A 72,089-nucleotide genomic window follows, 5' to 3' on the forward strand; every position below is an offset into this window, starting at 1 on the left:
ACTCCACTGGTAGACCCCTTCGGTTTCCCTTAGGAAGGTGACTTTGCCTGAAACAATGCATTCTTTGACAATAATTTCTTTTTTTCCACGTCATTCTTTCATTTTCTGTAGCTCTTTGGAGCTCCTTTCTACTTGCTAGATGAGATGTTGTCCAATTCATGACTCATTTAATAAAGACAATTAAATCTTTTAAATATGATCAGTTGAATTTTTGTTTAACAGGTCTTTTCAGATATACTCAACACGAGTTCATAACAGATTAGAGTAGGTCTGGTCCAACGATGGACGTCCTTTTAGAAAGAGGGAACTTTGGACACAGACCTGCACAGAAGATAGATATGTCCTCACCACATGAGGTAAAAAGGAGCAAATTGGCATGATCTGTCCACAAGCCAAGGAATGCAAAGGGTTTTTGGCAACCACCAGAAGCTAGAAGAGAGGCCTGGAACATTCTTCCTCACAGCATCCAGAAGGAGCCAGTGCTGCCAACAGCTTGATTTCGGAATGTCAGACACCATTGCTTTGTTAGGGGACCTGAGTAGACTAATATAGTTCCTAAGGCAGCAGTAGGCCTTAGGTAATTTTAGGATAGCCAGAGGCCGGTGCACCTGGAGCAGAGTGAAATGATGAAACAACAGCAGAGGTCAGAGGACAGTGTGAGGGTGGTAGGCACATCCTGTATTGATGCACTGGCCTGCCATCGTGCACTGACATTGGCTGTGAGTGACATGGAGCCTAAAATTGACCAGATGAGGCAGCTTCACCAGATCCTTCTGTTTCCTTGAGAACAGGCACTAGGATGATGCTGTCAATCAAGGTAGTAGATCAGACTGGGTTGGTAGCAGTGGCAGTGTTGTATGGGGTTAGAGCCCAGACATAATTTGAAACTCAGGCTATTAGAATTTCTTGATGGCTGAAAGTTTGGGTGAGAGGAAGAATCAATGGTTCCTCCATTATTTTGCACAGAAAAAACAAAACCCAGCATGATTGAGTTGCTATAACTGAGATGCAGGTTGTCAGCCATGGAGAATAGTGCTGGAGTGTGATGAGTCCAACTCTAAGTGTGTCGGGATGGAGATGAGATCAAGACAAGCTGAAACAGAACATAAACCAATAAGACTTATTAGGTTTACTACAATTTAAATTTTTTTCAAAAATGTTACTAGAAACATTGGTCCAAAGAGTGAAAGTAACTGCTAGCAGTTGAATCAATACGTGAAAATGGTATTGTCCTACAAGGGTATGGATGACTAACCATTTTCAAAAGAAAGATATTTGATATAAAATTGTATATACCATTTATGTTTTCAAAGAACCAGCTGTGAATTTCATATATCTGTTCTATTTTTTTTTAGTGTCTATTTATTTCTTCTCCAATCTTTGATTTCTTTTGTTCTGCTAACTTTGGGTTTTGTTTGTTCTCCTTTTTCTAGTTCCTTTAGGTGTAAGTTTAGATTGTTTACTTGAGATTTGTTTTGTTTCCTGAGGTAGGCTTGTATCACTGTGAACTTCCCTGTTAGAACTGCTTTTGTTACATCCCATAGATTTTGGAATGTTGTGTTTCCATTTTCATTTGTCTCCAGTTATTTTTTTATTTGCTCTTTGCTTTCTTCAGTCACTCATTTGTTATTTAGTAGCATATTATTTAGCCATCACGTATTTTTGGGTTTTGCCATTTTTTTTTCTTGTAGTTGATTTCTAGTCTCCTACTGTTGAGTTCAGGAATGATACTTAATATGATTTCAATCTTCTTAAATGTATTGAGACTTATTTTGTTACGTAGCATGTGGTCTATCCTGGAGAATGTTCCATGTGCACTTGAAAAGAATGTGTATTCTGCATTTGGGGGTGGAATGTTTATATATATATATATATATATATATATAATGTGATCTAATGTGTCACTTAAGGGCAGTGTTTCCTTATTGATTTTCTATCTGGATGATCTGCCCATTGATGCAAGTGGGGTGTTAAAGTTCCCTACTATTATTGAGTTACTGTAATTTCCTGTCTTTTTGTTTGCTAATACTTATTTTATGTATTTAGGTGCTCCTATATTGGATGCTCCAATATTTATAACTAGTATTGCTTCTTTTTTGTTTGATCCCTTGATCATTATGTTATGTCCTACTTTGTCTCCTGTTAGAGTCTTTGTTAAAGTCATTTTGTTTGATATAAGTATTCCTACCCCAGCTTTCTTTTAATTTCCATTTGCATGGAATACCTTTTTCTTTTTTTTTTTTTTTTTCGGTACGTGGGCCTCTCACTATTGTGGCCTCTCCCATTGCGGAGCACAAGCTCCGGACGTGCAGGCTCAGCGGCCATGGCTCACAGGCCCAGCCGCTCCACAGCATGTGGGATCTTCCCGGACCGGGGCACAAACCCGTGTCCCCTGCATTAGCAGGTGGACTCTCAACCACTGCGCCACCAGGGAAGCCTGGAATACCTTTTTGTATCCCCTCACTTTCAGTCTGTGTGTGTTTTTAGATCTGAATTGAGTCACCTGTAGGCAGCATATATATGGGTCTTGGTATTTTTGATCCATTCAGGCCCTCTTTTGATTGGGACATTTAGTCCATTTACATTGAAAGTAAGTATTGATTGGTGTGTATTTATTGTCACTTTGTTTATTGTTTTCTGGTTGTTTTGTAGTTCTTTTTTTGTTCCTTTCTTCTTCTTTCTTCCCTTGTGATTTGATGACTATCTTCAGTGTTATGTTTGGATTCCTTTCTCATTTCTATGTGTATATCTGTTATAGATTATGGTTTATGCTACCATGAGATTTTGTGGAACACCCTATATATATGTGATTATTTTAAGTTCATATCTTAAGTTCAGATGCTTTCTAGGAACCCTGGATCTTTACCACCACTACCCTCCCCTCAACATTTAATGTTTTTTCTTTCTTTCTCTTTCTCTCTCTTTTTTTTTTTTTTTTTGCTGTGCCACACGGCATGTGGGATCTTAGTTCCCCAACCAGGGATCAAACCCATGCTCCCTGCAGTGGAAGCGCCATGTCCTAACCACTGAACCACCAGGGAAGTCCCACATGTAATGTTTTGACATCATATTTTGCATCTTTTATTTTGTGTGTATTCTTAAACTACTTATTGTGGATGTAGATGATGTTACTACTTTTGTCTTTTAAACTTCCTACTAGCTTTATAAGTGGTTGATCTACTACCTTTACTGTATGTTGCCTTTACCAAAGAAATATTTCCTTTCCTAATTTTCACATTTCTAGTTGTGATAGTTTCTTTTCCACTTAGAGAAGTCCCTTTAATATTTCTGGTAAAGCTGGTTTAGAGGTGCTGAACTCTTTTAGCTTTTGCATGTCTCAAAAACACTATCTCTCCTTCAAATCTGAATAATAGTTTGCTGGGTGGAGTATTCTTGGCTATGAGCTTTTCCCTTTCATAAGTTTTTATTTATTTAATTTTTGGCTGTGAGTCTGTTTCATAGACAGGTTCATTTGTGTCATATTTTAGATTCTACATATAAGTAATATCATACGGCAGTTGTCTTCGTCTGACTTACTTCACTTAGTATGATAATCTGTACTTGCATCCATGTTGCTGCAAATGCCATTATTTCATTCTTTTTTATGGCTGAGTAGTATTCCATTGTATACGTGTACCACATCTTCTTTATCCATTCATCTGTCAATGGACATTTAGGTTATTGTGAATTGGTTATTGTGAATAGTGCTGCTATGAACATAAGAGGTGCATGTATTGTTTTGAATTACAGTTTTGTCCAGGTACATGCCCAGGAGTGGGATTGCTGGATCATATGGTAATTCAGTTTTTAGTTTTCTGAGGAACCTCCGTACTGTTCTCCATAGTGGCTGCACCAATTTACATTCCCACCAACAGTGTAGGAGGGTTCCCTTTTCTCCACACCCTCTCCAGCATTTGTTATTTCCTACTAGTGTATTTTTTATATAAATTTATTTAATTTTATTTTTTTTGGCTGCCTTGGGTCTTCGTTGCTGCATGCGGGCTTTCTCTAGTTGAGGCAAGTTGGGGCTACTCTTTGTTGCAGTGCGCGGGCTTCTCATTGCGTGGCTTCTCTTGTTGCAGAGCATGGGTTCTAGAGTGCAGGCTCGGTAGTTGTGGCGCAGGGGCTCAGTAGTTGTGGCTCACGGGCTCTAGAGCGCAGGCTCAGTATTTGTGGCTCACGGGCTTAGTTGCTCCATGGCATGTGGGGTCCTCCCAGACCAGGGCTCGAACCCGTGTCTCCTGCATTGGCAGGCGGATTCTTAACCAGTGCGCCACCACGGAAGCTCCCTACTGGTGTATTTTAAATTTCATTTATTGTATTCTTCAGCTCTGATTGGTTCTTCTTTATATTTTCTAACTCTTCATAAAAATCCTTGCTGTGTTCATTGTTCTTCTTCCAAGTTTGTTCAGCATCTTATGATCATTACCTTGAATTCTTTATTCATTTGATTGCTTATCTCCACTTCACTTAGTTCTTCTTCTGGGGTTTTGTCTTGTTCCTTCATTTGGAACATATTCCTTCTTCTCATTTTGTCTAATTCTCTGTGTCTATTTCTATGTATTAGGTAGGTCAGTTTCATTTCCCAATCTTGTAGATGTGACCTTAATGTAAGAGACAACCTATGGTGCCCAGACGCAAACTCCCTTCTGGACACCTGTGCTATATGCTCTGGGGGTGCTCCCTAGGTGGGCTTATGGGTCCTTCTGTTGTGGTGAATCTGACCACTGTGGGTGCACTCATAGGTGGGACTGTTCCCTGGCCTGTTTGGCTCTCAGGCTTTGCTGACCCACTGGTGGTCAGGGGCCAGGTCCTGGAGTGACTGGTTGCTCATCCCATGGGGGACCCAGGACAGGTGCCGGCCTGCTGGTGGGCTAGCAAGTCCCCAGAGCTTATAGCCTAGATAGAGGACCCCAAAATGGTGCTTTTCAACAATGATGTCCTTGTGGTAAAACAAACTCCCCAAAATGGCTGTTGCCAGCCAAGATCGGTGTCCCTAAAGGGGATCCCAGATGCCTCCTACCTCTCTGAGATGTTCTACAAGATCAGCAAGTGGGACTGAACCAGTCCTGCAGGGAGGCTAGGGCCTCATGGTCCGGCTTCCCATGGTGGAGCCTTGGGTTGCTAACCTCAAGCCTCAGATGTGAGGGCGGGGATGAAGGACGAGGTCACCCCATGTCAAAGGTCACACGTCTGACAGAGTCTGACCCTGCCTTGAACGCGGTGACTCACTGTCTTTGTTCTTAAACAAAGGGCATAGACACAAGGCGATCTTAAATTGGGCAGACCACTGGCCCAGGACGTCACCAGATCCCCATCCCATCCTGTCCAGTCCTGGCTCCCTGGGGAAATTGAATCAAGACACACACATTGTTAAAAAAAAAAAAAAAAAAGACACACATTTGGCTCCAGGAGGGTATGCCCACTCGGGACCAGGTTCAGCTCAGAGCCCAGGTCGGGGATGGGCTGGTCAGCCACAGGTGTCCTGTTGACCTGTCACTGAAGAGGTGGGAGCAGGTCTTGGGAAATTGTCCAATCAGAGCCCTCCATGAGAGGGTGAGCCCAGAGCACCCTCCAATCAGAGCTGGGGGCAGGCCCGCCGGCACCCTGCGTGGACCTCGCTCTCGCCCAGCTGCTGTGCTCACCTGCCACATGAGGTCCCAGGTGTACCGTCCCCATCGCTCTCACCTGCCTGGGCCGCGGAGCCGCAAGGAGAATGCCCCTGAGAGTCAGGAGGGCTGGAAGCAGCCATGGACCCGGTCCTACCCGATCGCTCACAGTCCAAGTCTCCACCCTGCGCTGCGGGGTCAGGCACCGGCGTCCCGTCCGGACCTTACGCAGGGGTTCCGCCCCAGTCCTTTGCTGGGCAGTGGTCGGAGGGAGGATGGGACGGCCACTGGTTGCAGGGTGGATGTGGGGTGCAGTTCGTGTGGCTGCAGGGGACCCACCCTGGACCTGACGGTTCTGCGTTCACTCTGACCACAGGTTTCAGCAAAGGTAAAATAACGGATCTTTTCCCAATTTCCTGCACTTAGTGAAAACAAGTGTTTCGTTTCTGTTCTTTGCCTCCTGGTGGGGACGCTGTTGTTTTGACTTGTGCTGTTCTGGGGCTTAGTCTGGGAATGCGGCTGGGGAAGGAGTCACATCCGGCACAGGCAGAAAGTCCTGCCAGCACCCAGGAGAAAGGGGCCAGGTAGCAGGAGGACAGCGGGGTGGAAGCCGTGCTCAGCCTGGGCAAGGCCCCCCGAGCTGGGAGCTGCCCCTCCCCACCCCCAGTGTGAGTCAGGCCCTTGAGTACCTCATACACACGGAGATCACATCGGGCCGTGCCTGGCACCTAACAGCCCCTTCCTAGGACAGGCAACTAACCTGCAACGTGCTGACAGGGCCCTGGCCTCCTTCAGGCACCCGGGGACAGGAGGGAAGAGGCTCGGGACCAGAGATGCACTCCTGAGATGTGGGGGGGCCCCCTGATACCCTGGGGAATTCCACTTCAGGCCCCACCCCCTCTGCCCCCAGCACTCCAGGACTCCCACCTCCCTGGGGTGGGGGGAAAGCCCAAGTCCTCCCCCGTGGCCGGCTAGGCCCTGCATGACCTGTGCTGTCCCCTCCCTGCCCTCACCCCCTCCCTCTCTCCCCCTTGTTCACACTGCTGCAGACACACGGGCCTCCTCACTATTCCTCCAACACACCAGGCCCGGTCCTGCCCCAGGACTTTTGCACATGCTGTGCCCTCTTCCTGAAACAGCCTTCCCTGTTCTCTCTAGGGTGGCAGGAACTCCTTATCTTCCATGTCTCACTGTGAACGTCACTTCCTCCGAGAAGCCCTTCCTGATTACTTTAGCTCAAAATCTTGACTCACTTTCACCCGTTCACCTTCTATTTTCTTTTAGGCGCTTACATTTTGTGAATCTTGTTTCTCTATTTATTTATCTGTCTCTCTTCTTCCCTTAGAGCTGCCGGGTCCTGTGAGGTAACCACTAGTCAAATGTGGCTCTTTAACCTTCAATCAGTTAAAATTCAGCTCCTTACAGGAGCTCAGTAGCCACATGTGGCTGGTGGGTGCCATATTGGACCCTGTTGATAGAAAACATCCCTATCATTGAGTCAGATCCTGTCCCTCCCCTGCTCAAACACCTCCCAGGGCTCTCAGTCTCCCAGAGTCAAAGCCGAAGTCCTCAGGTGGGTTTTGAAGGCCCCATGGGGTCTTTAGCACCCCTCTGACTTCAGTCCCTTTATTCCAGCCACACAGGCCTCCCTGCTAGTCCTTGAACACTACCTCAGGGCCTTTGCTCGGGCTGATTCTTGCCTGAAACAATCTTTGCTGGGACACTTGCAAAATGATGGTTTGAGCCCTGGAGAACTCCCCCAGCCTTGCCCTTGGGGCCTTGGCTTTCGTCTCCTTAATTCTTTTAATGGCCCCATTGTCCCAGATTTGGCCAGTAGAGGCCCCTTCCAACTGGCTCCTGGGCTGTAGTGACAAGCCCCCATCATCTTCTGAGCACTGCCTGGCTTTCAGGAGTAACTAGATGCTCCAGGGTTACTGTCCCAGTCCCGGGATCATCTTTGTTGACGTGCAGATTTCTGAGCTCAAGCCTGGTGCTTCTAGTTAGGGGATTCCTAGGAGCATGAGTAACTTTTTAAATTAAAAAAAAAAACTTCCTGGTGGGTTAGGGTGGCAGGAAAACTAGGAGGGAGGTGGGTGTGATTATAAGGGCAACACAGGAGACCCTTGTGGTGATGAACATACTCTGTATCTTGACTGTGGATAAATGAACCCACCCAGGTGTTATAATTGTATAGAACTTAATACACACACACACACACACACACACACACAAACACACCCCTGAATAAAATAGATTGTATCCATGTTAAGATCCTGGTTGTGACATTGTACTATAGTTTTGAAAAATGTTACTACTGGGGAAAACTTGGAAAAATGTAGAAGAGATCTCTCTGAATTATTTCTTATAACTGCATGTGAATCTACAGTTCTCTCAATAAAAATTTTCAATTAAAAAAGAGACATACTGGGAATTCCCTGGCGGTCCGGTGGCTAGGACTCTGCCCAGTCACTGCTGAGGGCGCAGGTTCAATCTCTGGTCAGGGAACTAAGATTTCCAGAAGCCATGCAGCGTGGTAAAAAAAAGAGAGAGAGAGAGACATACTAACAGAAACGTAAGAAAATGGTTTACATGATGGGAATACCAATAACATGAGAGGCCATGAAAAAAAAATAAAAGAGTACATGGGCTGCAGCTTCCAAGCAATGATCGTGTAGAGCTACATGAATGAATTTCCCCTGTCACTGTCCAATCTGCTTTTCAGAAATAAACATGAGATTAAAATTCAGGATGAAAAACAAAAAGAAAAAGGGTGACACAGAGAAGCAGCTTCATTTGGGACCCATTGTTTTCAACCACAAATAAGCTATTATAAAATTCCTTAAAGGGATGATCTTACCTGTTATATTCGTGGAAAACACAGCAGTAAAACCAGGGATACAGTAAAACAAATGAAACCAAATGGTCACAGACAATTAAAATTGATCACTGATGTTCTTTGATCACTGGTTGGCTATCTATATGCTTTCTAGTACAAATTAGGAAACTATTTGTGGGGGGAACTTTTTATTTTGATATAATTTCAAGCTTACAGAAAAGTTGCAAGATCAGTACAAAGAACTCCTGAATATTCCCTTCACCCAGTTTTCCCAACATTAATAGCTGGTCCCTTTTGCTTTTTCATTTTCTTTGTGTGTATATATACATAGGTATATATAAATGATGCATATTTTCCCCCTTAACTGTGGGAGGAAATTGCATTCTGTGCCCCTGTAACCAAGCAGGATCCTTTGCAGGACAAACCCACCCACCATGTCCTCCACCTGCCTCTTGTCTGTAAAAAAACCTTTAGCCTCCTAGGCCTTCCTCGAGTTCCAAAGAATAAATTCAATCAGAGAAGGGAGAACATGCAGAAAGAAAGTAAAACAGCCAAGCAAGACGAAATAGCAATGATATAGCCATTAAAGTCAAGGACCTGCCGTACCTCCTCAAGGGCTATAGATCATATTCTGAGCCGTGTTCTTTGAGCTGTTTTGGAGATACTGAAAAAACCACTAGGTGGATGAAGTAAACTGCATGATGCCCACAAGCACGTAGACCCCAGACCAATTGGAACCAGGTTTATGATGTTGACGCCTGATTACCTCACCACCAACCAATCAGAAGAACGTCCACCAGCTGATCACGCACACACACCACCCCTCCCTCACCCCGTCTTTAAAACCCTTTCCCTGAAAACTATTGGGGAGTGAGTCTGGGGCTTTTGAGCACTAGCTGCCTGGACTCCTGGCTTGGCGCCTGCGATAAACACTGCCCTTTCCTTCACCACAACCCGGGTCAGTAAACTGGCTTTACTGCCCGCAGGTGGGCAGACCAAGTTTGGTTCGGCCTTTATCCTGAAATACTTCAGTGGCTGTTCTGAAACAGCCAACTAGAAGGTTTTGCTAGTGAAAGGGCGTCCTCTTGTGGTCACTACTTTTCTCCACTGAACGCTTTCTTTGTATATTGTGGATACAATTACTTTGTCAGTGTCTGTTTCACAAATATCTTCTTGCTGTGGCTTGCCTGCTTGCTTTCTTCATAGTGCCTTTCAATGAGCAAATGTTTAAAAATTTAATGACCTACTTTATCTTTCCTTTGTGTGTATTTGCCACATTTTGTATTCTAGCTAAGAAATCTTTGCCTAACCCAAGGTCACAAAGATTTTTTTTTTAATATTTATTTAGTTAGTTGCACTGGGTCTTAGCTGCGGCAGGTGGGCTCCTTAGTTGTGGCATGTGAACTCTTAGTTGTGGCATGCATGTGGGATCTAGTACTCTGACCAGGGATGGAACCCGGACCCCCTGCATTGGGAGCATGGAGTCCCAACCACTGCACCACCAGGGAAGTCCCAAGATTTTTCTCCTGTGTTTCTTCCAGATGTTTTAGAGTTTTATTTCTTACGTTCAGTTCCATGATTCACTCTGAACTGACTTGTGTACACTATATTATGATGAAGTTATCATTTCTGAATCGACAGACATACCCTTAAAAAGAAGACCTATAAGAATTTTCAATTCTCCCAAAATTGAACCTGTTAATTTAATGCAAATAAACCAGCTGCAGCCCATCCTGGACACCATCCACTGCACATCTGAACTTCTCCAAGTGCCTGAGATGACAGTTCACAGCCAGGAACTGCTCGCAGAGCCCCCAGGCCTGTCCCAGCCTCACCTCAGTCACCCTGGCAGCCCTCCCTGTACCAGAAACATCCTGCCTAGAACCTGGAAAAAGGCTGGGGATGGGTCCCTAAAGGGGGAGAGGGGGAGGTTAGGGCAGGGTGGAGGCTTCTCTGTGTGTGAGTGGAATCAAACAGCTGTGCAGGGCCCTGGGGAGGCAGCAGAAACAGCAGGTGCTCAGAGCCACTCCCCTGTCCACATTGGGATACATTATATTTAATACATATGCTCTTTATATAGTTAATTTTTGTCCCTCCCCACTGGAATCTAAGAAGGATGAGGGCAAGGATTTTTGTGTTCGTTTACTGCTGTCTTCCCCCGTGCAGACAATAGAGTCTGGAATACAGAGATGCTTAAAGAGCATTTTTTTTGAGGAATCCCCATGCATTTTTCCTGGGTACACCCAATACAAATACATAGATAGGTATAAAAGTGAAAACATGAGCTACGTCGCCATCCAGTGGCGACCATAGGATATCACAAGGCATATATTAGTAACAAAAGCAACACGTAGAGAAATGAATAGAATATGACCCTATTTCCCCAAGAAATAAAAGACTTTCAGGGCAGAAACATTCCAATAATGGGAATGTCTTTTTATACGGGTGTGTTAGCATGAGGAACATGTTCGGAGAAATAAGCATTTATTGCTTATGCGAGCGGCCATTGCTTATCAGAGTGACCTGGGCGCTCAGGGATTAGTGGGAGGCCACGCCCCCAGCAGCATCCCTGGGCCTCGTTAGGCGATAACCGTACCCACGAAGCCGGATCCCTCCTCAACCGCGCCCACAACTTAATTTCGGTTTCAGGAATGACCTAGAGGGGAGAGGCCGGACATTGGGCCCAATCGCTTCCCGCGGGGGGGCGGGGGGAAAAAAAAATCCGCCCTTCTCTGCTCGGCGATTGGAGGATGCTGTTGGCCCGCCCATCCTCGGGGCTCCACCAGTCCCAAGCCGAAGGCTTGGCCCCTTTTCCGCTCCCAGCAGCCCTGGAGCCGGAAGCGGAAGCGGTGGTCCTGGGGCGGGCGCCGGGGGCTGCGGTTGCCTTTGCGTGGCATCCTGCTTCTCCAGAGGGCGGTTTTTCCTGTGTCCACCGCAGGTCCTGGCCCCGCGTCTGCTCGTCGGCCGAGGCTGGAGGAGTGGCGGGCGACGGTGGGAATGAGTCAGAGGGCGGGGCACAGTTCCAAGAGTAGGGGGCGGGGTCATTAAAAGCGCGAATTCCCGGGTCCCGCCCGGGTGGAGGTCGGTGGGACTGGACTGAGCCCCGGAGGTTTTGGTTATCGCGGGACCTTCTGACCCCCTGGGCCTTAGGACCCGGGTCGGACTCACTGTAGGATTTTGGGGAAGGGTGGGTTGTAGGTGAGATGTAAATGCAGCCTGGTTTCCATTGGCTCAGAGCAAAACTGAGCTCCGTGCAGAGGGGTCAGCGTTGGGTCTGAACGGCGACGTGGACCCAGGCCCTGTTTCCTTGGGAACCAAGAAGATAAGATGCCTGTGGGTTGTATGTTCGGAAACCCCTTATCTGAGCCCTGCACCTGGGTGGAGATGGAGACGGATTCTTGGTATCTAAGAGAATCAGGCCTGACAGGCAGGAGAGGGACGTTGTCTTCCTTCTGATTGGACTTCGGTCAGAAGCTGTGCTTTTAATGGACAGAGTATTCAGCGAGGTAGACGGGAATGGCTCAAAAGGGAGTTGTTTTGTCACTTTACAGCTGTAGCGTGTTCTTGGAGGATACGTTTCCCGATAATTTTGCATCTGGCTTTATCCGTTCTCCCAGCATGATGAATGACAGGGCAGGTACTTTCTCAGTTGATTTTTACTATTTCACTCGTGTCCCGTCAGACCTTATGCTCAGCTGGGCGCCAGTCGTGGCCCCAAGCCTTAATCAACTCTCCGGTGGTAGTAAGCAAGTTGCTAAGCCTCAGAGCCTATTTCCAGCCTGTAAATCGGACATACATAACGGTACGTGCATTTAGCAAGTGATGTGTGGGATGTAAAGTGTGGACTATTATTTGAATTCCCTGGCGGTCCAGTGGTTAGGACTCTGAGCTTTCACCGACGAGGACCCGGGTTCAGTACCTGGTCGGGGAACTAAGATCCCGCATGCTAAGCGGTTTGGCCAAAAAAAAAAAAAAAAAGTGTTGATTATTTTTAGTGTCAGCTCATCATTGTGGTCATCCTCCTCATATTAAAGTCTTAGACCCCTGAAATGCAGGCGGCAGAATGACAGCACTTACGACCTTGGACTTGGGAGAAAAGACTCTAGTATCAAATGAACGGTCTAGAGCAGTGATTTTTCAACCCTGGGACAGTTTTACCCCCAGGGACACTTGACAATATCTGGAGAAATTTTTGTACCACCTGGCGGGTGGAGGTGGGGTGCTACTGGCATCTAGTGGGTGGAAGCCAGGGATGCTTCTCAACACCCTGCCCTGAATGGGGCCACACTTACAACTAAAATTATTTAATAGTGCAGATATGAAGAAACCCTGTTTAGAGTGAGTGATGCATGATGTGGAGTAGACATTCATTAGATACCATGATATCGTTATTATTCTATTATTGGTAAATTTTCACAGAGAAATGATATTCTTCCAGATCCAAAGTAATTCCTTAATCTTAACTAAACACCATTTCCATATTTGCTTTTTAATGAAATAATTCAAAGAAGTGTACACAGATTTTATATACATAAGCAATATACAGATTTTAACACTTAGCCATATTTGCTGCACACATTTGTAAAACAGTATGGATATTTCTCCCCCTCCCTCCCCAGAGGTCGCCATTTCTAATTTGACATGTAGTCTTGTAGTTTATGTGTATATAGGCTTTTTTAAAACGTGTGTGCCCTTAAGCAGCACATGGTAATTTTTTGTGTGTTTTTAAAAACTGCCATAACAGCATCCTACTGTTAGGATTCATCGCCAGCTTTTTTTCTTTTCCTTCAACGTTATTTTTGAGATTTAGTTTTTATACACCAGGGTTTCTGAAATTCAGAACCGCTGACGTTCAGGACCAGATCATTCCTTTTTGAGGGTCCTTTCTGTGCACTGTAGGGTGTGGACCAGCATCCCTGGTCTCCTTGCACCAGATCCCAGTAGCAACCCCTCCGCAGTCAGTCGTGAGGTTCAAACCTGTCTCCAAACACTGCCGGGGGTCCCCCCAGGGAGCAAAATTGCCCTTAGTGGAGAACCAGTTTATACAAAAAGATGTAATTAGTTCCTTACACCTGCCTTGTATATACCATGACTTATTTAACCATTTTCTTGTTGACGGTGTTTTGGTTTATTTTCTCAATGTTTCACTTTTGTTACCCACTCAGGTCCTCGGAGTCTGTAATCAATAGAAATTGATAAGAGGCCAAAGGAGAAATTCAGGAAAGGTCTCTTTGGGACTCGCTGTGAGGGAGTGAAAACAAGCAACAGGTGCCCTTGCTCGCCCTCCGAGGGAGTTGGATGGTTCCGTAAATGGGGTGGGGGGGGCAGACCTGGGTCGGGCCGGAGGCGTGGCTTAGATGGTCTGCCCCCGCTGCCGGTGGTGCCGTGTGCCGGGATCATGCACAGGACCCTGCTTTTCCTCGGCACCTCAGAAATGGCAGTTGTGTTTTGGCCTTTTCCTATCTTATGTTCTTAATTGTCCCCGCTGGGCATGTTTGCAGTTACTTTTAGTCCCTTAGAGTTTCTTTGTATCCTGTTGCCGGAGAAGACGTTTGTCCAAGGGCAAGTGCAAGCACTGCAGTACAGGGTCCCAGCCTATCTCACTTTCACACACACCACCCATCCTTGCCCTTGAATCCTGTATGCAGCTGTGACAGTGGTCCAGAGAGGCGGTGCACAATCACAGGATCATTAACAGTGTGGTGACACAATTTTTATGGAGCCCCGTGTTTAAATATCACGATTTACGTGGAACACTTATGTGATTTGTGTCGCTAATTGAACAAATTCTCTGTGTGAAAAATTGGGCAAAGTATGGTACCAAACGGTATACTGTGAAAAGAGGTCCCATGCCAGTCCCCATGTCACTTCGTTGGGCCCATTGAAAGCCATCAGAATTTCCAGGTGCTTGTGGGGTTTTCAGATCTCTGCGTGTATCGACGTGTGATCTGTAAGCCCGAATGACCACTGACATGTACGTTTTAAATTGTAATAGAAACTGCCAGATTGTCGTTGGAATGGCTCCCGGGGTCTGAGAAGGGCTGTTCTCCCCCATTCTGGGCAATAGCTCTGAAGTTCATGGTCACATGGAAGGGTTGAGTCAGCCCTCAGTTGTGTTAGCTGGGTTCACCTTACTCACCGAAGCTAGCTTTGCATCTTTTCGAAGTTTCCTTCTATGGCAAGATTCCCTGGCCAGGTTTTGCAGAACTAGAAGATTTGATTCTTCTATTAATTTTAGTCCACACTTCTTTTTTTCCTACCATGTCTGACTTCTCAGAGTGAATTCTGGAAATTTTCAGTGTCCTACACGCTGTGGTTTTTCTGTTGTTTTTCTTTAACGGAGGCATGTGCTCTCCAATATGATAGCCAGTAGCCACATATCTTGTTTTTATTTAAAGAGTTTAGTGTGTATTTTTTAAAAAACAGCTTCATTGAACTATAACTCACATACCATACAATTCATCATTTAAAGTGTACGCTTTAGTGGCTTTTTGTATTCACAGACTTGTACAACCGTCATCACAGACATCTTTAGAATATCTTCACTACCTCAGAAAGAAACCCTATACCTTTTACCTGTCACCCCCTATCTCCCCAACCCCTACCCCAGCCCTAAGCAACCACTAATCTGCCTTCTTTCTCTATAGATTTCCTTCTTTGGGGTATTTCATATGAATAGAATCATATAGAATGTGGTCTTTTACGATTGACTTTCATAATGTTTTTTTCATAATGTTTTCATGGTTCATCCATGTTGTAGCCTGTGTCAGAATTTCCTTCCTTTTTAAGGCTGAATAATATTCCCGTGTAAGGATGGACCCCATGTTTATCCATTCATCTGCTGATGGACACTTGGGTGGCTAACATCTTTTGGCTATTGTGAACATTTGTGTACAAGTATATGTTTGAAGCTGTTCTCAACTCTTTTGCTAGGTCCCTAGGAGTGGAATTGCTGGGTCATGTGGTAACTGTATGTTTACTCATTTGAGGAACTGCCAGACCTTTTTCCACAGCAGCTACACCATTTTACATTCCCACTAGCAGTGAATGAGGATTCTGATTTCTCCACGTGTCACCAAGACTCGTTATTTGACTTTTTGATTCCATCTGCCCTAGTGGGTGTGAGTGTTACCTCGTCGTGGTTTGGGTTTGCACTTCCCTGGTGGCTCATGGTGTTGAGCATCTTTTCATGTGTTTATTGGCTCCCTTTGTACCTTTCTTGGAGAAATGTCTCTTTAGCTCCTTTGCCCACTTTTATTGGATAAGTTATCTTTTTATTCTTGAGTTGTAGGAGTGTTTAAAAATCTATGCTAGACACAATTCCCTTATCAGATTTATGATTTCCAATTATTTCCTCCTATTCTGTGGATTGGCTTTTCACTTTCTAGATCACGTAAACACATCCCCAGCCTTGTCCCAACCCCTGTTCAGTTACCTTGGGTGACCCCTCCAGCACCAGAAGCATTCCTTCTAGAACCTGGAAAAGGTTGGGGCTGGCTCTCTGGGGAGGTGGGGTGTGGGTGAGGTGGGGGTCAGGGCAGAGCAGAAGCTTCCCTGTGTGTGATGGGAAGTTTCAAGTTCTGTCCACATACCATGTGTCAATGCTTCATTCCTTTTCAAGACAGAATAATAATCGGCTGTGTTGATGGCTCACATCGGGTTTATCCACCCATCTGTTGATGGACACTTGAGTTGTTTCCACCTTTCAGTTGTGAGTAATACTGCAATGAACATTGATACACAAGTATCTATTTGAGTACTTGTTTTCAATTCCTTTGGATATATTTTGTTGACCTAAAACTATAAAACAGCAAAATGGGTTTATTTGGGAACAGCAAAATTGCAGTCCCGGACTTGTAATTTATGGTGAGCCACAGGCAAGTCTGGAGGACAAAAGAGAGCAGGATTCTTCTATAGAGGAGAAGGGGGAGTTGGGAGGGGCTGTTATAAACAGAGTCCATTGGAGGAAACTGGGGGTTCAGACTGTAGTGGTTTTTCATTGGCTGAGTGCTGGTGCTCTCTCATTGGCTGGGCTGTTGCCAGACAAGGAGAAATTCTTCCTCCTCCTGCTGAGTAGTAAAGTAGTAACCTTCCTGCTAGAGATGCAGAGATATGTCTCTTCCTATTGAGTTAGAAAGGCTTAAGAGCTCCCCCTTCTGGCCTCCCGAAATTTTAAGTGAGGATTTTGTTTATTTTCAGAATACCTAGGAGTGGAATTAATAGATCATATGCTAATTCTCTGTTTAACTTTTTGAGGAACCACCAAATATTTCTATAGCACCTGCCCCATCTTACACTCCCACCAGAAGTGTACAGGGGTTCCAGTTTCTCCACCTCCTCACCAATGCGTTACTCAAGGTTTTTTTTTTTATTTTCTGTGTCCTGATGCTCTGACAGCCGGGGCCTCAATGACCCTAGAGGGATCTGCCCCTCCCAGGGGTGGCCAATCCCTAGACAGTAAACAACTCACCCATGAGTTCACCTTTCACACACAAACCAGCCAGTGCAGAGCTGCATCCCAGCCCCTCCTGTACGGGGCTCCCACACTCAGGGCCACTGTCCCCCTGTCCTAGTCACCCCAGCAGCCCCTCCTCCCCAGAGCCCTGGAATCATGCAAACTAGCCGATCCTGAGCCTGCTCATCCTGCCTGCCGGCTCCTTCCCCAGGGAACCGCAATAAAGCTTCCTGCCCACATTCTGCCTTCATCCCCCTGCCTCCTGAGCATGCCTGGTGCTTCCCCGTGTGGCCCTGTGTGCCCCCTCCCCTGGGGGGGGGGGTGTCTGTGAGAACACATTATCTTTTCAGTGGCACTCACCTTCTAAACTGCTGGCCTCGCCATAGCTGAATAATAATAATCCCTGCATCTCAAAACAGCCAAGACTTGCTCCATTTTTTAACTTATAGCTTAATGAAATCTATTTTATCTTTTTTTTCTTCTTTTGTAGCTCATGCTTCCTGGGTTCTATCTAATAATTCTTTGTTCCTAGAACTCAAGGATAGACCCTAACGTTTCCTTCTCAAAGGTTTGCATTTTACAGATGGGCCAACAGGCACATGAAAAGATGCTCAACATCACTAATTAGTAGAGAAATGCAAATCAAAACTGCAATGAGATATCACCCCACACCAGTCAGAATGGCCATCATCTAAAAATCTACAAACGATAAATGCTGGAGAGGTTGTGGAGAAAAGGGAACCCTCCTACACTGTTGGTGGGAATGTAAATTAGTACAGCCACTATGAAGGACAGTATGGAGGGTTCTTTATTATTTTTTAAAATATTTATTTGTTTTTATTTCACTGCACCGGGTCTTAGTTTCGGCACAAGGGATCTTAGTTGCGGCATGTGGGATCTTTAGTTGTGGCATGCAGACTCTTAGTGGCGGCATGCATTCGGGATCTAGTTCCCTGACAGGGGATGGAACCTGGGCCCCCTGCATTGGGAGCATGGAGTCTTAACCGCTGGACCACCAGGGAAGTCCCTGGAGGTTCCTTTAACAACGAAAAATAGAGTTACTATATGATCCAGTAATCCCACTCCTGGGCATATAACCGAAAAAGACAAAAAAACTCTAATCTGAAAAGATACATGCACCCCATTGTTCACAGGAGCATTATTTACGATAGATAAGACATGGAAGCAACCACAGTGTCCACTGACAGATGAATGGATAAAGAAGATGTGAGATATATATATATATATATATATATATATATATATATACACCTACACAGTGGAATACTCCTCAGCCATAAAAAAGGAATGAGATAATGCCATTTGCAGCAACATGGATGGACTTAGAGATTATCATACTAAGTGAAGTAAGCCAGACAGAGAAAGACAAATACCATATGATATCACTTATATGTTGAATCTTAAAAAATGATATAAATGGGGCTTCCCTGGTGGCACAGTGGTTGAGAGTCTGCCTGCCAGTGCAGGGGACGTGGGTTCGTGCCCCTGTCCGGGAGGATCCCACATGCCGCGGAGCGGCTGGGCCCGTGAGCCATGGCCTCGGAGCCTGCGTGTCCGGAGCCTGTGCTTCGCAACGGGAGAGGCCACAACAGTGAGAGGTCCGCGTATCGCAAAAAAAAAAAAAAAAAAGATATAAATGAACTTATTTACAAAACAGAAATAGCCTCACAGACATAGAAAACAAACTTATGGTTACCAAAGAGGAAAGGTGGTATAAATTAGGAGTCTGGGATTAACAGATACTACTATATATGAAATAGATAAACAACAAGGTCCTGCTCTATAGCACAGGGAATTTTATACTCAATTTGTAATAACCTATAAGGGAAAAGAATCTGAAAAAGAATATAGGTAGATAGATATGTATAACTGAATCACTTTGTTGTACACCAGAAACAAACTATTTACAACTCTAGTTGTAAATCAACGGTACTTCAATAAATAAAAAGCTTTGTACTTTAGCTTGTACATTTACATCTATAATCATCTTAAAATAATTTTTGTTTATAGTGTGAAATTGGGATTAGAGTTTATTTTTATATGGATTTCCAGGTGTTCCAGAACCATTTCTACCTTGAATTGCCTTTTGGCAAAATTAATGGAGCATATATGTAGGGTCTACCACTGGATATTTAAATTCCATTCATTGATTGAGTCAACTGTCCTTATGGCAATACAACACTGTCTTGATTACTACATGTATTGATTTGCTGGGGCTGCCATAGCAAAATACCACAGACTGGGTGGCTTAAACAGCAGAAGTTGTTCCAATTCTAGAGGCTTAGAAGTTCAGACTTCTAAGATCCAGGTGTCAGCAGTGTTAGTTCTTTCTGAGGCCTCACCTTGGCTTGTAGTTGGCTGTATTCTCCCCTTCTCCCTGTGTCCTCACGTGGTTGTGTGTGTGTGTGTGGGTGTGTCCCCTAATCTTATGAGGACACCAGTCAGATTGGATTAGTGTTGGAGTAAAATGAGGATTAGGGGAATTCCCTGGCAGTCCAGTGGTCAGGACTCAGCCGTTTCACTGCCTGGGTGCCGAGTTCAATACCCAGTCTGGGAACTAAGACCCTGAATGCCTCGGGGCGTGGCCAGAAAAGGAAAAAAAAAAGGTTGGGAAAAAAATAAAATGAGGATTAGGATCTCATTTTAACCTCATCACCTTTTTAAAGATCCCCATCTCCAAATATAGTCACATTCTGAGATGTTGGGGGTCAGGGCTTTAACAAATGAATTGGGGGGTGCACAATTCAGCTCTGCTGACACTAAACACTATCCTTATACTAAAATTCATAGAACGGCACACTGAAAGAATTAAATCAATTTTACTGTTTAATACTCTAAAAATAAAAAAAAGAAGATGCAACAAATGGTTTGTGTTGGATCTTGGTTAGGACAACCAGCTATAGAGAACACTTGGGGATAATTAAAGGAAATGAAGATACAGGCTATTGTCAACTAAAGAAAATGCACAACTTAAAAGTTGAGAATTATGTTTTATTCGGTGGACATTCATAGGACTTCAGGCCCGGGAGACAGCATCTCACATAACTCTGAGAGACTGCTCTGAAGAGGAAGGGGGGAAGCCAGGATATATAGGAGTTTTTGCAACAAAAGCAGCTAGAACAGAAAATGAAACAGAAAATGAAATTTTCTGGTTATAAGTAAAATGGTCAACTGTATAGAAGTTTATAGTTTTTTATTCCATCTCAAGTTGGAGGGTATTGTTTTTTAAATTTCTGTGAATTTTATTGACCCTCGCATGATGCAGACCCTGTGCTTAAGAACACACCTTGCAGCACTCCCCAGTTATTGCTGTATTTTATAGCAGAAATACACAAGCCACGTTTAAGGAAGAAAATATAAAAATGCTTATAAATAGACCTATGTTTTGCCAAAAGAAAGGTACAAAATGCCACATTCAAACTAAATGCTTCAAATGACCAATTGAAGGGGCTTCCCTGGGTGGTGCAGTGGTTAAGAATCCGCCTGCCAATGCAGAGGACATGGATTCAATCCCTGGTCTGGGAAGATCCCACATGCCGCGTAGCAACTAAGTCCATGCACCACAACTACTGAGCCTGTGCTCTAGAGCCCGTGAGCCACAGCTACTGAACCCACATGCCGCAACTAATAAGCCCATGTGCCTAGAGCCCGTGCTCCACAACAAGAGAAGCCACTGCAATGAGAAGCCCTCACACCACAGCGAAGGGTAGTCCCTGCTGACTGCAACTAGAGAAAGCCTCCGCGCAGCAACGAAGACCCAACGCAGCCAAAGATAATAAATAAATAAATATATATATATTTTTTTATTTATTTAAAAAAAAGACCAATTGGGGCTTCCCTGGTGGCGCAGTGGTTGGGAGTCCGCCTGCCGATGTAGGGGACACAGGTTCGTGCCCCGGTCCGGGAAGACCCCACATGCCACGGAGCAGCTAGGCCCGTGAGCCATGGCCGCTGAGCCTGCGTGTCCAGAGCCTGTGCTCCGCAACGGGAGAGGCCACAACAGTGAGAGGCCTGTGTACCGCAAAAAAAAAAAAAAAAAACACCAATTGGAGAACAAAACCATCAGATTGGGAATGTGTGTGGCATTTGGTTACAGTGAGACAATCACAAGACTGTGACAGTGCCGAGGCCCCCAGACTAAATGGGTGCAGCCAGTGCAGAAAAGACAACTACAAAAAGGTGTCAACAACCAGCCAGACACAGCCAGCCCACTGCCCCCACCTCCAAAAGGCCGTCTGTGCTTCTGGGTGAAGTCACCCAGCCATCAGCAGTGTGAGCAGATAAGCCACTAACTGCTGGGGTTCAGTGTCCAGAGGCTTCCGAGTGGCAGTCAATCTACCTTGAGTGCTGAGCTCACGGGTCTGGCTAAATACCACCAGGGGTTCATAGGCCCGAGGCAGCTCTTGTTGTAGCTCTGGTACCTGGTGTGTCTTTTAATAAAGGACTTGAAGTGGACAAACGCTAGCTTCAACCAGATGCCCTTAAAAACATATCAGCTGGGATATTCCTGGTGGCGCAGTGGTTAAGAATCCGCCTGCCAATGCAAGGGACACGAGTTCGACCCTTGGTCCAGGAAGATCCCACATGCCGCGGAGCAACTAAGCCCGTGTGCCACAACTATTGACCCTGCGCTCTAGAGCCCGCCAGCCACAACTACTGAGCCCATGTGCTGCAACTACTCAAGCCCGCGGGGCTAGAGCCCGTGCTCCGCAACTAGAGAAGCCACCGCAATGAGAAGCCCGCGCACCACAACGAAGAGTAACCCCCGCTCGCCGCAACTAGAGAAAGCCCGTGGGCAGCAACGAAGACCCAACGCAGCCAAAAATAAATAAATAAATAATTTTTAAAAATCAACTGATTTTCTTTGTCTACAGAAAGTAACAAACCAGGAGAGTATAGGGGAAGGTGACCCACTTTCAAAACCCTGTCAAAGCACATCTTCCCCTAGAAGCTTCATCAACAGAAGACTTTTCCAATAAACTCAAGAGTAATTTGCCGCTTTACCTGGCAGATGGCGCGGTGTTGTTACCGTCCAGTGACTGCACGGCATCTACTAACTATTCACATCACCTCAGCTGGGATCCCGTCTACCGATCAGTGTAACCATCACTCATATTAGACTCTGACGTCAGCGTCAAGTCTTGAAACCACTGTCCGTTTGCAAATCTGAAGAACTCTAGATCAGAAAGCTGCTGTCTGCGCTGGCACTCTCAAGATCAGACAAGCAGCACGCTTTGGGGAACACGGCTCCATTTCTTTGATTCTTTCTCCAGCAATGGACAAAACTGATCTTTGGCTCATGCCTCACATAGGGAAACAAACAGCTCCCTCATACAGAATACTCTCCGAAACACAAAATGAAATATGCTCAATTTTTATTGTTAAACTTGCACACTAGCAATTCGGTTCTATTTCCCCTAACCAAAATGTACCTCTTATAGAAATTAATAACAATCCAAATCTACTTTTCATTCAAAAAATCACGACAATTTTAAGAGTTTAAAAATTAGCTCCATTCCATTAACAAACCAAAACAATAACCACCCCTCAGACGTCTCTAGCTCAGGCCTCTGTCCTCTCCCTGTAACTCCCAGGCCAGTAGGCCAGCAGATAACTGCCCTTCCATCCTCAAGTTTACCCAGTAACTTCCCTGCTTCCAAAAAGCCTTTGTATTCCACCTCAAGAACTGCTACTCCAACAAGAGATGACAACGATTCGTATCAACAAATAAAACAAATGTCACACGTACTCAAATCAGTCAAGAATCGCTGCAAGAACTATTTCCCATTCCAGAGACCCAGAGGTTATTAACCCCCTTGGCAAGCAAGACCCTGCCACAAGCCAAGAAGAACACAGACAACTGGCTGACAAACTGGCGGACACCAGCTCCTTTAAGAAAACCAAACAACCTTCCCTCGAGGTCCCAGGGAAGACAACAGTTTTACAAATCAGCAGTATTCATGAAGGGTATTTTCTGAAATGAGCAGTCATATGAAATGCTATTAAGTGTTTTCGCCTAATTTAATCAGAATATTAAGAGTTTTCAGGTCCAATGGAAACTTATTGAAGCTTTTCTTGCTTTTTCTTATGTCAGTTAAAATAGTTCAGTTGCTTTAGGGATATTCCAGCCTTTTTGTATTTCACAGTTTTCTAGCGACACAATAAAAAACGGAACTAAAAAACATTTCCTTGCAGTTTAAAATGCACACCTGAGAACTGTGGCATCTCACAACTGTGGATATGCTGACACGAGTTCTGCACGCCCGCTGGGGCCTCGGGGTCCGACTTCCCACGGGGGAAAGGTCCCTGGCCCTTGGGTTGCTGATCTCAAGCCCCAGAGGCGGGGGAGGGGACGAAGGGAGGGGCTTTCCCGTGTCAAAGGTGAACCTGCTTTGCACGTGGTGATGTTAACTGCGAGTCTTTGTTTTTAAAGGGAACATTTCCACAGTGACCTCGGCCCTTGCAATGTCCCGCCTTTTCTCATCCTTACTCCGTCTACGTAGCGAACAGCGGGGAAACTGAGTGTGGACTACCAGGTGCAGGAGGAGGACACAAAGGAGCCGCCCAGCTGTGGGCAGTTGCCACAGGGTCGGCCAAGCAGGGAGCCCAAGTTCCAGGCGATCGGATAAGCTACGCGTGTCCCTGTGGCCTATCACTCAGGAGTAGGGGCGGGGTCTGGTTAAAATGTCCAATCAGCCGCGACTGGGCGGGGTCCGGACAACTTGCAATCAGAGTAGGATGGGGTGAGGAGAATTGAGCGTGGGGGCGGGGCAAGGATTACTGTCCAATCAAGGTCGGGGGCGGACGCAATTTCTGTCCCAGGGAGAGGCTGTCCGCCCTCTGCTGCGCTCGTGCGCACTCCGAGCTCGTGCGCGCCTGCCCCCCGCGCAGCCTCAGGTTTACGTTCCCCATCGCTCTCACCTGCCCAAGTCTCGGGGCCGTTGACATGACGCCGGAGAGAGCTCTGAGCGAGGTGGAGATGGTGAGTGCCCGAGCTGGGGTCGGAAACCAGGAGGGGCTGGTTCGAACCGGCAAGGAACCCGCTGGAAGCTGACGGGGTCCCGCGTCTCCCTCCCCGCTCCCCCTGCTAGTCTCCACCCCAATAAGCCCGCCGCCCTGGGGTGGGGTCTTGGCGTCCTGTCCCGTACCCACGCGGGGGTCCCTCCCCGAGTCCTTTGCTGGGTGGGGTCGGAGGGAGGACAGGACTTGGGGAGGGCGGTTGGGGTGGCTGCAGGGGACCCACCCTGGACCTGACGGTTCTGCTTTCACTCTGGCTTCAGTTTTCAGTTAAGGGAAAATAACGGATCCTTTCCTCCTCTCCTTCCACTTAGAGTAGTAAGTTCCTCAGGTCTGTTCTTGCTCTCCTGGCGCGGAGCGTGTTGTTTCGACTCGTGTTGTTCTGGGAAGGGTCTCAGGAATGTCCTGTCTTCCACTGCAGTTGTGGGGAAAATGCAGAAAGTTCTGTGGAATTAATTGAAGAAAGCTCAGCTAAAGTTGGAGTGGAAATGGGTCTATAGGGAGAGCTCTCTGCGTCCCCCTCCCTCTCCCCAAGCTTCATCAATTACTCCAAACAGGTAGAGATCACCCTCTACATCTCCAACGGGAAGGCGCATCTTACTACCCAGCAGAAAGAAGAAAATCTCTCTAGGCCAGGACAGCCCAGGCACTGAGAAGCCTCCATATTTTGGACGCCCAGCTCCTCCAATGGACTCCTCGGTTATTACAGCCCCTCCAAACTACTCCTTTTCCCTATAATAGTAAGCGCCCCTTCATCATTCTCTGGGTTTGCCGGTGGTCCGTCATAGATTGCAATTACTCCCTCTATTGCTGAACTCACTTTTGCTGGTAAGATAAGTGGCTATTACATTGATTACCTTGACAGTACACTGAAATAAGCTCAACAAAGAGGTGGATTCATGTCTTTATAAAAATAATAGCGACTCTTCCATACAAGTTACAGAGTTTCTGACGCTGTGGTCCTGTTCCATTTCCTGTTAACACGTGGCATTCAGATTAATGAAAATTCTGTAAAATGTGACCTGTAAAAGCAACTAGAGTTCAATTCTGATTAATTTACAAACACTGTGTTACCATGAGGGTATTAGCTGATAACTGTTACCTGGGTTCTTGGAGCCCTTAATCAGTAGAAATTGATCAGGCCAGGTGAAGAGTTCAGGCAAGGCTTTATTGAGGTTCCTGCTACAGCACGAGGGAGCGAGAACAAGTAACAGGTGCCTTTGCTGGATGCAGGAGGAGGGGCGGGCTGGTCCCTTAAAGGGGGTGAGGGTGTGGGTAGGTGGGTGCGTCGGGCCGGAGGGGCGGCTTAGATGGTCTAGGCCACCCCCTTGGTGGTGCAGTGTGCGGGGATCATGCACAGGACTCTGCTTTTGCTCCCGTACCTCGGCAGTGGCAATTGGGTTTTGGCCTTTTTGTATCTTGTTCTTAATTTGCCCCCACTGCGCATGCGTGCAGTTATTTTTAGTCCCTCAGCGTTTCTTTGCATCTGTTGCTGGAGGAGATGGCTGTCCAGGTGCAAGCACTGCAGCAAAGGGTCCCAGGTCCCAGCCTGCCTCAATACCTGTCTTCTGAAAGGAATAAGCAGGATCCAGTTATTAAAACTGTAAAAGTGCCCTAGAATTTTCCTCTACGTTATCCGTGAACACAGGTGGAAGCAGGGATCCTGCAGGCTCCCATTCACACTCTGGGAGGAGGGGCTTTGTCTCCTGTAAATGGCCCACGGAGCTTGAAGCAGGGGCATCACCTGGGGTGGGGGACAAGCTGAGCGCAAAGCTGAGCCTGCAAGGGAGGTGAAGGGAGGTGCCCTGGGGTCTTGCTGCCCCCCTCACCCCATGCAGGTGGCCTCCACACCATGGAACTACCACAGGAGGAGCTGTTGATGCCATGATCATGAGGGGAGGGGACCCACTTCCAGTAGTGCTGGGGGTAGTGTGTCCTCTCTGAGGTGTGCTGTGCTTGCTGTGGGGCTGCTCTTAAATCGTGTGACTTTTGCATTAAGTTAATGATGCCAAAATGATCTTGGCTCTGTGCACCGATGCGGAACAGAAATATGGAGAGAGAGTTTTGAGGAAAAGAAAGAATAGCTGGATTCTTTGCCAGCCAAAGGGGGGAACACAGTAGGCTAGCGCCTCAAGAGCTGTGCCCCTTAGAGAGGGTAGAGAGAAGTTTTTTATACTCAGGACTCTTGGTCTGGGGTGGGTGATAAGGATCAAAGTTGTGAAGGTCTTGCATTTTTTTCTTGCATTATTTCAAAGTGGTCACAGCTGGCGTTAGGCAGCCTGGCAACCGGGTCTGGTATCCCTGAAGTTATAGGCCTGTGAAATAAAGAGCGCTACAAGGGAGTGTAGGGGGAGAAGAGTGCCAGGTGCAGAGTGTTGATTCATGTGGATTCCTAGAGTAATCAGCTTTGGGAAGGACAAGTCTAGCTACAGGTGTTTGTTAGTAGTAACAGCTACAGGATAACCAAGGTTGCTTATCTCTTTCAGGCCCGTTTGGCTGGTCTGTGCCTAAGCCCGTTTGCTTGTTTCTGTTTTGCTGCAACATTAATAATAACAATATAAACACCTGTGGACTCAGCCCCCAGGTGTACAGGTAGGCCCTGGTACCTGTCGGCATCTCCGCATCTCCTGTGCTTCTCCCACATCTTCTCTCCCTCCTGTTGCCAAGGTGACCTCTGTCCTGATTCTTTGTTATTATTCATACCTTTACCATCTCTTATCACCAAGCAGTGTGTCGTCTGATTTTGCCCCTTCAGTTTCCAGTAAGTGAATGTTAGTTCATAAATCACCAGTAATGTCACACAGAAGTTTCTCTGGGGTTTCTCAGCCCCAGTCTGTTTCACACGTGCTGGTGTCTGAGGCTCAGCTCTCCTCTTGACTCATGTGTTCCGGTGCCTTTGCTGCCTGGGTTCTTCCAAGAGTTTCTTTTCTTTTTTTGGCTGCACCATGGCTTGTGGGATCTTAGTTCCCGGGCCCCCTGCAGTAGAAGTGCAGAGCCCTAACCTCTGGGTTTCCAGGGAATTCCCCAAGTGCATTTTTTGATTAGCTAGCAATGCTGCGATAGTCATTCTTCTTTTTATCTCCAAGTGCGAGATGCGACTTGAGTTTCTGCACTTCAGAGAAAAAAGCGTGGCTTCGTAGCTTATGGATAAGTTTAAATTTACTCAGAAAATGCTGGTCGTGTCTGGAGTGTATTCTTGCCCCGCTGTTTATTTCTTCCTTGTGGTCCCCATCGCTGAGTGACCTCGATAAATGTTTGTCCACCTCGAGTGGGAGCCAGGGTCTCTTCGTGGTTACGTAGGGTTCTTACCGGATGAGGGTGTGGTGGTTCATCTTCTGTGTGATGTGTGTATTTGTATGTTGATTGATTTCTTCAGTTTTCTTTAATTCTCTGGGCATGAATTCTTTTTCGTTTGCAGGCACTGCCAATATTTTCTCCCCATGTGTGGTTTATCTTTTCATCCCCTTTATTCTGTGCTGGTGAATGGACTCAGGGTTAACAGAAATAAATTGGTCAGTCTCCTCCTTTGTAGCTTTTTTTATTTTCCTTATATAAGAAAAATCTGTATACAGAAGTCGTGGGACACTTGCCTTTAACTTCTGAAAGTACTTCCCTGGCGGTCCAGTGGTAAAGACTCTGTGCTTCCACTGCAGAGGGTGTGGGTTCGATCCCTGGTCAGGAAACTAGGATCCCTCATGCCTCGGGGCTCGGCCAAAACCCCCCCCAATAATCTGCATTAAATGGATTATTATACATGACATTGACAGTGTTACCCACCCCCCTACCCCACCTCCCGTAGACAGCCGTTTGTCATCGCCCTGTGAGCCAGTGCCTGCGCTGGAGGAGATTCCTGCCCCATGTCCATTGTTTCCCCAGGTCTGTGAGTCCCTCCTCCTGCTAATGCTGTGTGGCCCCAACTACTGTCCGGACTTAAATGCTTTGATGTGTTTTAGGGAAAGTTCTTCCACCTTGTTCTGTAGGAAACTTGGCTATCTTAGACATTTGACTCTCATTTGTTTTTAGAAGTAGTTTTTCATAAAGAAACGAAAAAACCCGACCTGGTTTTGGATGTAATGGAATTTTCTTAACACTCTGCATCTGTTTGGAAGAGTTGCTATCACGATGGCATTGCGTCTCTTTTCCGAGAATACGTGCTCTCTTTCTTTCTACTTTGATGTCGTTCGGTAACACTTTATAATTTTCCCTTTATGATCGTTTCAGGGACTTCCCTGGCGGTCCAGCGGTTAAGACTCCGAGCTTCCATTGCAGGGGGCCCGGGTTTGATCTCTCGTCGGGGAACTAAGATCCCGCAAGCCAAGTGGTGCGGCCGAAAAGATAAAAACCATCATTTTATGTCCTTCATTAGAGAGTGCCGTGGAAGGAACCACAGCTGTCCGCGCTGTGTTTGTCTGTTTTACTTTCACACAGGACATTTCACTTCTGATACTTCCGGTCACCAGAGCTATAGGCGTTTCCCAGACGCAGCAATTCTGTGACACCAACCAGGTGTCCTACAACCCAACTCAGTTCTGACACCGTCCACCTGGAGACAGTGTCAGACCCCCCACAGGTTAAGGGCTCAGTCCCTAAGGACCGTCCCCCCACCTTAGATGCTAATCGAAGGTAGTTGGTCCCTACGTTGCCCACAACTTCTGTCTGACTTGGCTACAGATCAGAGTTTCCCATAACCCCCTTCTCAGGTTCAGTTAATTTGCTAGAGTGGCTCTCAGAACTCAGGGAAACATTTGCTTATGTTTACCAGTTGAGTGAAGCATATGATAAAAGATACACACGGACGTCCAGATGAAGAGATACACGGGGCGAGGTCTGGGAGCGTCCCGAGTGCAGGAGCTTCTGTGCCCCTGGACCTGGGGTGTGTCACCCTCCTGGTGTGGATGTGTTCACCTTGAAGCTCTCAGAACCCCCTGCTACTGGGATTTTAAGGAGGCTTCTTCACACAGGCGTGATCACTTATTCACTCCGTTTCCAGCCCCTCTCCCCTTTGGAGGTTGGCGGGAGGGGTTAAAAAGCCCAAGCTTCCAATCATGGCGCAGCCTTTCTGCTGACCAGCCCCATCCTGGAGCCCACCCAGTTGCCTCCACAGAATGAAAGATGCTGCTGGTGCACTTATCGCTTAGGAATTTACAAGGGTTTTAAGAGCTCTGTGCCAGGAACTGGGGTAGAGATCACTATATAAATTTGGTATTATTTCCCAGACATACTTTAGGACTTAAAATTTCTAACAAATTGAAAAGGTGCCATTAAAGTTAGTTTTAATGGTCTAGGTTATCCTCTAAAAATGTCTTTTAGCTGCTGTTACTAGTGATTCACAATGCACCGAGATCTGTTTTTGTATTGCATTTCTGGAAACTTACCAAAACCCCTATACTCTGATTTTAAGCTTATTCTCTGGTTCAGCTTCTTTGTGGATCTTCCATATGTAATACTTAGAGATATTTCATGTTGGACTGTATTTGGTTTACAATGTGATAGTTTCAGATGTACAGCAAAGTGATTCAGTTACACATATACATATATCTATTCTTTTTCAGTTTCTTTTCCCATTTAAGTTATTATGGAATATATATTTTTAAATTTTATTTATTTATGTTTGGCTGCGTTGGGTCTTCGTTGCTCCGCGGCATGTGGGATCTTCCCGGAGCAGGGCTCGAACCCGTGTCCCCTGCAGTGGCAAGCGGTTTCTTAACCACTGCGCCACCAGGGAAGCCCTATTATGGAATATTGAGTAGAGTTCCCGGTGGTCTTTTTGGTTCTTGTTGGTTATCTATTTTATATATAGTAGTGTGTGTATTTTTAAAAATTAATTTTTATTGGACTATAGTTGCTTTACATTGTTGTGTTAGAGTACTGTGTGTATGTTAATCCCAAGCTCCTAATTTATCCCACCCCCCAGGTTTACCCTTTGGTAACCATAAGTTCGTTTTCGAAATCTGTGAGTCTGTTTCTGTTTTGTAAATAAGTTCATTTGTATCATTTTTTTCAAATAAGATCCAACATATGAGTGTTATTATATATTTGTCTTTCTCTGTCTGACTTCACTTACTATGACAATTCCTAGGTTCATCCATGTTGCTGCAAATGACATTATTTCATTATTTTTAATGGCTGAAAAATTCCATTGTATATAGGTACCACATCTTCTTTATCCATTCATCTGTTGACGGACATTTAGGTTGTTTGCATGTCTTGGCTATTGTAAATAGCACTGCAGTGAACACTGGGGTGATGTATTCTTTCAAAGCATGGTTTTCTCCAGATATAAGCCTAAGAGTAAGATTGCTGGATCATATGCTAGCTCTATTTTAAGTTTTTTAAGGAACCTCCATGCTGTTCTCCATAGTAGCTGTACAAATTTACATTAATACCAACAGGGTAGGAGGGTTCCCTTTTTTCCACACCCTCTCCAGCATTAGGATTTGTAGACTGTTTGATGATGGCTATTCTGACTGGTGTGAGGTGATACCTCCTTGTTGTTTTGATTTGCATTTCTCTAATAATTAGCAATGTTGAGCATCTTTTTATGTGCCTCTTGGCCATCTGTATGTCTTCTTTGGAGAAATGTCTATTTAGGTCTTCTGCCTATTTTTTTCGTTTTTAAGATTATTTTTTTTGATGTGAACCATTTTTAAAGTCTTTATTGAATTTGTTACAATATTGCTTCTGTTTCATGCCTTGGTTTTTTTGGCCATGAGACATGTGGGATCTTAGCTCCCCGACCAGGGATCGAACCCACCACCCTGCATTGGAAGGCGAGGTCTTAACCAGTGGACTGCCAGGGAAGTCCCTTTCTGCCTATGTTTTGATTGGGTGTTTGTTTTTTTGATATTGAGCTGCATGAGCTGTTTTTAAATATTGGCGATTAATCCCTTGTTGGTTGCATCGTTTCTAAATATTTTCTCCCATTCTGTGGGTTGTCTTTTTGTTTTGTTTATGGTTTCCTTTGCTGTGGAAAAGCTTTTGAGTTTAATGAGGTCCCATATGTTTATTTTTGTCTTTATTTTCATTACTGTAGGAGATGGATCAAAAATACTGCTGCGATTTATGTCAAAGAGTGTTCTGCCTATGCTTTCCTCTAAGAATTTTATAGTGTCTGGTCTTACATTTAGGTCTTTAATCCATTTTATTTTTGTGTATGTTGTTAGAGAATATTCTAATTTCATTCTTTACATGCAGGTGTCCAGTTTTCCCAGCACCACTTACTGAAGAGACTGTTTTCTCCATTGTATATTCTTGCCTCCTTTATTGTACGTTAATTGACCATAGGTGCGTAGGTTTATCTCTGGGCTTTCTGTCCCGTTCCATTGATCTATATTTCTGTTTTTGCGTTAGTGACACATGGTCTTGATCACAGTAGCTCCGTAGTATAGTCTGAAGTTAGGGAGCCGGATTCCTCCAGCTCCGTTCTTTGTTGACCCAAAGATTGCTTTGGCTATTTGGGGGTCTTCTGTGTTTCCATACAAATTAAAAAATTTTTTGTTCTAGTTCTGTGAAAATTGCCATTGGTAATTTGATAGGGATTGCACTGAATCTGCAGATTGCCTTGGGTAGTATAGTCATTTTGACAATATTGATTCTGTCAATCCAAGAAAATGGTATATCATTCCATCTGTTTTTGTCATGTTCAGTTTCTGTCATCAGCATCTTACAGTTTTAAGAGTACAGGTCTTTGCCTCCTTAGGTAGGTTTATTCCTAGGCATTTTATTTTATTTTATTTTTTATTTTTTTGCGGTACGAGGGCCTCTTACCGCTGTGGCCTCTCCCATTGCGGAGCACAGGCTCCGGATGCGCAGGCTCAGCGGCCATGGCTCACGGGCCCAGCCGCTCCGCGGCATGTGGGATCTTCCCAGACTGGGGCATGAACCCGTGTCCCCTGCATTGGCAGGCGGACTCTCAACCACTGCGCCACCATGGAAGCCCCGGTATTTTATTCTTTTTGATGTGATGGTAAATGGAATTGTTTCCTTAATTTCTCTTTCTGATCTTTTGTTGTTAGTGTATAGGAATGCAACAGGTTTCTGTGTATTAATTTTGTATCCTGCAACTTTACGGAATTCCTTGATGAGCTCTAGTAGTTTTCTGTAGCATCTTTATGGTTTTCTATGTATAGAATCATGTCATCTGCAAAGAGTGACAGTTTTACTTCTTCTTTTCCTTTTATTTCTTTTTCTTCTCTGATTGCCATGGCCAGAACTTGCAAAACTATGCTGAGTAAAAGTGGCGAGAGTGGACATCCTTGTCTTGTTCCTGATCTTAGAGGAAATGCTTTCAGCTTTTCACCATTGAGTGTGATGTTAGTTGTGGATTTGTCATATATGGACTTCATTATGTTGAGGTATGTTCCCTCTATGCCCACTCCCTGGAGAGTTTTTATCATAAATCGGTTTTGAATTTTGTCAAAAACCTTTTTTCTATCTATTGAGATGATCAGATGGTTAAAGTGGTGTATCACAGTGATCGATCTGCAGATATTGAAGCATCCTTACATCCCTGGGGTAAATCCCACTTGATCATGGTGTATGATCCTTTTCATGTATTGTTGGATTTGGTCTGCTAGTTATTTATTTATTTATTTATTTATTTATTGCAATGCTGCATGGCTTATGGGGTTTTAGTTCTTTGACCAGAGATCGAACCCAGATCTTCAGCAGTGAGAGCATGGAGTCCTAACCCCTGGACCGCCAGGGAATTCCCACGGTTTGCTAGTATTTTGTTCAGGATTTTTGCGTGTGTGTTCACCACTGATATTGGACTACAATTTTCTTTTTGTTGTGGTATCTTTGTCTGGTTTTGGTATCAGAGTGATGGTGGCCTCATAAAATGAGTTTGGGAGTGTTCCTTCCTTTGCAGTGTTTTGGAATAGTTTCAGAAGCATAGGCATTAACGCTTCTCTAAATGTTTGATAGAATTCACCTGTGAAACAGTCTTGTCCTGGACTTTTGTTTGTTGGGAGTTTTTAAATCACAGTTTCAATTTTAATACTTGTGATTTTTCTCTTCATATTTTCTATTTCTTCCTAGTTCAGTCTTGGGAGATTGTACTTTTCTAAGAATTTGTCCATTTCTTCTAGGTTGTCCATTTTTTGGCATATAGTTGCTTGTAGTAGTCTCTTATGATCCTTTGTATTTCTGTGGTGTCTGTTGTAACTTCTCCATTTTCATTTCTAATTTTTTTGATTTGAGCCCTTTCCATTTTTTCCTAGATGAGTCTGGCTAAAGGTTTATCAGTTTTGTTGTTTATCTTTTGAAAGAAGCAGCTTTTACTTTCATTGATCTTTTCTATTCCTTTGTCTTTAATTTTATTCATTTCTGCTCTGATCTTGATGACTTCTTTCCTTCTACTAACTTTGGGTTTTATTTATTCTTCTTTCTCTAGTTGCTTTAGGTGTAAAGTTAGGTTATTTATTTGATATTTTTCTTGTTTCCTGAGGTACAACTGTATTGCTATAAACTGCCTTCTTAGAACTGTTTTCGCTGCGTCTTGTAGGTTTTGAATCGTGTTTTCGTTTTCATTTGTCTCTAGGTATTTTTGATTTCTGCTTTGATGTCTTCAGTGATCCATTGGTTGTTTAGTAGCATATTGTTTAGCCTATATGTGTTTGTGTTTTTTACAGTTTTTTCTTGTTGAATTATACTCTCATAGCGTTGTGATCAGAAAAGATGCTTGATATGATTTCAGTTTTATAAATTTACCGAGGCTTGCTTTGTGGCTCAGTATGTGTTCTATTTTGGAGAATGTTCCATGTGCCCTTGAGAAGGATGTGTATTCTGCTGCTTCTGGTTGGAATGCTCTATAAATATCAATTAAGTCCATCTGATCTAGGGACTTCCATGGTGGCACAGTGGTTAAGAATCCGCCTGCCAATGCAGGGGACACAGGCTAGAGCCCTGGTCTGGGAAGATCCCACATGCTGCGGAGCAGCTAAGCCCATGCGCCACAATTACTGAGCCTATGCTCTAGAGCCTGTGAGCCAAAACTACTGAGCCCGCGTGCCACAACTACTGAAGGCCCCGCGCCTAGAGCCTGTGCTCCACAACAAGAGAAGCCACTGAAATGAGAATCCTGTGCACCACAATCAACAGTAACCCCTGCTCACCGCAACTAAAGAAGGCCCATGCGCAGCAATGAAGACCCCTCGCAGCCAAAAATAAATAAGTAAGTATTAAAAAGAGTCAATGTGGGGCTTCCCTGGTGGCGCAGTGTTTGGGAGTCCACCTGCCAGTGCAGGGGACGCGGGTTCGATCCCTGGCGCTGGAGGATCCCACATGCCACGGAGCAGCTGAGCCCGTGCACCACGGCTGCTGGGCCTGTGCTCTGGAGCCCATGAGCCACAAGTACTGAAGCCAGTACACCACGGCTGCTGAATCCCGCGTGCCTGGAGCCTGTGCTGTGCAGCGGGAGGGGCCACGACAATGAGAAGCCCGCACACCACAGGGAGGAGTGGCCCTGGCGCACCACAGCTGGAGAGGGCCTGCTTCCGGGCTCTGTCCAGCTATTTCTGCCATGCTTTTGTGCAGGCTTGCCAGGGCTGTCTACCCCCACGCAATGAAAGGCCCCTTCAGGGAAACTGCCCCTGACCTGGCTGGGCAACGAATAGTCCTCAGCCAGACGGCCAGCAGCTCCATGGAAAGCATCTAAACACAAGGCGTCTGCTGCACGTGGCTCGAGTATTTGGGTATTTCCTGAGTGCCACCTGGGCTGTGGGCCCACAAGACCATCGTCACGTGGGAGGTGCCGGGGCACTGGTTCACCTCTGTCCTGCCAGCACCAGTGCAGGAAGGAAGGAGGCCTCTGCAGGGGTGAGCCTGTGTGGTGCTGCATGTGCAACCCAAGGCATCAGGGCAGCTGGGGGCCAGCAGCCCGGTCTCAGGGCCTGGAGGGCCTCGGCTCCCGCAGGGCCCAGCGCGTGGTCATCGTGGTGCGCCACTGCTCTGTATTGCTAGGAGGGCTACCAGATGCCTGAGCAGCTAACAGCACATAAATTGCCTGCCGTAAATTGGGCCTGTCGGCCTACAGACCCCTGAACGTTTGAGATGGTGTGTTTGTTCCAGTGGATGAACCTACACTGACATGTCGTCATCACCCACAGTCCACAGCTGACTTTGCATGTATGTTCTGTGGGTTTAGACGAAGATGCGTCCACCTTTATAGTGTCCTGCGTAGCATGTTCGCTGCCCTAAAAAATGCCCTGTGCGCCTCCTAGTCACCCCTCCCCCAACCCCAATCCCCAGCAACCACTGATCCTTTTACTACCATCTCCATAGTCTTGCCTTTTCAAATAGATTTAGAAAAATCTTTTGATATGCTGTGATTTTTGTTTAGACTGTTGAAGTGATTTTTTAAAATTATTTTATTTATTTTTATTATTTTTGGCTGTGTTGGGCCATAGTTGCCGTAAGTGGGATCTTTGTTGTGGCATGTGGGATCTTTCGTTGCAGCGCATGGGCTTCTCTCTAGTTGTGGCCCGCGGGCTTTCTAGTTGTGGTGCACGGGCTCCAGAGCACATGGGCTCTGTAGTTTGCAGCATGCTGGCTCCCTAGTTGAGGCGCGCAGGCTCAGTATTTGTGGTGCGTGGGCTTAGTTGCCCTGTGGCATGTGGGATCTTAGTTCCCTCACCAGGGATCAAACCCACGTCCCCTGCATTGGAAGGTGAATTCTTAACTACTGGACCACCAAGGAAGTCCCCTGAAGTGAATTTTGAATGTTGAGCCAGCCTTGCATACCTGGGATAAATACCACTTGGTTATGGTGTATAATTCTTCTATATTATTTGATTCAGTTTGTTAATATTTTTAAAAAATATTTATTTTGACTGCACTGGGTCTTAGTTGTGGCTTGCGGGATCTTCCTTGAGGCATGCGGTCTTCTTAGTTGCGGCATGCAAACTCTTAGTTGCGGCATGTGGGATCTAGTTCCCCGACCAGGGATCAAACCTGGGCCCCCCATGGAGTCTTACCCAATGGACTACCAGGGAAATCCCCAGTTTGTTAATATTTTGTTTGGGATTTTTACATCACTGTTTATGAGAGAGACTGATCTATAGTTTCCTTGTCATGTCCCTGTCTGGTTTTGTTATTATGGAAATGCTTACCTCATAGAATGAGTTAGTGCACATTCCCTCTGAAACTAATTGTAGAGAATTAATTTCTTCCTTAAATGTTAGGTAGAATTCACCAGTGAACCCATCTGGATCTGGTGTTTTCTGTTTTGGAAGGTTAGTAATTATATTATTTTTTACTTTACTTTTTTACTGAAGTATAGTTGATTTACGATAGTGTGTTAGTTTCAGGTGTACAGCACAGCGATTCAGTTTTATACACACACACGCACACATACATATCTTTTTCAGATTCTTTACTCTTACAGGTTGTTACAAAATATTGAGTATAGTTCCCTGTGCTATAGCGTAGGTCCTTGTTGGTTATCTATTTTATATATAGTAGTGTGTATATGTTAATCCCAACTTCCTAATATATCCCTCTGTCCATGCCCCTTTCTCCTTTGGTAACCATAAGTTTGTTTCCTATGTCTGAGTCTCTTTCTATTTTGGAAATAAGTTCATTTGTATGTTTTATTTTCTTTTACTTATTTATTGTTTTAGGTTCTACATATAAGCGATATATGATATTTGTCTTTCTCTGTTTTACTTCACTTAGTATGACTATCTCTAGGTCCATCCATGTTGCTGCAAATGGCATTATTTCATTCTTTTTTATGGCTAAGTAATATTCCATTGTATGTGTACCACATCTTCTTTATCCACTCATCTGTTGATAGAAATTTAGGTTGCTTCCATGTCTTGGCTATTGTAAATAGTGCTGCTGTGAACATTGGGATGTATGTATCTTTTTGAGTTACAGTTTTGTCCAGATATATGCCCAGTAGTGGGATTGCTGGATCATATGGTAATTCTGTTTTCAGTTTTTTAAGGACCCTCCATACTGTTTTCCATAGTGGCTGCACCAATTTACATTGCCACCAACAGTGTAGCAAGGTTCCTGGAAGGTTACTGATTGTTCATTCAGTTTCTTTCATAGATATAGGACTATTCAGATTATCTATTTCTTCTTCTGTGAATTCTTGCAGGCTGTGTCTTTCAAGGAATAGGGCCATTCCATCGAGGTTATTAAATTTTGGGGTATAGTTATTCATAGTATTCCATTATTACCCTTTCAACGTCCGTAAGACGTGTAATGATATCCCCTAGTTCTTTGCTGATAATAATAATTTCTGTCTTCTCTGTTTTTTTCCTAGTTAGCATATGATTTTATTGATCTTTTCAGAGAGCCAGCTTTTGGTTTAGTTGATGTTCTCTACCAATTTCCTGTTTTAAATTTTATTGATTTCTGCTCCAAATTTTAGTATTTTTTTCTTCTGATTTAGTATTGTTTTCTACTTTAGATTTAATTTGCCCTTTTTCTAGTTTCTTAAGGTAGAGGTTTAGATTATTGATTTTTGATCTTGCTTCTTTTTTAATATATCCTTTCAGTGCTTTCTCTAAGCATTGCTTTCACTGCATCCCTCGCATTTAAAAAAAATTTATTTTATTTTTGGCTGCATTGGGTATTCATTGCTTCGTGCGGGCTTTTCTCTAGTTGTGGCGAGCACGGGCTTCTCATTGCAGTGGCTTCTCTTGCTGCAGAGCATGGGCTCTAGGCACGCATGCTTCAGTAGTTGTGGCTCATTAGTTGTGGCACATGGGCTTAGTTGCTTCATGGCATCTTCCTGTACCAGGGCTTGAACCCGTGTCCCCTGCATTGCCAGGTTGTTCTTAACCACTGTACCACCAGGGAAGCCCGCCAGGCAGATTCTTCTTTTTTTTTTTTTTTTTTCTGCCAGGCAGATTCTTAACCACTGGGCAGGTGGTTCTTAACCACTGAGCCACCAGGGAAGCCCTGCATCCCTCAAATTTTGATAAGTGTTATTTTCGTTTTCATTAAGTTCAAAATATTTTTTATTTCTCCGGAGATTTCTTCTTTGATCCATTTGTTATTTGGAAGTTTGTTGTTTACGAGTACTTGGGGGACTTTCCAGCTACCTTTATGTTATTTCCAATTTAGTTCCACTGTGGCCTAAGAGCATCCACTGTGATTTCTATTCTTTTAAATTCATTAAGGTTTGTTTTATGGCCCAAGATCTGGTGTTTGTTGGCGATGGTCCCATGTGCACTTGAGAGGATCTGTGTGCTGCTGTCTTTGGATGACGTCGTCCGTAGTTGTGAATTATATCCAGTTGTGGATGGTACTGTTGAGTTCATTTATCTTACTCACTTTTTGCCTCCAGGATCTGTCATTTCTGATAGAGATATACTGAAGTCTCTAACTTAAATAGTGGATTCATCCATTTTTCGATGCAGTCGTATCAGTTTTTGTCTCTAGCATGTGGACTCTGTTGTTAGGCGCACATGCACTAAGGGTTGTTATGTCTTTTTGGAGAATCGATGCCTTTATCATCATGTCGTGCCTCTCTTTATCTCTGAGAATTTTCCTTCCTCTGAAATCTGCTCTGTGTGAAATACAGCTACTCAAGTTTTGTGGGTTTTTTGTTTTTCGGGGTTTTTTTTGGTGGGGGGCTGCGTTGGGTCTTCGTTGCTGTGTGCAGGCTTTCTCTAGTTGCGGCGAGCGGAGGCTGCTCTTTGTTGTGGAGCACGGGCTCTAGGCGTGTGGGCTTCAGTAGTTGTGGCATGCGGGCTCAGTAGTTGTGGCTCACGGGCTCTAGAGCACAGGCTCAGTAGTTGTGGTGCACGGGCTTAGCTGCTCCACGGCATGTGGGATCTTCCAGGGCCAGGGCTTGAACCCATGGCCCCTGCATTGGCAGGTGGATTCCCAAACACTGCACCACCAGGGAATTCCCTGCTGGGTGGCTTTTAATATTTGATGTTGCTCCTATGCCCCCCAGTCCATTGGTGATTGCCAGTCCCAACAGGACAGGGACAGGATGGCCCTTTCTGTGAGCAGGACAGCTCTAGTGGAAAAGTGTCAGAAGAGTGAAGGGTGCTGGGATCCTAAAAGGAAAAGTATTGTAACCATAGGGGTTGTCTCTGTGGATATGCTGCAGACTGGGCAGGGTCCAGTGGGCTTGCTCCTGACTGCTCGAGGCAGGTTCAAAGCAGAATCTGAATGAGGTGTTAATTATCATTTGGGGGCCGTGAGTGTACAGGGTGAGGGGCAGGCTTTGTGCTTGCATACAGTTAGTAGCCTTTAGAAAGTACCACCACGACGGGGGGGGGGGGTTATTCTGGTTATCCTGATGCTTACCCTCAGGGTGCCCCGTACGGGGTCCTGATTAGGGGTTTGTTTAGCCTGAGTGAGGCTCAAGGTATTTTGGAGGGAATTAGCACACAGCTGATCACTGTGAGGAGCTGCAGGTTAGTAACCTGGGGATGTAGGTCTGGCCCTGCGTAAAGACAGACAGCGTTGTTTTGCTTGTAAGGCCGAGGCTGCTGTCAGAGGTTTGCACAAATACATGTGTCCTGGCAGGTGTGGCCTACTTGGTCGTGGTGTTGGAGGGGATTCTGGCGTATAGCGGGGAGTGGCTTGTGCCTACGATGTGGGTACAAAGGAGGGCAGCAGCTTTGAGTACGGAAGGTGGTGGTGGGAATAACGAGGGAGTCGGATCTGTTGTGGCTGCATCGGGTGGGGAGCAAACGCTGTCATCAGCGCATCAGCCGGCACACACGGTGGCAAGAGGTCCCTGATCACAGGCTCTAGGTAGGTCAAGGTAGGACCGTTGTGAGGAGGTGCCCCCGTGGCCGATGGGGGTTAGAACACACGGCTTGACTTGTCATGAAAGCCAAATGACGTTACTGGTGCCATGCAGTTGGCAGGGGACCTACTGTTTGTTTTTTTGCTTTTTTTTTTATTGGGGTAGTTGTTTTACAGTGTTGTTAGTTTCTACTGTACAGCAAAGTGGAGTTCCCTGTGCTATACAGCAGGTTCTTATCAGTTCCCTATTTTATATATGGTAGTGCCTAGTAAGTATTGTGACAGCGGCAAGGAATTAGCCATTTCACAAAAACAGTCTTCTCGAGGGCCCCCAGCGTCTGTCACCTGGAGGCACTAGGGCAGCTCGACCTTGAGGTTGACTGTCACCAGTCTCTTCCCTGCTGATGTGAAGGTGTCCGGGAGGGGAAGGTCCCACCGTCCCACGAGCTTGGGGAGCATGATTTCCCTCGTAATTCTCTTGGGTTGAGACGTCACCCACTGAGACGTTGGTGTGCCTGGGGTGGCCTTCCCAGGTGGAGACCCGTGAAGGGCAGAGTGGCTAAGAGGTGTTAAGTTCCGGGCAGATCTGCTGGAGGCCTGTGCAGGGCACAGCTACAAGCACAGGCTCTGCCGGCGGTTGAGCGGATCAGCGCCATCGGAGCAGCAGGGGTGCATCTTGGGAAGGGCACGGCCGTGTCCAAGACCGAGCCTTGTGGGGACCCCATCCATGATGCACACAGATTCCGGACACATTGATGGGCTGATTGTAGGCACACGTTGCGGCCTACAGCTTCAGAATCCGGAGTTCACCCTATGAGACCATGGTAGGATCATGACAGCCCAAAACTGCCAGCCATCTGGGTCTGATTCGGTTAACACTGGGAAGGCCGTTTTTGCCTGGGATGTATAACTTGAGGTTTTGTAAAAGGAGGGAGCAACTTGTTTCAGCATCGTTTCTACCGGCACCATTTAATGTGGAGAGAGGTGAGCTCTGGTTAGAATCTACGCCCAGTCACGTGCCAGCCGAAGCTCTTCTCACAGGGCCTGCCTGCACTGGCACTCAGCCATCCCATGGTGCAGTCCCGCACTTGGCTGACGTGTTCCCGCACAGCTCCTGGGACGGCACTAGGCTCCAGGGGTCCACTAGCAACCCTGCTCTCCGGGCTGTACACACTAAGAGCCACAACCAAGGAGAGTCAGATGTGCACTTGGCTTGCTGGGGCCTCCTTCGAGTTGAGAAGCGTGGATACTGTGTGTAGCTGCTTTGGGGCAAGAGGCTGTTTGTCTCTTTGTCTAAAGTCGGGTAGGGACCTGGCCCATGTCTGCTGATAGTGACACTGGACTCCGGGCTTCCCCTGTGGATTTCATTTCCTAAGGACACCAGCATCCACTAGGTGGGGAGCCTCTTGTCTTTTCTCTGAGATCCACGCAAGTTGCGCTAGTGGGTCCTGGAGCTGTAACTTGCAAAACTTTTGATGAATATGGTTTAATAAACCAGCTGTTCAAAAAGTGAGGTGAAGCCAGAGGCCTTAAGATTTGCGGCTAGTCCTGGGCCATCATGTGGGCCAATAAAATCTGTATAATCATGATCTCTAAGCAGTTGGGCAGGGGCTTGTCCCCTTGGGGGCTCTCTCTCTATATCACGTTGCACAACCAGCCCTTGATCGACCTGATTAGGTGCGTGGAAGACGGTGAGATGGTGGGCAAGGGGAGCATTCCTCTGCTGAGCAGATGTGAACGATGCCTGACGTCAGAGGACTGAGGGTTCCCTTTACGTGCTTACAGAGGAGTCCGTGGAGAAGACTGGCAGCTGGCGTGTGTATGGTGGGGTGTGGAGATCTGAGGGCCGGGGGTTAGGTAGTGTTAGAGCTTGTGGTCATGCTTTTTGTCCATTTTGGGGACCACCTTTGTTTAAAGGCTTTGGGGGCGGGGGCCTGCCTTTGAGTAGACCATGGTATATCTCTGAGTTTAGCCACTTGGGGCTGCTAAGTTAGTTGGAAATTTTACAAGAGTCCATGTGCCAGAGCCCATGACCGAACAGACTGGGCGGTGAAATGGGTACCTTGATCTGAATCCATGATGCCTGGTGGGCCAAAAGGGACGGGCACATACCTGGTCAAGAAGGAGATTACAGCATTTCTGGAGGGAGTGGCCAGCAGAAGTCCAGGGGAGGAATCAATGACAGTGGTTGAATACCCACTACCTCTAGCAGAGGGTGGCAGCAGCCTGATAAAATCTATTTCTCACCAGAAGTAGGGTCTGTCACCCGGGGTGTATGCATGTGCCTACCTGGGAGGCTTCCAGAATTTTGTTTGAGAGCAGAGGGGGCAACTATCTACCACCACTTAGGCTTCCCCGTGGACCCACTGTGTTAGCAGGTGTGCATCTCTGGAGGAATAGCTGTGTCTGGACCTGTGTCACAGCTCACGTCGGGCTCTGGAACAGGTCTCCTTCTGGTGTTGGCATGTGTACGCAGAGCCACGAATATCCATCATCAGTGTGTGTGTTGCCATCTCTTTCCAAGTGGAGGTGCCCCAAGGAGGCCATTGTCCAGACCAGACTGTGAGCCCATTGGCTACTGCTCGGGAGTCAGTGAAAATCTGTGTCCTTGGGGGTCTCGTTTTGATGGCCAGTGGTAGAGCCAGGCACACCACCATCAACTCTGCCAGGCAAGCCCTCCTAGATGGGGAATATGCCACCAGCAGGAAAGCACGGCACAGCTGTCCAGCAGGCGGCCTTGTGTACAGGGGTGGTGCTTCTGTCAGTGAAGAACACCAGCTCCCTTTCCGTGTCAGACAGTTGGTCCCAAGGGGCTTTGCAACTGTTAGGCCGACACTAACTGTATCTTCATGTCAGAGGGCAAGGGGCTGAGCATGGGGGAAGCCACATCCTCCTGTATTCTGGAAAGGCCCTTGACATCAGGTATAGCCCTTTCCTGAAGGTGTAATTTCCATTTCAGCAGTGAGGCCTGCTGACGGAAAATCAAATAACAGTCAAGTTAAGAAAAAAGAAAAGAGAATTTTATTCGAGTCAAACTGAGGATTATAACCCAGGAAACATTCTCAGAAAGTCTGAGAACGGCTCCATTGATCAGGAGTCAGAGATGCAGTTTTGTACATTTTTGAGACAAATTATGTCTCATATTGACAGGTGAGCACTGTGTACATACTTCAGTCAACAAGGTGGGTTCCCCCTAACAGTGCAGGCACAGACCAGCCTTTGGTCAGCGCGACCCCCTGTACCCTTGTGTGAGATGAAAAAGAAATACATTAGTCATAGAATTACAATATTGAAATGCTGGCGTCTAAAGAAAGAGTCATGTTTTTCTCAAAGGTTGATTTCATCCTGCTGCTTTGAGGAGAGCCGGTTAATGTATCGTATAGATATGCACATTGAACACTGGGAAAAGCTTGTCACAAAGGGAGCATGTCATTTGTTTCCTTGTTTTCTTTCTTAGTTTGATTGTCCTGCCATAAAATATTTATGATTTCCCTCATCATCTTCCCCCGATCATAAATCTTTTGATAGAAAGCATTAGATGATCAACTATTTGGTCCTTTGGTGCCGGGGTGGTTGCTTACCTGCCTCCGATTCATCATGTCCCTCCATGCTGGGTCTCGAGAGCCCGGTCCTTTTTTTTTCTTTTTGGGGGAGGGGGATGCACTAGTAGGATGCTTGGCAAGGACCGGTAGCCAATTCTAAGGTGTCCAATAGGACTGAGGCCAGTTGTACTTTATGTGCACTGTGTATGTCCATTACCTTATACAGAATTATAGAAATGATCAGCAGTTTCAATTTGTTTAAGCATCATTATATATTTTATCATAGTAATTTAATGCAGTAATCATAGAAATACACTGATGAAGGCAAGTTTTATAGATTATACATCTGATCAGTCATCTCAGTTTGTTGTACAATCATTGTAGGTGTGCTTTTGGCCGTAGACTTAGAACAAGCAGGGATACATGTCATGAGTAATTTGATAGCCAGGAAAAGAATGGCAGTGCGTATAATAACAATTGTCTGAAAAGCAAAGCGGAAAATGTTGCCTAGTCCTGAGGGTAGCTGACTAAAAAGGTCACTTAAAGCAGGGGTCCCCAACCCTTGGGACGCGGACCACTACCAGTCCTCGGCCTGTTAGGAACCGGGCCGCACAGCAGGAGGTGAGTGGTGGGCAGGTGAGCGAAGCTGCATCTGCCACCCCCCATTACTCGCATCACTGCCTGAACCATACCTCCCTGCCCCCGCCCCGGTCCATGGAAAAACTGTCTTCCATGAAACCGGTCCCTGGTGCCAAAAAGACCGGGGACCGCTGACTTAAAGGATCACTCTTTCTTACATCTTGTAACCATTTTGCTCTTCGGAAAATTTTACCCGGGCATGTCTCAACCTCTGGAGGTGTTAACCTAAGTGCAACACGCGTGGCCAACAGCACAAACACCTCCCTGTTTGGGCAGTAGGAGATCTAGGGCAATTCCGTTATCTCACACAACTTGGGCTAAGGAATCTAAGGATTTCTGCTGTGCTGCAGTGCTTCTTGCAGTTTCTTCAACCATCTGACCAATGGTGGCTGATAGGTTTCTAAGCGTATCCCTGTTTACATATACTCCTGCGCTAGGAACCAAGATTCCGAAAAGACTTTGCCACCAGGTTTCTTTGGTATCCTCCTCGCATGGATCTCCTGACTCTGTAATGGGGAGGAAAAGGAGGTCCATCTCTCTTTTTGGACAGACAATGCGGTAACATAACGTCCCGCCTTCTACTTGCCAGCTCTTCACACATTTATGTGAATACCCTTGGGAAGGTGGGTCAGTTCCAATACCATATATGAAGACAAAACCTGGGGGAGCACAAGTGACTCCTCCCAGAGGGCTTTCGTTGATGGCTTTGTTAACTGGAAGTTCTTGTAACACAGTATTAAACCATGGGCCATTTCTTTTGCAGACTTTGCAAAAGCTATCCGTATGATATTGGAGGTGGGGGAGTTGCTGGCATATGTGACTTGTATCTTTCTCTTTAAGACCTCTGTTAATTAAGTACGGGACACGGGGACTTCCCCGGCGGTCCAGTGGTTACGACTCCGTGCTTCCACTGCAGGGGGCTCGGGTCTGATCCCTGGTCGGGAAACTAAGATCCCGCATGCTGTGCGGCACGGCCAAAAAAAAGTAAGGGACAGAGTGAGGGGGGCCTAGGGTGAGTTGTGTCCCATCTCTAAGAACCGAAGATAGTGTCAGTCAAGGGACGGACTTATTAGTGTTTTGGAGAATTTGAACCTGAGAAGTTAGGCCAGAGGGAGGTGTGTCTGAGTAAGTGGTACCATCAGAAACATCTGAAAAGTCAGTGACAGGAATTACAAGGGGTTTAATCAGTTAACCTCCCCCAGTACCTATACTTTGTGATAGTTTTACTGAAGAGTTTTCTTTCCACCCTAAACACTGGCCTAAGAACACAGCTAGAAACAGAACAATAACTTTCCATTTCTTTTTCTATTTTTTGGCTGTGCCGCGCGGCATGCGGGATCTTAGTTCCCTGATCAGGGATGGAACCCGTGCCCCCTGCAGGGAAAGTGGGGTGTCTTAACCACTGGGCCGCCAGGGAAGTCCCATAACTCCATTTTGATGGAGAGAGGCGGTTTCTTACAGGTCTGGTCTGGACTCTTGGGGTGGCTGTCTACCACTGCTGCCGTGTTCCTCTCATCCTGGTCTGATGGAGCCTCTCTTAATGCAAGTGGGGTGTCACAAATAGAGGTTGCAGTCCATTCAGGAGGGGAGGCCCTTCTGAGGTGAGAGACGTGACTCCAAGAGATTTAGTCCTTTAAGTTTTGCCCCCCCAGGGATTTGTTAAGAGTAGCTGGTATGGTCCTTTCCAACGTGGTTGTAGAGAGTCCCTTTTTTGACGTCTTTTCCAATATCTCCAGGCTGTAACCCGTGACCCTTAATAAGGTCTTCGTCTCCCAGGAGCTCACTGTGGAAGGAAATCAGTTACTAATTTTTCCCTTTCTTTAAGCACTTTGATGAGTCCCCGACAGTAACGTAGAATGTGACCTTGAAGCAGCGCTGGTTCATACGTACCTTCATCTAAAGGCACAGGTCGCCGCCCAGTAATTAGTTCAAAGAGAGACAACTGATGTTTACCAAAGCGGGTAGAGCTAAGGTTGAGGAGTTACCAAGGGAAGAGCTTTTGGCCGTGGAAGATGAAAAGCCTCTGAAAATTTAGCCAATTGTGTTTTAATAGTGCTCTTGGGTCCCTTCTACTACCACTGAGGATTGAGGTGATAGGTGCAGTGAAAAGGTTGCATTAGCGGCCGAATCTTACCAGTGGAGTTAATAATCTGTCCAGTAAAATGGGTTCCCTGGTCGCTATGCAACTCAGAAGGAATGCCCCAAAGTGGAATTATTTTTTTCCCAACAGTAATTTGCCTACTGTGAAGGCTACCGGCCTTCTGCAAGGAAATGCCTCCACCCAGTGTGAAAACATGCAGACCGCGACCAGGATGCATTTATAGCCTTCAGAGGAAGGCACGTGGATGGAGTCCAGCTGCCAAACCTACAAGGGCTCCTCAGGGAGGGGGAAGTGGCCTTGCGAGCCATGAAGGGGTTTACCAGGATTACATTTAGGACAGAGAGAACATAGGTCATCAACCTTCGTAAGAGGCCAAGCGACTCACAGAATAGTGTTGAGTATGATGGGAACTTAAGAGCGATTGAACTGAGTGAGAAACACAGCCAGAGGAGACCCCATGAGAAGTTCTTCAGTAGCTTTGCATAAAGAGGGCAGTCGCCAAAATAGCTCTCATACAGGGTGGGAGCTCTTGGCGACTATAACATCCTGTGGTCACAGTGCCTCTGAGTTGAATACACCCAGGGCGTGTCCTCTGTCTTCAGGCGCAAAGAGGGAAAATGGTAGTTTATAGTTAGGATGGCCCAGAGCTGGAGCCCGGGCTAGTGTAGGTTCCAGGGCATTTATAGCTTTCTCTCCTTCTGTTCATCCATTCAATTGGGTCTGGCTGATCAGGTTTTTTTTTTTTTTTTTTTAAGTATTTTTAAAATTAATTAATTGTTTTGGCCATGCCCCGCAGCATGTGGGATCTTAGTTCCCCGACTAGGGATCAAACCTGTGCAACCTGCAGTGGAAGCGTGGAGTCTTAAGCACCGGACGGCCAGGGAAGTCCCTCTGGCTGATGAGACTTGAGTAACGCATAGAGGTTATTAGGCCACGAGGGAGAAACTCGGTACCCAATTCCTGCAATACCCAGTTAGACCTAGAAATCCTCTCCGCTGTTTCTTTGGGGGAGTGAGAAAGCTAGGATTCCCTTAATCCTTTCAGAATCAATCAACAATCCTTCCTTAGATATTAAATGACCTAATTATCGCACAGTTGGTGAGCAGAATTGTAGTTTGTCTTTGGACACTTTATGCCTCTTGACACTAATTGTTGCAGCAAGTGGATAGTGTCTTGGCAATCCTGTCCAGTTCTAGAACACAAAAGTAAATTACGTACTGAATCAGAGCAGAGTCATTAGGAAAGTGTACATCAGCCAAATCGGCCTGAAGTATTTGAGAAAAAGTAGGGCTTTCAGTATAGCCTTGTGGCATAACTGTCCAAGTAGGTTGGCCATCTTCCCAGGTAAAGGTGAAGAGGTAGGTATTGACTTTCTTTTCTACTGGAATACTCAGGAATGCGCTCCGTAGGACAACTACTGGGAAATAACAGGTGTCTGATGGGATGGCTGAGAGCAGTGTGGGAGGATTAGGGGCGACAGAGTGGCAGGGATCACAAGAGTACTCAGAGCTCTGGTCCTGAACCAACCTCCAGGCCTTTCCATTTGGTTTCTTACTGGTAAAATGGGAGTATCGCAGGGACTGGTGCAAGGAATTGTAAGTCTTTTCTTAAGGAATTCCTGAATACTTTTAATGCCTCCGGTCTGCGTGGCTATTGTCGGATATATTAGATAGAGAAGGGAATTATCCATAGTTACCTTAACAGGAGTAGCCATTTAAACTTTCCCAATATCTGAGGAAGAAGAGGACCATAATTCCTTAGGCACTTGTAATAGCAAATCATTTTATTTTTTTTACTGAAGCATAGTTGATTTACAGTGTTGACTCAGTTTTACACATACGTTCTTCTTGAAATATTCTTTTCCATTCTGGTTTATCCCAGGAGATTGGATATGGTTCCCTGTGCTCGGTTCCCTGAGCTCTACAGTAGAACTTTGTCGTTTATCCATTCTAAATGTAATAGTTTGCACCTACCAACCCTGAACTCCCGTCCCTCTCCCTTCTCCCCCCACCCTTGGCAACCACAAGTCTGTTCTCTATGTCTGTGAGTGTTTCTGTTTTGTAGATACGTTCATTTTTGCCATATTTAATTTCCACACTTAAGTGATAGGGTATTTGTCTTTCTCTCTCTGACTTACTCCACTTAGCATGATAATCTCTAGTTGCATCCATGTTGCTGCAAATGGCATTAACTCGTTCTTTTTTATGGCTAATATTCCATTGTATAAATGTACCCCATCTTCTTTATCCATTCCTCTGTGGACATTTAGGTTGTTTTCATGTCTTGGCTGTTGTGAATAGTGCTGCTGTGAACGTTAGGGTACATTTATCTTTTTGAATTATAATTTTGTCTGGATATATGCCCAGGACTGGGATTGCTGGATCATATGGTAACTCTAGTTTTCTGAGGAATCTCCATACTGTTCTCCATACTGGCTGCACCAACTTACATTCCCACCAACAGTGTAGGAGGGTTCCCTCTTGTCCACACCCTCTCCAGCATTTGTTATCTGTAGACTTTAATGATGGCCATTCTGACCTGTGTGAGGTGGTAGCTCACTGTAGTTTTGATTTGCACTTTTCTAATAACTAGTGATGTTGAGCATCTTTTCTCATGCCTATTGGCCATTTGTGTCTTCTTTGGAGAAACGTCTATTAAGGTCTTCTGCCCATTTTTCGATTGGGTTTTTTTGTTGTTGAGTTATGAGCTGTTTGTATTGGGTTGGCCAATAAGATATTATGGAAAAACCCAAACTTTGGCCCACCCAATATATTTTGGAAATTAAGCCCTTGTCAGTCACATCATTTGCAGATATTTTCTCCTATTCCGTAGGTTGTCTTTTAGGTTTTCTTTTGTTTATGGTTTCCTTTGCTGTGCAAAAGCTTGTAAGTTTTCATTTCTATTGCCTTGGGAGACTGACTTAAGGGAACGTTGGTACAGTTTATGCCAGAATGTTTTGCCTATGCTCTCTTCTAGGAGTTTCATGGTGTCATGTCTTATGTTTAAGTCTTTAAGCCATTGTGAGGTTATTTTTGTGCATGGTGTGAGGGTGGGTTCTAACTCCATTGATTTACACGCAGCTGTCCTGTAACAGCAAATCATTAATTTCCTCTTGATTTGTCTGAATTTTGATTTTCATAACCATTCACTTTTCAGTAATTATGTTCTCAGCATCTACAGCTTCTAAGTCTAAAATCATTTCACCTACAGGTGAAAAGGCAATGTGGGCATTATATGCCGCTAAAAGGTCTCATCCAATCAGATGAGTTGGAGCACATTCACCAAAAGGAATACATGTCTTCCTGTGACAGTTCCTAGCTGAACAATTATTGGTTCTGATTTAAAAACCTGCACAGGAAAGTTTGAAACCCCTACCATGAGAATCGATTGTTTACCCCGAGAGAGAGGGCAGTGACTAAGGGTCAGGTTAAGGACAGAGAGTGGAGGAGCCCCCGTGTCCACAGGGCCTTAGAAGTTTCCCCTCTGATAGTTATTTCGGTCTCCCCTAAGGTATTTGTGAGGAGGAGGGGAAAATGCCCTCTTGTAATCCTCAGAGCACCTCTCTTCCTTTTTAATTTTACCTTGTTCCAAGTCTCACTTGAATTTGTAGCAATCCCTTTTAAAATGTACATGTTTTTTGCAATTTCCAAGCCTGGCTGGAATTTGGGCAGGTGAGTTTTGGAGGACCGCCAAACTGCTGTAGCTGCACAGTCATAATCTTGGCTTTTTCCTTCTCTCCTCTCCATAAGGTTTTAGAAAGCTCATCAGCAGTAGTGACAAGGGCATTAGTATGCATAGTAGCCCAATCAAGTTCATGTCTTTTAACCAGGTGTACCTCATCTAATCCTTCTAGAAAACTACCTTCTAGAAAAATAGAATGTAATACTGAATCATTCTGATGGTTTACAAAACTCTCTAGATCCATGCCAGAGTGTTGTTTGAATGTTTTTTCAAATCTTTCAAAATAATCAAATAGTTTCTCCTGGCCTCTGTTTACACTGATGGATCTTTGCCCAATCTGTTTTCTTTTTTTATTTATTTGGCTGTGTTGGGTCTTCGTTGTGGCATGCAGGATCTTTCAGTTGCTGCACGTGGGATCTAGTTCCCTGACCAGGGGTCGAACCTGGGCCCCCTGCATTGGGAGTGTGGAGTCTTAGCCACTGGACCACCAGGGAAGTCCCATGCTCCATCTGTTTTCTGTGGGAAGATTTTTGGAATAGCCTGATATAAGTTGTGGGCAACTTCTCTACATTTCTGGCGATCTGTAGCCTCACACTTCTGAAAATCCTCCATAGGTGCTTTCCAAATTATGTCTTAGAGCCATTCTGTTGCTTTACTTTCAGAGACTAGTCAATGTACGAGCTGGTACAAGTCTGAATATCCAGGCTCGTAAGTTCTTACTGTAAGATCAAATTCCTTACTAAAGGGTCTTTGTAAGGGATCTGGAAAATCCTTAGTCAAGTTCCTAAGTTTTGTCCTAGTCCAGGGGCTGTAGATAGAGCGGGTTCCCTCTGCTCATGGGTGTTGCTTTCATTTTCTATCTCACATTCAATATACTTTTCTTTTGGTGTTGGAGGAGGGAGAGCAGGAAGGGCAGGGCAGAGCGGGCAACTCAGAAAGAAGAGAACATAAAGAAGCTGGAGACGGAGGTTGAGGCTTTCTCTAATTCAGCCACCACCGTTTCTAATCATTTTTGGTTTGTTTCTTACAATGAAGCCATTTTATTATTTCCTCACTTGTGAGGCTTCCAGGTCCCAATTAGAATATGCCTCCCTATATACACTACCGAATGTAAAATAGATCGCTAGTGGGAAGCAGCCACATAACACAGGGAGCTCTGCTCGGTGCTTTGTGACCACCTAGAGGGGTGGGGTAGGGAGGGTGGGAGGGAGACGCAAGGGCGAGGGGATATGGGGACACGTGCATGCATATGGTGGATTCGCTTTGGGGTACAACAGAAACTAACACAGCATCGTGAAGCAATTATATACTCCAATAAAGATGTATGCTTTTTCTAATTAAACGTGCAAATAAACCAATGTAGGTAAATCAAAAGTACCCCATTTTGGCCATTTCAGGGACAAGTTATCTTTGGTCAGGTTTTCCCATTTGGTTAAATACTTGCAAGTATCAGTTCCATGGGCATCATACATAAACTCAGCTGGTGTTACCATAGGTGGCTGTCCAGGAGCTATTCAGCCTTCAAGGCAGTTTCCCACTGTTAGTTTTGCTAGCCTGATTCAGATATGAGACATGATCTGAACAGTTTTCTAAGGGCAGTGCGATGGATCAGATGTGTGCGGCTTCTGAGTCTAGCTCGTCAGGGAGTAGCCCTTGGGTCGGTTTGACTCTGTTAAGTGCCTCGGTTTCTCCTTCCGACAGCCTAAAACTGCCGTGGGTGCTTGGGGCATCAGGGGATCAGCCTTTATTATGCCCCCCGTGGTGAGCAGAACTGACCTAATGGTTGCAGTGGGATCCCCTGTGGGACCGGTACACATAACGAGGATCTATCCTCAGACAATAAAAAAATAATTTAAAAAAAAAAAAAGTGGAAGCAAGTTGAGGTTGTGAGTCTTCAATTATTGGGGCCAAGTAAAACCTGTTGGCCGGATCCTGGACAGCTAAATAGGAGCCTTGAGATGTCAGTATCATGTCTGTAATACCGGGGATGGGAACCTTTGTGGCAGGAGCTGTGCGTCTGTTTCAACAGCACTGGCAGAGCGGGCTGTCACACAGGATGACCCCTCTCTGATGATGGGCTGAAGGCCCCCTGCACATCACTCCAGGTGATACAGATACCAATTCATGTTGCTGGTGGCACTGCAGGTGGTGCTGGTGATACAGATACCAATTCATGTTGCATTTCCTGGTGGCACTGCAGGTGGTGCTTGGCCTGCTTCCCAGTTCCTATTCCCTGAGGTCAGTTGCAAGCATGACTCCATCCATCCTGTTTGTGATGCCAGTTTTTTCTTTGTTGTTTATTTACTTATTTAATTTTTTTAAATTGGGGTCTTCGTTGCTGTGCGTGGGCTTTCTCTAGTTGTGACGAGCGGGGGCCACTCTTCCTTGCGGTGCGCGGGCTTCCCATTGCGGTGGCTTCTCTTCATATTCGTAACTTTGAATGTGTTATCCCATTACCTGTAACCTCCCTGGTTTCAGCTGAAAAGCCAGCTCATAGTCGTACAGTGGTTCGCTTTTAGGGGACAAGGTGTTTTTCTTGCTGCTTTCAAGCTTTTCTCCTTGTCTTTGACTTTCACCGTTTTCACTGTGACGTATTTGATGATTTTCCATAAATTTAGCACGTTTTCAGCCAGTACTGCTTTGAGTATTTGTCCTCTTCTTTCTCTCCTGCTGCCATCACCTAAACGCTGCCCCACATTTCTCTGAGGCTCTTCCACCTTCATTCATATTATTCTCTTTGTTCTTCAGATTGTACCATCAGTCAGTGTAATTCTTTTCTTTCCTCTGCCAGTTTCAGTTGACTGTGAAGCTCCTCTAGTGAATTACTTCTTATCATATTGTGGGGTGTCAGGGGTGCCCAAGACCAGCAGCAGGTCTGGGGATTCACTACAGAGCTCACAGGAGGACCTGTTTCAGAAAAGCAGTTATACACAGTTTATATTACAGGGAAAGGACATGTATTTAAATTAGTGAATTAGTACTTAGGGCAGAATCCAGGAGAAACTAGGCTCAGAGTTTGTTATCCTCAGTGGAGTTGCATGGGCAGAGCTTAATTTGCGACAACAGGTATGAAATATTACTACTAACAGGAGAGCTCACCCTAACCTTGGAGTTGCGAGCCTGGGTTGTTTTGTTTTCCTTTTTGTTTTTACTATTTTTGGCTGTGTTGGATCTTTGTTGCTGTTCACAGGCTTTCTCTAGTTGCGGTGAGCAGGAGCTACTCTTTGTTGTGGTGCACAGGCTTCTCATCATAGTGGCTTCTCTCGTTGCGGAGCACAGGCTCTAGGCACACAAGCTTCAGTAGTTGTGGTGCTCAGGCTTAGTTGCTCCGTGGCATGTGGGATGTTCCTGGACCAGGGCTTGAACCCATGTCACCTGCATTGGCAGGTGGATTCTTAACCACTGTGCCAACAGAGAAGTCACCCACTCTCACCACTTTTATTCAACAGTTTTGGAAGTCCTAGCCATGGCAATCAGAGAATAAAAAGAAATAATAGGAATCCAACTTGGAAAAGAAGAAGTAAAACTCACTGCAGATGAGGTGATACTATATGTAGAAAATTGTAAAGATGCTACCAGAAAACTACTAGAGCTCATCAATGAATCTGGTAAAGTTGCAGGATACAAAAAATTGAGAGATACAAATTTGAGAAATCTGTTGCATTTCTATATACTAACAACGAAAGATCAGAAAGAAATTAAGGAATCTTTACTACTGCATCAAAAAGAATAAAATCCCTAGGAAAAAACTTACCTAAGGAGGCAAAAGACCCGTACTCCGAAAACTATAAGAAGTCAAAGAAAACTATAAGAAGTCAAAGATGACACAAACAGACAGAAAGGTATACCATGTTGTTGAGTTGAAAGAACCAATATTTTCAAAATGACTGTAACTACCCAAGGCAATCTATAGATTCAGTGCAATCCCTATCAAATCACCAATGTCATTCACAGAACTAGAACAAAAAATTTTTAAATTCGGATGGAGACACGAAAGACCCCAAATAGACAAAGCAATCTTGAGAAAGAATATCAGAGCTGGAGGAATCGGGCTCCCTGACTTCAGACTATACTACAAACATGATGAGAACAGTACGGAACTGGCACAAAAGAACAGAAATATAGATCAATGGAACAGGATAGAAAGCCCAGAAGTAAACCCATGCACTATGGCCAAGTAATCTAAGAAAAAGACGTAAGAATATACAATGGAGAAAAGACAGTCTCTTCAACAAGTGGTGCTGGGAAAACTGGACTTCTACACATAACACCATATACAAAATAAACTCGAAATGGATTAAAGACCTAAACATAGGAAGAACACTCTTTCACATAAATTGCAGCAATATCTTTTTTGATCTGTCTCCTAGAGTAATGGAAATAAAAACAAAAATAAACAAATGGAACCTTAATTAAACTCAAAAGCTTTTGCACAGCAAAGGAAACCATAAAGAAATGAAAAGACAATCCACAGAAGGGGAGAAAATATTTGCAAATGATGCTAGAGACAAGGGATTAATCTCCAAAATCTACAAACAGCCCATGCAACTACATATCAAAAAACAAACACACACCCAATCAAAAAATGGGCAGAAGACCTAAAAAGACATTTCTCCAAAGAAGACACAAATGGCCAACAGGCATATGAAAAGATGCTCAACATCACCAATTATTAGAGAAATGCAAATCAAAACTGCAAAGAGATACCACCTTACACCAGTCAGAATGGCCATCATCAAAAAGTCTACACGTAAAAAAAAAAAAAAGTCTACACATAGTGCTGGAGAGGGTGTGGAGAAAAGGGAACCCTCCTACACTGTTGGTGTCAATGTAAATTTGTACAGCCACTATGGAGAACAGTATGGAGGTTCCTTAAAAAACTTAAAATAGAGCTACCATACGATCCAGCAATCCCACTCCTGGGTATATATCTGGAGAAAACCATGGTTCAAAAGGATACATGCACCCCAACGTTCACTGCAGCACTGTTTACAATAGCCAAGACATGAAAGGCAACCTAAATGTCTGTCAACAGAGGAATGGATAAAGAAGATGTGGTGCATATATACAATGGAGTATTACTCGGCCATTAAAAAGAAATAATGCCATTTGCAGCAACGTGGATGGACCTGGAGATTATCATACTAAGTGATACTAAGTGAAGTAAGTCAGAGAAAGACATATCATATGATATCACTTACATAAGGAATCTTTAAACAAAAAAATGATACAAGTGAACTTATTTACAAAACAAATACACAGACTTAGAAAACAAACGTATGGTTACCAAAGGGGAAAGATGTAGGGGGAGGGATATATTGGGAGTTTGGGATTGACATATACACACTACTATATTTAAAATAGGACCTACTGTACTACTGTATAGCACAGGACACTCTGCTCAATATTCTGTAATAACCTAAATGGGAAAATAATTTGAAAAATAATAGATACATGTATAAGTACACCTGAAAGTAACACAATATTGTTAACCAACTATATATACCCCAATATTTTTTGCAGAAGGAGAAACCCATCATAAAATTCAAATTAGAATCTCAAGGGGTCTTGAAAAGCTGAAGAATAAAACTGGACAACTCCTATATCCTGATTTCAAAGCTACAGTACTCAAAACAGTGTGGTACTGGTATAAAGACAGATGTATAGACCAAGGGAATAGAGTGAAAAGACCATCCAATGGGGGAGAGGACAGCATTTTCAACAGACAATGCTGGGAAATGTGATATCCACATGGAAAAGAATGAAGTTGGACCCTTCCTTACCTAACATGATATACAAAAATTAACTCCGGGGGGCTTGGGCCTGGGCCAAGGCTCCGGCCGCAGGCGGGGAGCAGCCTGCAGCTGGCAGGGGCAGGCGCACGCTGGGGCTCAGTGCAGGCCCAGCCCCGGGAGGGGCCCAGCTTACTCCGCCCCTGGCCAGGAAATGACTCAAAAAACTGTTCGTGAAGAGAGGTCCCCGTTGGGGCTGGGCGGCCAAGGAGCCATGCCTACCTGGGGGGCTGGCTCCCCGTCCCATAACCGTTTTGAGCGCATCTTCAGGGTGGGGATGAGCGTCCTCCCGAAGGACTGTCCTGAGAACCCTCACATCTGGCTGCAGCTGGAGGGCCCCAAGGAGAACGCTAGCAGAGCCAAGGAGTACCTGAAGGGTCTCTGCAGCCCAGAGCTACAGAATGTAATTCACTACTCACCCAAACTGCACTGCATCTTTCTGGGAACCCAGGGCTTCTTCCTTGTCTGACTTGGAGCACATCAGCCCACCTGGTGCCGGGGCCGCCTGGCTCGCTGATTGTCAGCGGCCTGACCGAGGCCTTTGTCATGGTCCAGAGCCGAGTGGAGGAGCTGGTGGAGCGGCTGAGCTGGGACTTTCGGCTGGGGCCATCCCCTGGAGCCTCTCAGTGCGCTGGAGTGCTGAGAGAATTCTCTTCTCTGCTGCAGTCCCGGGGGGATGCCCACACAGAGGCCCTGCTGCAGCTGCCCCTTGCTGTCCAGGAAGAACTGCTGAGCCTGGTTCAAGAGGCATCCAGGGGGGCAGGGGCCCCAAGCATTCCCGTCCTGGGAGTGGGGGAGCCCAGGTCTGCTGGGTGCTCAGCACCAGGGAGTCAGGAGTCCCCTGAGTGATGGCAGGGAGTCTCTGGACACAGGACCTGCAGGGTGGCAGGAGTCAAGGGGAGAGAGACGTGCTATGGGGAAGGAGGGGACAAAGCACGGTGGTCCCAGGGAGATGGATTTGGGATGGAAGGAGTGGCCCGGGGAAGAGGACTAGGAAAGACAAGTGGCCTTCAGGCCACAGGAGGAGGAGAGGCAGGGCAGACAGTGCCTCTGAAAGGGAAGGCTCTGGGGAAGGAGGGGGTGCCTCAGGAGAGAGGAAGGTTCTGGGTCCAGGGCCCTGGCACCCAGGGCCCCTTCAGAAGGCAGCCCAACCCCGGGGAGCCTCTCTCCTGCAGCAGCTCCATAAATGGGGAAGCCTCACCTCCAAGAGTGCGCAGCCCCCCACCAGCGCCTGAACCCCCTTGGCACTGCGGAGATGGAGGGGACACAGGAGACTGGGCAGACAAGCAGCAGGTCGTGGCTCAAGGTCGGGGGTCTCTGTGGAAACGAGGCACCTGGGGGGGGTAATTTGGTGACTGGCACGCAGCGTTTCCAGGAGACCCTCCAGGACCCTTTCACCCTGTGCCTTGCCAATGTGCCACGCAAGCCAGACCTCTGCCATATTGTCATCGATGGCAGCAACGTGGCCATGGTGCATGGCCTCCAGCCGGGGCATTGCCATTGCTGTGCAGTACTTCTGGGGCCGTGGCCACCGCGACATAACTGTCTTTGTGCCTCAGTGGCATTTCAGTAGGGACTCCAAGGTGTCAGAGAGGGTCACTTCCTGCACAAGCTGTATTCCCTCAGCCTGCTCTCCCTCACTCCCTCCCGGGTCTTGGATGGCAAGAGGATCTCTTCCTATGACGACAGGTTCATGGTGAAGCTGGCTGAAGAGACCGATGGGATCATCGGGACCTGGCAGAGGAGTCTGAGAAGTGGATGGCAATCTGCTGCCCTTCACCTTCGTGGGAAACCATGGTGCCTGATGACCCACTGGGGCGAAATGGCCCTACACTGGATGAGTTCTTGAAGAAGCCAGTCAGGGCACAGGGGTCTTCTAAGGCGCAGCATTCTGCCAGGGGCTTCACAGAACACAGTCAGCAGCAGCGGGGGAGAAAAGAAGAGGAAAAAGGCAGTGGTGGCATTCGGAAGACGCGGGAGCCAGAGCGGCTCCGGCACCAGCTGCTGGAGGTGTTTTGGACTTCATCCTGCGGCGGGAGCCGTACTGCCAGGACGTCACCCAGCTCTCTGAGGCCCTGCTCAGTCTCACCTGTCTGAGTGACTGCCACCCCGTCAGCCCCAGCCTCATCCAGCTCAGCTCATTCTGTGAGGGTCCCTCTGCTGCTCAGACCCTGACCCAGTCTCACCCTGAGTTGGTGCTTTGTGTCATTCGTGTGTGGGGAATGCTCTTGCCTGGGGCACTTTGGGGACAGGTTTGTAAGGTGACCTGATCTCATCTAGAGTCAGGACCTCAACCAGCTCTCAGGAGGTTCTGCTCAGCCTTAACTTCTTAACCTTGCTTTTGTAGGGAATGGGGGCTGCGGGAAAGGGTGGGTCACGGAGATGGGGACTGTCGGCCCCTCCTCTATGCTGAGCTGGGGATGGAGGCTAGAGTGGGTGGGAGGGGAACTGAGCTGGGGATGGACGCTAGAGTGGGTGGGAGGGGAATGTAGAACAGGTGGCCAGGAAGCTAAGCCTTTCCTCCTCCTGGCTGCTGCTCTGATGGCCAGAGGACAGGACGAGTCCCAGGCCTGTCTGGGCTCCTGGGCGCATCAAAGGGAATGCTGGACCCCGGAAAGGCTAGCGTTATGGGGTCTGGGTCACAGTGGGGCAGCAGGGATCTGCTGGAGAAGGCAGAGGGAGACTGGGCTTCTGGTCTCAGCTATGCCTGCCTGTGACCTTACAAGTCAGGGGTAAAAAAGCCTGTTGGGAGGAGAGATGAGAACGTGGAGGAAAGCTCCTTGGAGGAAAGGTACTTGGACCAAGCCTCAGGTGTGTCTGTCTGTGGTTGCACAGGCTTCCTAACCAAAACCTCACTTTCAGAGAGCTGAGGGTCCTCTGTCCCCAGGACCTTTTTTAACACTGCATCCTTCAGTATAATATGCCCTATAATGGCTGCGTCCCTTTTGGGCAACCCCCCCCCCCCCCCCCGCAAATCCACATTTACAAAATAGGGTTGACTGTTTGCAGAAAACTCTCAGGGTTCCTTCCTATCAATGGCAGCTCTCCTGTTGCATTCAGGTGTTTGTTTACAGTTGAAGGAATGTGTCAGAAAGTCCGCAGTCCCCGGTTAATGCACCTGCTCGAGCGCTGAGCAGTCAAATAGCTCAAGGACCTAAATGTAAGACCTACAACAATAAAACTCCTGGAAGAAGACAGGACGAAAGTTTTGCAACAATGGATGTGGCAATAATTTCCTGGATATGATACCAAAAGCCCAGGTAACAGAACAAAACAGTAAGGATAAATTGGGCTGCCTGAGATTAAAGTTGTGAATCCAAAGACATTCTCATCAGAGTAAAAAGGCAACACATAGAACGTGAGAAAACATTTGCAAATCATGTATCTGATAAGGGATTAATATCCAGAATATATAAAGAACTCCTGATGGCAGAAAAAAGGGAGACGGGAAATTGTTACGCTGGCTGTGCACACTTTCATACAAACGGGTCCTTCACAAGACCAAAGAGCAGAGGAAGCACCTGAGCAGTTGTTCCCATGCCAGCCACCAGGAGAAGCAGCAAGAAAACACTTCCTACATCTGCAATTCAAAATGAAATCCTAAAGAAAAAATCCAGGCTTGAGTTGATCACAACCAATGGCGATAGCTCTGGACTCACCAGGCACTGACCACTCTGTCATCTTTGCCCAAAGTTGAAGGCTGATTCTCAATACCAAGCATCTCAGATGAGAGCCAAAATGAACCAGATGGAGAAAACCCACAAAGAAGTTACAGAACAATTGCAGGCCAAAAACCGAGAGCTCCTGAAGCCAAGCAGCTGCCTTGTCCAAGAACAAGAAGTCAGAGAAGTCAGCAGCTATAACCTCTCCATGAGAGACCACGAGAGACCACAAGGACGCTCCTGGCAATAGCAACGGATTCCTGGGTTAGGGTGGCAACCTGGCTGTTCTCTGGGAATTGCAAGCTTTCTTAAGAAATCTCTATTTTACTATAGTTACCCTTCTTTGTGCGATTGCAGTGGGCTGAATGGAAACACCTGCTTTGTGCTGTATTATGACTGCCTGCTTGAATGATTTGGGGTTTCAGGCTCTCTCTCTCTCTCATACTCTCCCTCACTCCCCTCTCTCTATCCCAAACCCTTCTCTCAGTACTACTGTCTCTCTCGTTACTTGTGCGTGTGTGTGCTGGTCACTGCAGAATGGCTTTTTGTTTTTGGTCCATCATTGCATCCTGCCACACCCGTGAGCAAACAGTTTGGCATTAATTACATCACTGCCACCCCCTGAACTTTGAAAAAGACTTGGTACCGTGGAAGAGACTTTTTCTCTCCAATAAACCTTTTGCTTCAGGGTATATACTCTTTGGTTTTTTCCCAGGTATATTATGTATGAACTTTATATTACGTATAGCCAGAGTTTTAATTTACTTTTTAAAAAAACTTTTTCTTGATAAAGGAATAATGATAGCCTAGCTCATTCTTCTTGTAAAAGTGATGCCTCTTAAAAAAAGTCCTACTCTCTAGCGTTTAGCAAAAGAATCAGATCTTTTCTTTCTTGTTACCTTGGAGTCTTAAAAACTGATTGCTAAGGTGAAACAATTCAATATGTAAGTATGGAGTTAAGTATCTTCTTACATGCTCTTCCAAGAAATCCTCCAAAAGGCACTTAAGGGCAGAAAGAAAGGTTGTCCAGGTTGTACTGGACACTTCTCTCCCCTACCCCTTTCTTGATTGTTTTATGTGACTGATTTTAAATTCTCACACTGCCACCTGTTTTTTAAAAAATACCCTTATATCCGTTGTCATACTGGGCCATTTTCAGGTAACTTTTTTTTTTTTTTACCTGATTCAAAATGGGATAATATTTGGACTACAGAGCATTTTGGAGGTTAGTTAGTATGAGCTGCTCTAGTAGGGACCATAAGTCTGACTGGGGCAGTGATATCACTCTACCTCTTCCCCACTCCTCCCTACCCAGCCCTGCTTTTAATGGAAATGTGTTGAAAACAGGTGCTTCTCTATCAAAAGCAGCTTGGCCCCAGCCTGAATTTTGTCCTGTTTTCCCTTCAGGCCTTTTCCAGGTGAGAGGATAGATTGGCATTTCTAGCCATTGTCTCAGGTCCTCTATATGATGTTTGTGAAAGGAACTAGAGATGTGTAGTGTGCCATGAAACAGGAAAACCAGCTACCTTGGAATCATTAGTGCAGGGGGCGGAACTAGAGTTAGAGGTAATCATAAGGGCAGACGACATTTGTACCTCAGTCTACCAAAAGTGTAGCAGTAAGTTTAACTTGCTAGGCATTTCCGAGGAGCAAATGCTTCTAATTGGTGAGCATTCTCACAAGGCTCAGCTATGGCCTTAGAAAGGCACTATCATTATTCCCCCCGGGCTCAAAAAACTCTACCTCATAGGGGTTTAAACCCCCCTTACCCCTTACAAAACTGAGCGTCTGCCTTATTATTCACCACCCCCCTACCCTGCTTCGTCCCTAGATCTACGTACACTTTTTTTAATAAATCAATACCAAATCTGACACAAGCCCCATAATGAAATTATACAAATAATTTTCTACTCCACGGGTTAATGTAGCTTAAATTTTTATAAAGCAAGACACTGAAAATGTCTAGATGGGCATTATTGCCCCATCAACACAAAGGTTTGGTCCTAGCCTTTCTATTAGTTCTTAGCAGACTTACACATGCAAGCATCCGCATCCCAGTGAGAATGCCCTCCAAATCATTAGAGACTAAAAGGAGCGGGTATCAAGCACACTACGCTAGTAGCTCATAACGCCTTGCTTAGCCACACCCCCACGGGATACAGCAGTGACAAGAATTAGGCTATGAACGGAAGTTTGACCTAGCCATGCTAACTAGGGTTGGTAAATTTCGTGCCAGCCACCGCGGTCATACGATTGGCCCAAATTAATAGACACCCGGCGTAAAGATTGTCAAGGAGCAATACAAAAATAAAGTCAAGCCTTAATTAAGCTGTAAAAAGCCATAATTAAAATGAAGTTAAACTACGAAAGTAACTTTACCATAAACTGAGTACACGACAACTAAGACCCAAACCGGGATTAGATACCCCACTATGCTCAGTCGTAAACTTAAATAGTCCTAAAACAAGACTATTCGCCAGAGTACTATCGGCAACAGCCCACAACTCAAAGGACTTGGCGGCGCTTCGTATCCCTCTAGAGGAGCCTGTTCTGTAACCGATAAACCACGATCAACCTCACCAATCCTTGCTACTTCAGTCTATATACCGCCATCTTCAGCAAACCCTAAAAAAGGAACGAAAGTAAGCACAACTATCGCACATAAAAACGTCAGGTCAAGGTGTAACCTATGGATTGGGAAGAAATGGGCTACATTTTCTATAATGAGAACACCCCTTATAACCCACACGAAAGTTTTTATGAAACCTAAAAACTAAAGGAGGATTTAGCAGTAAATTAAGAATAGAATGCTTAACTGAATAAGGCCATGAAGCACGCACACACCGCCCCTCACCCTCCTCAAGTACCATAGCAAAGCCCCAGATCGCTAACCCATGCTAAGCAAGCGTACAAGAGGAGACAAGTTGTAACAAGGTAAGCATACCGGAAGGTGTGCTTGGATAAACAAGATGTAGCTTAAATAAAGCATCTAGTTTACACCTAGAAGATTTCACAACTTGTGCACATCTTGAACTATATCTAGCCCATACCCCTCCCCATCACTACTACTATAAGTTAATCAAATAAAACATTTACCATACATTTAAAGTATAGGAGATAGAAATTTAAATATCAGTGGCGCTATAGAGAAAGTACCGTAAGGGAAAGATGAAAGAATTATTAAAAGTAGAAAAAAGCAAAGCTTACCCCTTGTACCTTTTGCATAATGACTTAACTAGTAATAATTTAGCAAAGAGATCTTAAGTTAAATTACCCGAAACCAGACGAGCTACTTATAAGCAGTAACTAGAACAAACTCATCAATGTGGCAAAATAGTGAGAAGACTTGTAAGTAGAGGTGAAAAGCCTAACGAGCCTGGTGATAGCTGGTTGTCCTAGAAAGGAATTTCAGTTCAACATTAAACAATACTAAAAACCACAGCAAGTTTCAACGTATGTTTAACTGTTAGTCTAAAAAGGTGCAGCTTTTTAGAAATGGATACAACCTTTACTAGAGAGTAATATAAAACTTAAACCATAGTTGGTCTAAAAGCAGCCACCAATTAAGAAAGCGTTCAAGCTCGACAACAAAAACAAGTTTTAATTTCAACAATAAGTAAAATAACTCCTAGCCTGACTACTGGACTAATCTATTTAATTATAGAAGAAATACTGTTAACATGAGTAACAAGAAAAATTTTCTCCTCGAACAAGCTTGTATCAGTGACTGATAATATACTGATAGTTAACAGCCAATAAATATAACCCAACACTAAACTATTTATTAAACATACTGTTAACCCAACACAGGTGTGCACCAAGGAAAGATTAAAAAAAGTAAAAGGAACTCGGCAGACACAAACCCCGCCTGTTTACCAAAAACATCACCTCTAGCATAACCAGTATTAGAGGCACTGCCTGCCCAGTGACAATCGTTAAACGGCCGCGGTATCTTGCCCGCGCAAAGGTAGCATAATCACTTGTTCTCTAAATAAGGACTTGTATGAACGGCCACACGAGGGTTTTACTGTCTCTTACTCTTAATCAGTGAAATTGACCTCCCCGTGAAGAGGCGGGGATAACACAATAAGACGAGAAGACCCTATGGAGCTTTAATTAATCAACTCAAAAAGCATAAAATAATACCACCAAGGGATAACAAAGCTTTATATGAGCTGACAATTTCGGTTGGGGTGACCTCGGAGTATAAAAAACCCTCCAAGTGATTAAAACTTAGGCCTACCAGCCAAAGTATAGTATCACTTATTGATCCAAAATTTTGATCAACGGAACAGGTTACCCTAGGGATAACAGCGCAATCCTATTCTAGAGTCCATATCGACAATAGGGTTTACGACCTCGATGTTGGATCAGGACATCCTAATGGTGCAGCAGCTATTAAGGGTTTGTTTGTTCAACGATTAAAGTCCTACGTGATCTGAGTTCAGACCGGAGTAATCCAGGTCGGTTTCTATCTATTACGCATTTCTCCCAGTATGAAAGGACAAGAGAAGTAAGGCCAACTTTAAAAAAGCGCCTTCAAACAATTAGTGACCCAGTCTCAACCTAATAAACTAGCGCAAACATACTCTGCCCAAGACCAGGGCTTTGTTGAAGTGGCAGAGTACGGCAATTGCATAAAACTTAAGCTTTTATACCCAGAGGTTCAAATCGTCTCTTCAACAAATGTTTATAATTAACATTTTAACACTCATCCTTCCCATTCTTTTAGCTGTAGCATTTCTAACATTAGTAGAACGCAAAATCCTAGGCTATATACAACTCCGACCCATTCTTTTAGCTGTAGCATTTCTAACATTAGTAGAACGCAAAATCCTAGGCTATATACAACTCCGAAAAGGACCCAACATCGTAGGTCCATATGGCTTATTACAACCCTTCGCCGATGCAATCAAACTATTCACCAAAGAACCCTTAGGACCAGCCACATCCTCCACCACCATATTCATCATCGCACCCGTACTCGCACTAACCCTGGCCCGCACAATATGAGCTCCCCTACCCATACCACACCCCCTCATCAACATAAACCTAGGAGTACTCTTCATATCAGCAATATCAAGCCTAGCGGTCTACTCTATTCTATGATCTGGATGAGCTTCTAATTCAAAATACGCCTTAATCGGAGCACTACGAGCAGTAGCACAGTCTCACATGAAGTAACATTAGCTATTATTCTTCTATCTGTACTTCTAATAAATGGCTCCTTCACTCTATCCACACTAAACACTACACAAGAAAAACTATGACTGCTCTTCCCCTCATGACCATTAGCCATAATATGATTTATTTCCACCTTAGCAGAAACTAACCGAGCCCCTTTCGACCTCACAGAAGGAGAATCAGAACTCGTATCTGGCTTTAACGTAGAATATGCAGCAGGCCCTTTCGCCCTGTGCTTCCTAGCAGAATATGCTAACATCATCATAATAAACATATTCACAACTCTCTTATTTCTAGGAGCATTCCACGACCCCTACACACCAGAACTATGCACAACAAACCTAATCATTAAATCGCTACTATTAACAATATCCTTCCTATGAATCCGAGCATCCTACCCCCGATTCTGATATGACCAACTAATACACCTCCTCTGAAAAAACTTCCTCCCACTGACACTAGCTCTCTGCCTATGACACATCTCACTACCCATTATAACAGCAGGTATCCCACCCCAAACATAAAATAAGAAATATGTCTTACAAAAGAATTACTTTGATAGAGTAAATAATAGAGGTTTGAGTCCTCTTATTTCTAGAATAATAGGAATCGAACCTACCCTTAAGAATTCAAAATTCTCCGTGCTACCACACTACACCATAATCTATAGTAAGGTCACCTAAATAAGCTACCGGGCCCATACCCCGGAAATGTTGGTTCATATCCTCCCCATACTAATTAACCCATTCGTCTCTATCACCCTACTAACAACCCTCGTCCTAAGCACAACAATTGTCACCATTAGCTCCCATTGACTGTTCGCCTGAATTGGACTAGAAATAAACATGATAGCCATCATTCCTATCATAATAAAAAAACCTAACCCCCGAGCCACAGAGGCCTCAGCCAGATACTTTCTAACACAAGCCACAGCATCCTCATTACTCATACTAGCAATTATTATTAACCTAATACACGCCAGCCAATGAACTATCATAAAATTATTCGACCCAACAGCATCCGTTCTAATAACAATAGCTTTAGCCATTAAACTAGGATTATCCCCTTTTCACTTCTGAGTACCAGAAGTTACACAAGGTGTTCCCCTAAGCACAGGACTAATTCTACTTACGTGACAAAAACTCGCACCCATCTCAATCCTTTATCAAATCTCACCATCAATCAATCTACACCTAATAATCACTATATCCTTTCTATCGATTCTAATCGGAGGCTGAGGTGGACTAAACCAAACGCAACTCCGAAAAATCATAGCCTATTCATCAATTGCTCACATAGGATGAATAACCGCTATTTTATTATACAACCCAGCCCTCACCCTACTAAATCTATTAATTTACATTGTAATAACCTTCACCATATTTATACTACTCATCCAAAACTCCACTACCACCACACTACTACTATCCCAAACATGAAATACAATACCTGTTATAACAACCTTTACTATGCTCACCCTACTCTCCATAGGAGGACTTCCTCCACTCACAGGCTTTATACCCAAATGAATGATTATTCAAGAACTAACAAAAAATGATACCCTCATCCTACCCACCCTCATAGCCATCACAGCTCTACTCAACCTATATTTCTATATACGCCTTACCTACTCCACAGCATTAACCCTATTCCAGCAACATAAAAATAAAATGACAATTCCACTCCACAAAACAAATAACCCTTTTACCAACAGCAATCGTACTATCCACAATACTTCTACCTCTTACACCAGCACTCTTTGTCCTACTATAGGGGTTTAGGTTAAATAAGACCAAGAGCCTTCAAAGCCCTAAGCAAGTATAATTCTACTTAACCCCTGCCCAATAAGGATTGCAAGACCACATCTCACATCAATTGAATGCAAATCAAACACTTTAATTAAGCTAAATCCTCACTAGATTGGAGGGATACATCTCCCACGAACTTTTAGTTAACAGCTAAATACCCTAATAAACTGGCTTCAATCTACTTCTCCCGCCGCGAGAAAAAAAAGGTGGGAGAAGTCCCGGCAGGATTGAAGCTGCTTCTTTGAATTTGCAATTCAAAATGATTACTCACCACAGGACTTGGCAAAAAGAGGACTTTACCCCTGTCTTTAGATTTACAGTCTAATGCCTACTCGGCCATTTTACCTATGTTCATAAACCGATGACTATTCTCTACCGATCACAAAGACATTGGTACCCTGTATTTACTATTTGGCGCCTGGGCAGGAATAGTGGGTACTGGTCTAAGCTTGCTGATTCGTGCTGAATTAGGTCAGCCTGGCACACTTATCGGAGACGACCAACTTTATAATGTTCTAGTAACAGCCCACGCCTTCGTAATAATTTTCTTTATGGTTATACCTATCATAATTGGGGGATTTGGAAACTGACTAGTTCCCTTGATAATTGGAGCCCCTGACATAGCATTCCCTCGTCTAAACAACATAAGCTTCTGACTACTTCCCCCCCTTCCTTTCTACTACTGACAGCATCTTCAATAACTGAAGCCGGCGCAGGCACAGGCTGAACTGTATATCCTCCTCTAGCCGGAAACCTAGCACACGCAGGAGGCCTCAGTAGACCTTACTATTTTCTCTCTACATTTAGCCAGTATATCTTCAATCCTGGGGGCTATTAACTTCATTACAACTATTATTAATATAAAACCGCCCGCTATAACCCAATACCAAACACCTCTCTTCGTGTGATCAGTCTTGGTCACAGCAGTTTTACTCTTACTGTCGCTACCCGTCTTAGCAGCCGGAATTACCATACTATTAACTGATCGAAACCTAAACACAACCTTTTTCGACCCGGCAGGAGGAGGCGACCCAATCCTGTATCAACACCTGTTCTGATTTTTTGGCCATCCCGAAGTATATATTCTAGTTCTGCCCGGCTTCGGAATAATTTCACATTATCGTTACCTATTATTCGGGGAAAAAAGAACCTTTCGGGTATATGGGAATAGTATGAGCTATAGTTTCTGTTGGTTTCCTGGGTTTTACTGTATGAGCTCATCATATATTTACAGTTGGAACAGACGTAGATACACGAGCATACTTTACATCAGCCACTATAATTATTGCTATTCCTACAGGAGTAAAAGTCTTCAGCTGACTGGCAACACTTCACGGAGGAAATATTAAATGATCTCCCGCCCTAATATGAGCTTTAGGCTTTATTTTCTTATTCACAGTAGGAGGTCTAACTGGTATTATCCTGGCTAATTCATCCCTAGACATTATTCTCCACGACACCTATTATGTAGTTGCCCATTTTCACTATGTGCTTTCAACAGGAGCTGTCTTCGCCATCATAGGAGGTTTCGTCCACTGATTTCCACTATTTTCAGGCTATACACTTAACCCAACATGAACAAAAATCCAATTTATAATTATATTCGTAGGTGTAAATATGACATTCTTTCCACAGCACTTCCTAGGCCTATCTGGAATACCTCGCCGATACTCCGACTATCCAGATGCCTACACAACATGAAATACCATCTCGTCAATAGGCTCCTTTACCTCACTGACAGCAGTCATACTGATAATCTTCATTATCTGAGAAGCATTCGCATCTAAACGGGAAGTATTGGCAGTAGACCTCACCTCCACAAACCTTGAATGACTAAACGGATGTCCTCCACCATATCACACATTTGAGGAACCAGTATATGTTAACCTAAAATATTCAAGAAAGGAAGGAATCGAACCCCCTCTAATCGGTTTCAAGCCAACATCATAACCATTATGTCTTTCTTTATGAGTGAGATATTAGTAAAGTCTTACGTAACTTTGTCAAAGTTAAATCACAAGTGAAAATCCTGTATATCTCCATGGCATACCTTTTCCAACTAGGCTTACAAGACGCAGCATCACCTGTTATAGAAGAACTCCTACAGTTTCATGACCACGCATTACTGATTGTTTTCCTAATTAGCTCCCTAGTCCTCTATATTATTACCCTAATACTTACAACCAAATTAACACACACTAGTACAATAGACACTCAAGAAGTAGAAACTATTTGAACTGTCCTCCCTGCCGTTATCTTAATTATAATCGCCTACCTTCTCTACGAATTCTCTACATAATAGACGAAATTAACAATCCCTCCCTTACCGTAAAAACAATAGGACATCAATGATATTGAAGCTATGAATATACTGACTACGAAGACCTAAATTTTGACTCCTACATGATTCCAACCTCGGACCTAAAACCAGGAGAACTATGATTGCTACAAGTAGATAATCGAATGGTCCTACCCATACAAATAACAATCCGAATACTAGTTTCCTCAGAAGATGTATTACACTCATGAGCTGTTCCTTCCCTGGGTCTAAAAACAGATGCAATTCCTGGACGCCTAATCCAAACAACCCTAATATCAACACGACCTGGCCTGTTCTATGGACAATGTTCAGAAATCTGTGGCTCAAATCACAGCTTTATGCCAATCGTTCTCGAATTAGTACCCTTAGAGAACTTTGAAAAATGATCTGCATCCATATTATAACTTCATTAAGAAGCTAAACTAGCGTTAACCTTTTAAGTTAAAGATTGAGAGTTATAAACTCCCCTTAGTGATATGCCACAACTAGACACATCAACATGGCTCCTTACCATTCTATGATCTTTACCCTCTTCACATTACTTCAACTAAAAATCTCAAAGCATTTTTATTCTCCTTCCCCCAAACCAATGTGCACTAAATTACAAAAACAACAAACCCCCTGAAATTACACATGAACGAAAATCTATTTGCCCCTTTCATAATCCCGATTATACTAGGTATTCCTATCACTACTCTAATTATTATATTTCCCACCATACTATTCCCAACACCAAATCGATTAATCAACAATCGTATAATCGCTATCCAACAATGACTAACCAAACTCACATCAAAGCAACTGATAGTTACACATAACCACAAAGGACAAACCTGATCTCTAATACTTATCTCACTTTTCCTATTCATCACTTCCACAAATCTTCTTGGAATACTACCCCACTCATTTACACCCACTACTCAACTCTCTATAAATTTAGGCATAGCTGTTCCATTATGAGTTGGCACTGTCTTTATCGGTTTCCGTAACAAGACAAAAATATCCCTAGCCCACCTTCTACCACTAGGCACACCCACTTTCCTGATCCCTATATTAGTAATAATCGAAACTATCAGCCTGTTTATTCAGCCTTTAGCTCTGGCAGTACAGCTAACAGCGAACATCACAGCAGGTCACCTATTACTACACCTAATCGGAAGTGCAACTCTTGCATTAATAGATATTAGTCTATTCACAGCCCTCATCACATTCACCATCCTCACCTTATTAATCATCCTCGAATTCGCCGTAGCCCTAATCCAAGCCTACGTATTCACCTTACTAGTGAGCCTATACTTGCAGGACAATACATAATGACCCACCAAACCCACTCATATCATATAGTAAACCCCAGTCCTTGACCACTTACAGGAGCTCTCTCAGCATTTCTTATAACATCAGGCCTAATCATATGATTCCACTTCAACTCAATAATCTTACTGACTTTAAGCTTTTTGACAAATACCCTAACAATATACCAATGATGACGAGATATCGTCCGAGAAAGCACTTTCCAAGGCCACCACACACCAACCGTTGAAAAAGGACTTCGATATGGTATAATCTTATTTATCTTATCAGAAGTCCTATTCTTTACAGGCTTCTTCTGAGCCTTTTACCAATCAAGTCTTGCCCCTACTCCTGAACTAGGAGGCTCCTGACCACCAACGGGTATCCACCCCCTAAATCCACTAGAAGTCCCACTCCTCAATACCTCCGTGCTATTAGCTTCCGGTGTATCTATCACTTGAGCCCATCACAGTCTCATGGAAGGCGACCGCAAACACATACTCCAAGCTCTTCTCATCACAATCACACTCGGCCTCTATTTCACCCTACTTCAAGCATCAGAATACTATGAAGCCCCATTTACGATCTCAGACGGAGTTTATGGATCTACCTTCTTCGTAGCCACAGGCTTCCACGGACTACACGTCATCATCGGATCCACTTTCCTTATCGTCTGCTTCATACGCCAATTAATGTTCCACTTTACATCAAACCACCACTTTGGCTTCGAAGCCGCTGCTTGATACTGACATTTCGTAGACGTTGTATGATTATTCCTCTATGTATTAATCTACTGATGAGGCTCGTAGTCCTTTTAGTATTAACAAGTACAACTGACTTCCAATCAGTTAGTTTCGGTACACCCCGAAAAAGAACAATAAACCTTCTATTAACGTTACTGACGAATACAACCCTAGCCTTACTGCTCATACTTATCGGTTTTTGACTCCCCCAACTAAACGTCTATGCAGAAAAAACCAGCCCTTACGAATGTGGCTTTGACCCAATAGGATCTGCTTGCCTACCTTTTTCCATAAAATTTTTCCTAGTAGCAATTACTTTCCTCCTCTTCGACCTAGAAATTGCCCTCCTGCTCCCCTTACCTTGAGCAATCCAAACAAATAACTTAACAACAATACTCCTTATGGCCCTATTCCTAATCTCCCTACTAGCAGCTAGCCTAGCCTATGAATGAACCCAAAAAGGCCTAGAATGAGATAAATATGATACTTAGTTTAAAATAAAACAATGTTTTATGCACATAATTGGACAGAGCCATGTTACTTATCTATCACTCTAGTAGAGGATGTAATTTTCCCTTCTAAGCAAGGGAAATGGCAGTGCTAAATAGTTTTGTAACTTTTGAATGAGAAACGTTTAGGTAAAAAACTGTCAGATAATATTTTTCAGATGCATTTACATTGACTATGGGGAAAAGACTGAAAAAAGTCATTTTTTTTTTAAATTTTAAAGACTAGAGAAATTCTGTTACATGAAGTGACAATGTAAAACCACGTTTAGTTTTATACTAAATCTTTTTTTAAGGTCTTAGCATTTAATATAAAGCAAATCCACACATTTTCTAACTTTCCACAAGTTCTAAAAAGGGAAGGCAGAAACCTCAGTCTTGAAATTTTGGTTTTTAAAAATCATGACACTGTTTTACCATGAAATTGAGTAGCTAACTTTTGGTAACACCTTTTGTTTATTTGTATGTTTGTAATAATGGACCTTTTAAAACACAGGAATGTTTTGATTTGTACAGACTTTGAAAAATGTGTGTTAATAAAAATTCATATTGAATAAAAAGAAGAAAAAAAAAGAAACATACGAGTGGCCAATAAGCACATGAAAAGATGCTCAGAATCACTAATCATTAGGGAAATGCAAACCAAAACTACAATAAGGTATCACCTCACACACATTAGGATGGCTGTTATCAAAAAAAAAAAAAAAAAAAACCCAGAAAGCAAGTATGGACAAGGATGTGGAAAAACTGGAATCCTTGTGCACTGCTGGTAGGGATGTAAGATGTAAAGCAGTTGTGGAAACAGTATGGTAGTTCCTCAGAAAACTGAAAGAATTACCATATTCTCCCGCAATTCCACTTCTGGGTATATACCCTTAAAGTACTGAAAGTAGGGTCTCCAAGATGCTTGTTTACCCATGTCCATGGCAGCATGATTCACAATCGTTAAAATATGTAAAGCAATGTAAGTGTTCAAAGAGTGAATGGATACACAAAGTGTGGTCCATCTACACTGGAATAAAAGGAAGGAACTTCTTTACTGCGCTACAACATGCATGAACCTTGAGGGCATTATGTTCATGGAATCAGCTAATCACGAGTGACAAATACTGTATGATTCTACTTATAGGAGGTATGGAGTCACATCTCATAAAGACAGT

The 72,089-nt window shown here is 44.9% G+C and overlaps 2 long non-coding RNA genes across 5 annotated transcripts in view; one reads left to right on the forward strand and one right to left on the reverse strand.

The window, feature by feature from the left end:
- Positions 1-18,731: 18,731 nt before the first annotated feature.
- Positions 18,732-38,706, forward strand: LOC113608741 (uncharacterized). The gene is made up of 4 exons (XR_003428406.1): positions 18,732-19,909; positions 33,185-33,188; positions 38,487-38,501; positions 38,692-38,706. It is a non-coding gene; the product is annotated as an uncharacterized LOC113608741 (long non-coding RNA).
- Positions 38,707-45,272: 6,566 nt separating this feature from the next.
- LOC113608742 (uncharacterized) overlaps positions 45,273-72,089 on the reverse strand; it is a 54,596-nt gene continuing 27,779 nt past the window's right edge. For 3 of the 4 annotated variants that reach the window (XR_003428409.1, XR_003428410.1, XR_003428407.1), the window contains one exon: positions 45,273-45,625. This is a non-coding gene — a long non-coding RNA (uncharacterized LOC113608742). Of the gene's footprint in view, positions 45,626-52,214; positions 52,532-72,089 lie in introns of those variants that run through there. The other variant, XR_003428408.1, reaches the window with a different exon arrangement.

The sequence above is a fragment of the Aethalodelphis obliquidens genome, unplaced genomic scaffold (genome assembly GCF_003676395.1).
Source record: "Aethalodelphis obliquidens isolate GAN/ISIS:26980383/991018 unplaced genomic scaffold, ASM367639v1 scaffold53, whole genome shotgun sequence".
Taxonomy (NCBI): Eukaryota; Metazoa; Chordata; class Mammalia; order Artiodactyla; family Delphinidae; genus Aethalodelphis; species Aethalodelphis obliquidens.